Source organism: Lolium rigidum, chromosome 2, assembly GCF_022539505.1.
Source record: "Lolium rigidum isolate FL_2022 chromosome 2, APGP_CSIRO_Lrig_0.1, whole genome shotgun sequence".
Taxonomy (NCBI): Eukaryota; Viridiplantae; Streptophyta; class Magnoliopsida; order Poales; family Poaceae; genus Lolium; species Lolium rigidum.
In genome coordinates, this window is record NC_061509.1 from 221,430,924 (window position 1) to 221,503,012 (window position 72,089).

The following is a 72,089-nucleotide window of genomic DNA, read 5'->3' on the forward strand; positions in this document are numbered from 1 at the left end:
CTCTTCGGCTCTCCCCTCAGCTTTTCATGATGTTAAGGAAGCGCTCACAACTCCCATTTCCGAGCCATGTGAGGCACACCTTCTCTCAATGACTGGCAAGTTTATTTACACAATGCATCTCCATCTATATTGATGATGTTGTACTGTTCATGGAGCCAATGTTGCAGGACCAGATAGAAGTTAATTAGGTAATTGTTTCAGGTCTTTGGCTTCTTGTCTACGAGTGAACAATTATAATTTTGCAACTACCCTAATTAGAGTAGTACCTAAGACGCAACCTTGGTGTCGAATATACTTCGGCGCACCCTGTCCAAAAAAATATCTTTGTCTGCAACTCACAATTCACTTGCTGACTAAGGCAGAGTGGCAGCCTATGCTGGATAAGATGGTCAAATTTGTCCCTTGACAATGGGGTCACCTCCAAGTGGGACCAAGTTTTCAAGAGTGGGCAGGGCCGGCCCATAGGGTGGGGCAGAGGGGCGCTCGCCCCGGGCCCTCAACGGTTAGGGCCCTAATCCAAGATTTGTTTGCACACTTACTACTCTTATATTCATACTCTTTAGGCAGTAGAGTTTGGAAAAATTCTAAAAAATATAGAAAGTTAAAGTTGTAGCTTAACGTGTCTATACTCCGACTCCTTCTCAAATGTGCAACACTGATCCCCATAATTTTTTTTCTCTGATCTATTTCTCGCAAACAATACATATGTACACGAGCGGCGAAGACGGTGGGCGAGATCCCGAGCGGGCTCCCGTCCACGCGGATGTCTTCGAGGAGAAGGCGGTAGAACGTTGGCGCCGTCTTGCTCCGGAGCATCGGCGTCGTCACGAAGCCCGACGTGCTGTTGGGCGCGCCTAGTGTGAGGAACCCCGTCGTGCTCGTGGTCGCCGGGAGGCAGTACGAGAAGGCCTTGCCGTAGGTCGCCGCCGTCTGCGACACCAGAGACTCCACGTCACCGCCCAGCCCCATGAGCCCGTCGGTCTGGTCATCGAACCCGTCCTCGTTGTGGCTGCACCCGAACTGGAACTTGCTGACCGTGCTGGTGGCGGCCAGCGCCAGCGTGTCGGAGCCGAAAGTCCCCGTGGTGTTGGAGCCGTCGCCGTACCTGACGATGTACTGGCACTGCGATCTCGAGCAGCCGTTGCCATCCCCGCCAAGCTGCGCGCACGGCGCGGATCTGCAGGAGAACGGCACGTAGGTGGTGGACTTGGCGGGGTCGAACAGCGAGCCGTTCGGGGCGTGGCACGGCGGGACCGGGCAAGGTTTGCACTGCACCCATGACACGTCGCTGCCGGTGTCGATGATCATGGTCTGCTTCACGGCCGGGGAGCCGATGCCGACGGTGATCACGTACTCCAGCGTGTCCAGTGCTTCCCCAAGGTTGGTCGGCACGGTAACCGCCGCCGATTGCTCCAGCTCATCGTTGCCGCTGCTGAACTTCCGTTCGATGTATTCAGCTCGGAGCTGGTCTCGCCGGAGCAGCTCCCCGATGCTTGGCCCGTCGGTGGATGCCACCGGTGAGCACGGGCCATACCGGTGGCTTAGCTGCACCGTGGCTCCACTGGACGACGATGGAGTCACTGCAAACGATAGTGATTAACTACAATTGCAGTTTCAAAAATTGAATGTGGGCATGCCAGTTAATCATGTGTGCACGACTGCACGTACGTACCGAGTGGCTCGCCGCAGATGGCCTCAGCCTTCTGTGAGCCGGTGGCGAGAACCTTATAATCCCCTGCACGAGCAGGGAGAGAATGGTAGCCGCAAAGCACGAGAAGCAGCAGCCTCTTAACCGACACCATGACTGTTCGATCCTTGCTAGCTTCTTTTTAAACTGAACCTTGCTATGCTAGCTTCTTTCTCAAAGCCAATGTTGGTTTGCAGCCCTGAACTGAAATCCCAACTTAAATACAGTAGATACTAGAGGAGTGGATAAGAGTGCAGGAACGCAACCCCTCGCAATTTACACCCTGCTAAAGCGTATGCAGATTGCAGACAAACGCACTGCTTAGTGTTCAAGTATTTTTCTTCGATGCTGATCTGTGATGGTATTGATAGGTTGGTTTACACGAGATTTTAAAATTTGGTGTCACTGTCTGCTACGATAACTTAATTAGAAGGTCGCGGCCGAAACCAAGTCGACACGGTATCCATGGAGAGGGGATATTCATGTATCAGCTGATCTTTAACCAAACTTACAGTTAAGAGTCAAATTAGTAAGTATTTCTTTCCGTGCGTACCCGTGCAGGTAGCATCTTCGTTGTCAAGATATATATCGCTGTCTTTCCATATGTGTATGCTCTATACATTCCTACTGTTTTATTTCTTGAATTCTTCCGAGCAATTATGCTATGCATCTTTCGTATGCATAGAAAGGTAAAATCCATTTATAAGTGTGATGTCATACGAGTATACACTGAAATGGTCCACATGGCATCACATTGGAATTTTGATTTAACTAGAACCATGTTGGCGAAGTTACGCGAACAACACATCTTGAAGTAGTGTATATAATTTTGAGGTACTTGAAGGGACTCCAGAAAGGGGACTGTTATTTGAGAGTAACAAGCATCTCATGATAGATGGGTACTATGATGTAGATTGGGCAAGGTTGCCTAGATAATCATAGATCCACCTCAGGTTTTGTGTCTTTGTGGGTGGGAACTTGGTATTGTGGAGAAGCAAAAAGCAGGATGTTGTGTCTAAGTCGACTGCTGAGGCAGAATATAGAGCTATGGCTCAAGGGCTAAGTGAGATATTTTGGACAAGAAATTTACATGAAGAATTGTAGATATTGAAAACTAGTTGTCTAAATATGTGGTGTGGTAGCAAATCAATAATCAACATACCAAACAATCCAGTGCAACATGTGCAACATGATAGAACCAATATTGTGAAGATAGTGAGGTTTTTCATCAAAGAAAAACTAGATGATGGGACTATCAAAATAAAGTATGTGAGTTAGGCTAACAAATTGCAGCCTGCTTGACTAAAGGATTGTGGACTAAGAAATGCATATTGATAGAAATGATAGATATCTATCACACCTCTTGAGGGAGAGTGTTGTATGTGTGACCCAAGCCCATACAATCCATGTATATAAGGCATGTGGTCTGCCTGACCTAATTGAGGAATAGAGAGAGAGCACGAGCTGCTCCTGAGTGCGGCTGCTAGGGACAACCAAGCTACATGTACATCCCCTATTCCACATTATGTAATTAGCCCTTTTATATAAGTACTATAGAAAGCAATAGGGGTCTTCCCAACTGTTCAAGGTTTTAAAGTATTGCTTGATCTTTAAATTTCCAATGTTGTTTGGCAATTGCTAGAGAAGAGCACCGGAAGATTTTCAGATGTCCGGTTGATAAGATTGTTCATAAAGCATCTGCAACCGCATTCTCAACATTTGTCTGGATGAATACCCGTGTCAGGGCAGAATTTGTAGGTGACAGGTCATTTGACATGTTTTGGTTGTGTAGGTTTTGAAGAGCGAAAACTAATGACTAGAGTTTTGTTAACTTAATGCATTTTAGGTTTGTAAGGCTACTACAACCAGTTTTTTGCTTTTAAGTGAACTTTCAATTATCACGCAACACTAGTAGAAAAAAAGCTTATGTTTGGAGCTGCCCGGAGCTTTAGCACCGGTTGGGCTACGAATCCAGACTAAAGGGTGCATTAGCACCGGTTCGAGCGAGACCTTTGACGTCGCGGGAACCCGTAGGGCTTTAGCAGAGGTTCGTGCGGGACCTTTAGCACCGGTTCGTGCCACGAACCGGTGTAAAAGGCTTTCTAGGTTTTTTTGCTCCCCACGCATCCCCATGTGGATCGCTTTTTTAGCTTTGTAAAATACAAAGAAAATGATAGAAAATTAAAAAAATAAAATCTTTAGAGATTCATGTATGTTAGGCAACCTACTATTAGGGGAAATTAACAAATATGAATTTCAACTTTTTTGCAAAAAAAAATTGAAAAATGTAAAATAGCATTAACTTTTGCATACGACGTCGGGAAAAAATGTATAATATATCAAAATGATCATGAGAGTAAGTTACATCCGAATTCACCCAGGATTACCTGGTGAGCCAATTTTTAGATTCTCAAAATTCCAAATGAAAATATGAAATAAGGAAGATTTTAGTTTTTGCTAGAAATTCAGGATTTTATATATTTTTATTTTAAAAAAACTAAATTAATAATTCCTTCCTGCATAAATATTACTATTACTTAACCATAAAGGTTAGCCAATTTTTAGATTTACAAATTTTCAGGTTTTTGTAAAAATAAATTGAATTTTTAAAAACAAAAAATTATTGTTTATTTATTTAATTATTCAAGATTACTTTTGTTTATTAAAAGAATTATTTGGAATTCAAACAATAAATAAGTGTGATATCGCGACCGAGCGGAAAATTTTACCACGAGTAAGTAATTTAACTAGAGATTAAGTGTATTTAGAGACTAAACTTGTCAAATAACTAAAATATTAGAAATTCTTAAAAAATAGAAAAAAATAGGGAGTGGAAAATAATTAGAAACAAAATTGGATAAAAATGGCACTAGTAGCGGGTTTTGCCGCGGCAACATTTTGTGGCATTTTTTCTGCCGTAGCAGCTGGTGCTAAAGGTCATCTTGTCTGGGCGCTCTGTCGCCACCACGTGGTACCCCTTTAGCACTGGTTCACAGTACAACCGGTGCTAAAGGAGGGAGCCTTTAGTGCTGATTGCTTTGCACCGGTTGCACAACCGGTGCAAAAGCCAATTACGAACCTGGTTGTACTTATTTTATGAGGTTAGTGTTCCTCACAAATTAGAGAGGAACAATTTCTCATTGGCCAAAAATTATGTGGTACTTTGAGATTTAGAAAGATGAGATTGTATAGTACCTGAAGTAGGTTGGTGAGACTTCGGTAATCCAAGGAATCATAAAATATCCCTGGCTATGATATGTGTGATGCGGTATTTCCAAATTTACTTCTTATCATCTGTTACCTGCACTGGAAAATGCTGAAAATGCCTGCAATTCTACAACACAGGTCATGGCATGTCAGACCGCTATATAGGCAGTGGACGAAGGTCGTTTGTCCATCTACTAGAAATAAAGGTTGTATTCATCTCTTTGATAGAGAGCCTGGTGTTTGTTTCCCCTTTTCTAACAAAGTATAATCAAGGCCTAAACTGTACAATTATAGACAATTATTTTTCGAAAATTCGAACAACATACGCAAGAGCCATAACAAATAGTTGCTGCCTATTTCATGGGTATCTTTTGCGCGTGTTCCACTCTCACTCTGCCCAGAGAGGGCGATGGGTTGAATTTGTTACTACAATCAAGGTTGAGAGAACCACCTCTTAACCTTGAAACCTGACCATTTACACACCATCTTATTACAAGCCACACAAGCAAGCAACATGCCTTATCGACGACTACTACCCCATCACATATGTAAGATGTTACTACAACTAATATACTTCTTAATCTTATATTATAAGAGAGGCAGTATAAGTTTAGAACAGCTGACCAGCAACACATAAGCATATGTTGTTGTCACATAACAACCCAACGTCAACATGTAGTAGTTGACAAACTTTTGGTCCACCTAGAGCTTGTTTGGATGCACTCTAATTCTACCCAAACGAGCCCTTCATGTCCCTCCCTTACCTCGCAATCACAATCCACAAACATGTGGGCGGTTGTAATATTCCAGGTTTAGAGTCTACAAAAAGAGAGAATAGAGATGTATGTATTGCATTCATGCATAGAAAATCTGTGAAATTTTTGCGCTTTCAAATGAAACTTGTCACGATGAGCCGAAGTTTCACTTGACTTGGTGGAATTGAAGTAGATCACCAAGTCAAGCGCTATAAACTTCACTGTGATCTTTGCTAAAACCTTGTTTTGGGTAGAGATGATTTGATCTTTGGGCTAGATCAAATGGGATTACCTTTACTATAACAACACCTTAAGTGAGGATCAACTATAAGATTTTACAAAAGATCTCAACATGGTATTTCTTACAACAACAACACATGAATGTTTATTACACTATAAACCAAAGAACATAAATAATTAAGAAACTATTCTTTACTTATCTTTTCCATGTCCTTTCCACTAAATCAATATTTCTACTATGATTCACATGGTATATTTTCAACTATAATCTTGAACTCTCGTCAAGGACATTCACATTAGTTCTTTATCAAACCTTGACTATTCCAATCTTGTATATTCAAACCTATTGCTACTAAACCTCGGAGAAAGGAGAGGACCATCCATATGTATTTATATTATCTCTTGAGTAGAACCTTAGGTTATCATTCAAGCCATATTCAAGTGAGGTAAGTTATGGAGATTAACTAAGGCTATGAGAAATACAAGCTAAGAACTTAACACTATTTAACCTAGCCAACACTTGATGGTAAGTGAGAATCTATTTCACTAGTGATTAGTTAGGAGAGCAATGTTATGATCATCACACCTTGGTAATGATCATTAACCCTAGGAATCTAGATGAGTGTGATGAGAGGAATAATAAAGAGAGATTAGTGAGGAATAAGTTGATCATATCCAATGCAAGACCATAACTTGTAGATTTAGATGATAAGATAAACCTATGTGATAATCAGATATCATCCATCACATGAAATGATAGGTAGGTCATTAGTAGTCAACCTTAGATCATTCCCCATATCTTGCGTGGAGGAGTAATGGCATTATTATTAAACTTTGCTTATCCAAACACTTGAGACAACCCTAGTATTGTCTTAATACAAGAATCCTATCAAGGTGAGGAAGAGTAACCCTAGCCCAATAAAACATAACCATAGCTAATGCCCATATCCCAATCTTAGTTTGTGCATCACTTGGGTGATCACAACTAAAACCTAGAACATATTTGAGTCCCAATCCATGTATAACTTGGGATAATAAGTAGAACCCTACCACACCTCATGTCCACTTATACTTCAATTAGTGAAACATAACCAAAACCCTAGACCACTTTCCTATTTCCTTACTGCCTCAATTGATAAGTATAAGAGAAACCCTAGATCATACCCACATAGAACCTATGCCTAAACCCTAACTTGTGCATCAAAAGTAAACCCTAAGACCATACCCTAAACTCAAGTACTAGTAAATAATTAATTGATCAATCAATAGCTAGGATTTTAAAATAAACCTAAATAAATTTCCATGCGCTTAGCAACATTTGGGCACATGAAATAATGCTCATGATGTCATCACCAAATTGAGAAACCAATGTAGTATTAAAATTAGAAAGTGTTATTTACAAGGAAATACAAAATACAACTAAAACTTGGTTAATGGAGTATTTCCTGAAAAGTAATTTGAACACTCCCCAAATTTAAAATATTGAATCCTACTTATGAAGGATATTTCATCTCTTTCCCAATAGTGTTTATGGATATATATAAAAACATCAAACAGAGTATATTAAATAAAACAACCAAGTATCTATTACTTGTGACCTTTTAGTAGAATTAAGCCCCGTACAAAAATCTACAAAACAAAAGTGAATTCAAAGTTTGAATTCAAACAACAAATTCAGAAGCAGAAATTTAAAACGAGAAAATAAAACAGAAATAGAAAAGGAGAGGAGGGGCTTACCTTGCCACCGCAGCAGCCCATCAGCAACCCACGAAGCAGCCCAACACCATTGCTACATGCGAGCCCAGCCCTGCCCATGTACCTCTTCAATTAAATAGAAGAAAAACAAAGTCGTCTTCTTCTCCGTGGTGGACAGCGCTGACGTGAGTTCGCCGGCCATGTCCTCGTCGATGATAAGCTCGTCCCGGACGTTGTCAGTCATTCCAGAACCACGCCCAATCCATCTCGCGTACGAGCTTATCCAAAAATGTCACGATTCGCGCCCCAAACCCTAACCCGCATGACCGCCACATCCTGGCCGCTAGTCGCCAACGCTCGTTGTCGATATAGACCTCGCCGTGAGCTATAAGTAGGAGAGGAGAATCGCCGTGATCTATAGCGGCGGAATGGTGGTACAATTGCTCATACCATACTGCCATTAAAATGACCCCATTTGAGGCACTCTATGAGTACCCTCCCCCACTGTTACACCAGATAGCTGTGCCCTGCAATGTGTCACCTGAAGCTACAGTCACACTCCAGGAAAAAGACCACATGGTCAAAACATTGCAAGCCAACCTGCAACGAGCCCAAGATCGGATGAAGAAATTCGCCGACACTAACAGAACAGAAAGGAGCTTCCTGGTAGGTGACTTGGTGTACTTAAAGATGCAACCTTATCGTGAGACGGCACTGGGACTCCGCAATGCTCTAAAGCTCACTTCCAAGTGGTACGGTCCCTTCCGAGTTCTGCAGCGAGTTGGTAATGTGGCTTACAAACTCCAACTACCCATTGGCACCCAGATCCATGATGTTTTCCATGTAAATCAACTGAAGAAGCACTTGGGGAAATCAGCCATTCCCAACACCACGCTGCCAACCGTCACTGCTTCAGGAAAGATCAAAATGGCTCCTCATGCTCTGCTACAGCGGCGACAGGTGCCTCGCAGCGCTGGAGAATATGACATTGCAGTACCTCAGTGGTTGATTCAGTGGGAGAACATGAGTGCGGCAGAGGCAACCTGGGAAGATGCAACCTTCATACAAGCAACCTTTCCATGGTTCAAGCCTTGAAGTCTTGAGTTAGGGAAGGGGCAGTGTCAGGATCACTCCCTCTCTGAATATCAACATCTCCAATCACTGTCCAGTTTCAGCAGCAAGAACCGACAGTCCAGGGGCGTCAAGAATATCCAGTGGCTGTAGTGCCTCGTCTAGTTAAATTACCTATTTGCCCTAGTTCTCTCTATCTTGTAACTCTGCTTTATTCTAGGACAATTCTGTAATTTGCTTGAGCTCGATCCTTCGATATAAAGGACGAGTGGGGTGGCTGGGTGGATCAAGCAATAGAAATCCCTAATTTTATCTGTTCTTTCCTTTTGCAAATTAGATGAAGTAGATCAGAGCCTCGTGAGCTCAATTTTCCTATCCTCTTCTTCGAGTTATCGTCAAGGATCACCCGTGATACCTGACAGAGAGGAGGCGGCCGATTTAAGTGGAGCACGCTCAAGATCGGCTGCTGATCAAGATGCAACGCCGTGAGCGGCGGTTTCCAACACGATTTTTCCCCACCCGAGCACTCGATCCCCGGACGTGCGATCGCCCTGGTCGAGCTCCTACATGGCCGACCGCTGTTGTGAGGGTCCGCTCCTGCTGCGGTGTCGCGGTGTGGCGGCGGCGCTCCGTCTCGCCTGACGCAGCTCCTCATCTGGAAGCGCCCCCAGCCCGACAACTTGTCGCTTGACGACCTGCAAGGCTGCAACGGTGCTCTGTATCGTGGGCAGCAGTGGCTCCAGGTTTGTCGTCTCCGCATGCCCAGACGAAGGTCCGGTGTGTGGCCTCGGCAGACGCCCCGCCGCCGTTGGTTCATTAACTTGCCGTGCCCGGCCGGAGGCCCCCGCGCACTGCCTTGGCAGATCGCCCGCGCTGCTGGCGGTTTTTCATCTCCGCGTGTGCGGCCGCCGGCTGGCACATGGATTGGTTGCACGGTCCGCTGCCCGAGCCCAGCGGCGGCAAGGCATGTGCTGCACCATGGTCGGGATGCGGTCTTGGTCTGGGCAACGCCAACTCTGCTCAGCGCAATAGGATCACGTGGAGAGTTTGGTGCTCTGGTATGAAATCCTCCACATCTCCCCCTATTTCAATCCCTTTCTCTCTGTTGCATCTCACCTCCTCTCTCTCTCTCTCTCTCTCTCTCTCTCTCTCTCTCTCTCTCTCTCTCTCTCTCTCTCTCTCTCTCTCTCGAGGATGGGACGGCAATCGACCACGCGACCGATGGCGACACCAACGGTTGTGCGTGCCTAGGTAGGCTTGCCAGACCACTCCCTCCTCCATCCCCGCAAGGCCAACAAGGTGACCCCTGCAACCCCTCTTTCTATCTTCCATCTTTTTACAATGGCTTCTTGCACGCCATGTGTTTGATGAAATGATTAGACGAATTTTGTTGATGTTGATGACAATCATTTGATAATGGAAGAATTATTAGGCTTGCACCGAATATAATGGTTGATTATTTCTGTACACCACTCTCCTAGAATGTTTACTTCATGTCAAATTAAGTTTGTGGAAAATTGACAACTTAGCTTATGCTGGGAACATTGGATAATTATATATGAGGTTTTGATGCCTTACCACTTGGGAGCCCTGCAGTTTCTTCAGTACATAAATATGATTGACGAATTTTTTTTATTTTGCCGAGGCCTTCTTGAGTTTATTGCATATCTGCTAAAAATAATAATTTATCACATCATCAATCCCATGCAAACAAAAAAGAATCTGCAAGCTCTTAATGTTGTCAGAGAATATGTTGTATTAGTTTGCCTCCACCTGTTCTACAGAATTGGACAACGAACTGCAATACCATACCATCGACCATGGATTGCCACAATTGATCTATTGTGCATCTCACTATCCAGCTCATGGTTAGAGGTAAAAAGAAGGCATTGCCTACAATGTATCCAACCTCGCAAAATATTATCTTCCTGCCAGGGCACATATGCTCATCTCCTTGTGTCATCGTATTTTCATGCTGCATGTTAATATGTATCATAGACTAAGCCCCAAGACATTGATTGATGTATGATATTATTTCTGTTAAGTAATTGGTTTGGTTGCAGCACTTATGAGATCCACTCCGGACTGTATTTCCAGGGCAACAATGGAGTTTGCAAAATGCAGCTTTTCACTTCCCAGTTCTATTTTCTATACTTCTTATGTCCCCACATCCATCTACATGCACACTATTCACGATGTGTTTGAGGCATGTTATTTATTTTGACTAGACTATGGAAACTTATTGACTGAAAATGGTAAAATTAGTAGTATGGAAAATCCCACAGAATTTATCCAAGACAATGCTAAAAGCGATGAAATAGAATGCGATGCATTATACACATTTCTTCACTAATTAAGTAGCAGTAGCAGATTTAGTCAGCAGAGTGTTCTTCTGGAAAATGGTAGAATTTTTGTTTACCACACGTGGTTCTTATTGTGTATAACGTTGCACCTGTAGTAAGAGTTGCTTCAGTTTACACATCATATTATAATATGTAAGATCAGTATTTTTCTCCGAAGGCGGGTTATGGGAGTTCAGATTTTGCCAAAGGTTATCTACTCAGGGCATGCAAGTTGCGTTCCCTCAACTTATTCATCGTACATTGACGGTAAATATGAAGGCCTTACTTCAATTTGTGCATGGGTAGAATAAGATGCAATGTACTGTTTCATGCCATTTAAATTATTTCTGATGAAGGCGTCAAATAAGAAATAGCCTAAAGTATTATTGATAATATATAGTAATGAGTAATCTGGGAATGATAAAACCAAGAGTGCTGTAAAACTATCCTAAGGTCATATGATCCATCAGACACACCCTTTGCTAAAGACTTAAAGTAACATTTAACTGGATATTTTAGAATTTATATCACACTCATTGCCTTATGTAATGCATTTATGGAACATAACTACTGCACTCTCGGATCTACTGTATCACATGCATCACCATTGTTTGAACCTTGATTAAAATAGGCTGTCTTATTTATGGATACTCTTATGGTATATGGGACCAAAATAAGAAATTTAAGAGTGTTCTCAGCTTTCAGCCTAGATACATACATTGATGTATTGTGGTTGCTTCCATCTGGATGCATTTAATTTGCAAATCTGTGTCCTACACTTGAGCAACACCTGAGGTAACAACAAATCACAACATGAAGGGAGTTGTATCAGTACATTTACTAAAAATCACAGTACCATCGGTGATATGTGCTGTTTGAGTTCTCTATTTTTCGGTGGTGTCAGCTGAAATCTGGATGACAAAAGAAGCGTATGTAACAAGCCTACAATGTGTCCCACCAGTGTCTTGGTATTTTTATTTAGTCATGGCTTAATAATTTTAGGGATATAAGGGATATGGATGAGCTCCACAGGAAGTAATTTGAGATTAAGCAGACCTGAAGATTGGTCGGTTTTCCTCTATCCCACCAGTGTCTTGGTATTTTTATTTCGTCATGGCTTAATAGTTTTAGGCTGCCGGTTTTGGGAACAAAGACTTAATCAAAGTATTGGAGACAAAGGAAAAGAAGTAGGGATATGCAAAAATATATTGGATAAGTTTGTGTAAAGTCTACAACAGATATGATGGTTGTTTTAAAGAAGTTAGGTGTCTTATAAAATTTCAAAAGGAGATGACACTTAGAGTAGAATCATGGATAATGAGAGTGCTGAACCATAGGTTAGTGCTTCCTGTCAGACCATGAGTAATCTCGGTGTCTTGAAGAGAAGGTTGAACAAGATTTACCAACATAAGAATTGCTCTATTCAGTCTTGGTATTATTGGTTACTTGATTCTCTTCTGAAGGCAATTTGTGTGCTCCCCGGGTGTAAAAAATCTGAGATTTAGGCATAGAAAGTTGGGATATCTACCTTTGTCAAAGTGAGCCAACTATTGTCCCGTTGGTTAGTTTGCACAGTTGGGTTTTGGTTCTGGTGTTTTTTAGAGCACAACATATACTGCTACATTTGCTTTTTTGTTTCAGCTACCAAGCGATGATGAATTGGATCGAGAGATGCACAACCCAGTCTGAGGAATGACAAGTTCCACCGAGGCTATCAAAATGCATCCTTCTTCATTTCTCTTTGCCTTGAATCATGTTGTATCGAAATATTATGGCTCACAAACTTGCTCTTCAGGAGAATGTATTATCACTAAGTGTTTTGAACTTTTTTGCTTATGAACACAGAACTCCATCCATGTGATGTAAAATGTGCACAACATAAGAAATATCGGTAATAAAAAGGTGAGCTATCTTACATTCTTACATGCTCATCCTCTGGTCTCTAGCACACCTCCATGTTGCCACGTTAGGTTGCACTATAAATATAATTTTGTTCTTCAGCCCATGGCTACATAAGGGCGCGGCGTGCCGCTGCGCCAGTTCCTACTAGTATAATAAGGCGTAATCCCCATCTTCTACTGAAGTGAACGAGTGGTGTCTTGGTTCTAAACCCAAGCCTAGACCAACAGGTCTCAAGTTTGAATCACCACACCGTGCCTATTTTAATTTTACTTCTTTAGGTGGGACCCGCACGGACAGGCGGGTCACTCTGGGGTTGACTTCTTCAGGATATAGAGATAGCAAGGGTTGTTTCTGCAAAATTTATGGCAGTATATTCGCGAAACCAGACAGCAGACCAGTTTGTGACCTAGCGTGCACACGGAAGTAAAATTATGTGACTCATTTGCACATTTTGCAACTTCCGTGACTTAAGTGCAGGGCCGGCCCATAGGGTGGGGCAGAGGGGCGCTCGCCCCGGGCCCTCAACGGTTAGGGCCCTAATCCAAGATTTGTTTGCACACTTACTACTCTTATATTCATACTCTTTAGGCAGTAGAGTTTGGAAAAATTCTAAAAAATATAGAAAGTTAAAGTTGTAGCTTAACGTGTCTATACTCCGACTCCTTCTCAAATGTGCAACACTGATCCCCATAATTTTTTTCTCTGATCTATTTCTCGCAAACAATACATATGTACACAAGTAGAAATAAATAGTTTCAAACGTCATCACCAATATTCTGAAGACCATGGATCTTTCAAATGTAAATATTATTTAGTTTGTTATTGCATTACCCTAATATTTATCTTGCTGAATAATAATATATTTTTTAAGTTTTTGTGTGTGTGACCAAATAGTGAAGCTTGACCGAGATAGTTAAGAGGCCTAGAACACTAATCATGCTTAAACTTTAAGTAAGATATATAAATTTAGCATAAATAGATATCTTTAAGAATTTTTTCAGAGTAGGGGGCCATTGCCCCCGTCCTAGAAAAGCTTAGCCACTATGGACAAGGGGCCTTTTGTGTCGTTTCGCCCTAGGGCCCCCGAAATCTATGGACCGGCCCTGAGAGTGGGCCAATCAGGTCCAAGGTGCACCAAGTCAACAAGACGGCGGAATCAGCCTAGGTTGACCCATGTAAAGCACGAGAGTACGAGACTGCCATCCAGATAAACAAGGACGACTCCTCCGCCGTGCTCAACTAGGACGGCTCCCGAGGAGTCATCACTCGGGATGACCGACTCCCCATCAATGCCCTTATCAAGTCTGCCGTTACCACGCAATCAAGGTAAGTGTTATCACTTATCGCTTTTCAATATGCATTAATACATACGGTTTCCCAATGTAATTAATGTAAGTAACACCGCCACCATGCATTAAGTGTAATCCACCCAGGCCACCCTATATAAGACACGTCATCACATAGACAGGTACATGTGCATACTCGCAACCCATTTGTAACCTCGAGTACACAAAAACAAAGAACATACGCTCATGAGTAGGGTTTTACCTCCATCGTGAGAGTCTGAACATGTGTACACCGTGCTTGCCAATCTTGTTCCTAGGTTTTCACAGTAGCATGCCTTACCCTTTTCGTTCATCTTTGCTATCTACGACGCCTAATGTTGGGAAAAATCCACGACATCACTACTTTAAAGCAAGGTTCAAGAAAGCGTTAAGCGTAATTGGTGCGGCATCCTTCCACTTAGCGCTTTAGCACACATAAGCGGCGCCTTTTCCCTCTTTTTCCGCTTTTTTCCGCTTAAGCACTTATGCAATCGATGCGAAAGGCCTCTGCATTGCGCTTCAACATGCATAATCGACGCTTTTTTTCCACTTTCCTGAACTTTGCTTGAAAGAAACAAATAATTGCTCGTGTTAGAAGTTTAATCTTGGTGGATTTAGTTATTTTAGCCTGGCATCTGCACAACTACTCGTTGTCGGTGTTCCATGTTGGCTTTTGGAAGAAATAGAGTGCAAGCGAGCTTTTCTGTGAGCTTGGAAAAGAGAAGTGCAGAGTGGACAATGTCTTGTCGCATGGAATAACAATTGCGAGCCGCAATGTCTAGGAGTGAAGAACCTCAAAATATGCAAAGTTTGTCTATTCGGGTTAGGTGGGAGTGGTGGTTAGAAGAACATATCATAATAAACCGTAGAAAGGACCCCCTAATCCCTATTCTCAAAGACACCTAGGCGCGTATGCTTTTCGATAGCTTGATCAACATCCGTATGGGGACCACTACCCTTTTTTGAAGAGATAGTTGGATAAATGGCCAGTCAGCGATGGAGATCGCACCTTTGGTAGTTCAGACACTAAACATGAGATCTGCAACTTTGGTTGGTGGTCAGCATGGATCTTTATAAAGTAAAATGCACCGGTGGTACCGGAACTTGGAGAGGCAAATCGATACGGTCACCGACCTTTGGAAAACAACGTGTCCCATCGAAGTCACTGTTTGGCGTACAACATGGGTAGTGAGTGGTATTTGGTGACGTGGACTTGTCTAGACCCGCATGTCTAAGAAGCGAAGCGCCACGGCCATGTTCTTTTTGCAAAAGGACCCTCACACACCAACTGAATTGTGTCTGAGAACCACTTCACTCACCACGAGCTTCCGGAGAGGCTAGTTTCCCCTCCCCATGCGATCATTCCGAGGAAGAGCACGCGAGGGTTCCATCGTCGTTCCTGGAGAGTGGTTGGCGGCGACGACGTCGGTGGTTCTCGTGCTCGTGGGCGTGTCGTGGGGCGGCGCTTCGCTGGCATTTGGAGAAGCCAGCGATGGCTCCGCAGCAGTGGCCAAATGGCGTGCGTCCTCCGGATAACTGTAAGTAACCCAAATTGGGGGATTTTTCAGCTGAAAAATGAGCTTTTTTTTTTGTTATGGCTAGGGTTTGGCAGACGAATGCGGCCTATTGGAGACGAAATTTTTCTCATTTGCGTTTCTGTTCGGGTTTCTCGTTAGTGTCTGCATGGATAGGGGTGAGGGGTTTGAGTGGGTTTTACTATAGTTGCAATTTTAGAGAAAGGGGTCGATTTTGATGGTTCCTTTGCGTGTGTTGTTCTGGCAGGTCATAATAGCGATTATTTCTCTGTCGAAATTAACTATGGAGGTTACTTTATTGGGCAAGGCAACAACATATGCTATGTTAACGGTATTTTTGTGTGTTTTGATCATGTCGATAGTAGGGCATGGTCACCTGCAATTCTAGAAGATTTGGTTGAGGATCTGTGCTATGAAATGAAAGGAAGGAAGGATTACAGTGTATTATCTCATCCCAATACTAGAAATTGCAAGGAATGGTCTGAAACGTTTGGAGGACGAAGTTGACACGAATGGTATGGAATTGTTGCCATTGGTCATCATTACATCAATGTATACCTGGACCATGTTGAATCTATTAGGGAAAGTGACTGGGATGATGTGGTAGACTTCCCTGTAGTAGAGCTTGCTCCACCTGTGAAGCATGTAGTAGCTGATGATGATGCTCATGGGGAAGTAGAAGATGCCCCTGTTCCACTTCAGGTTGTGCATGCAGAGGAAGGTGTGAGGACAAGAAGCAAGAGCAAGCTTAAGATAGAGAAGATGGAGAAGGGAGAGAAGAAGAAGGGTATAGAGAATAAGAAGAAGCAAAGCCTACTGAAGAAGGAAGCAGCTGACTCAGAGTTTGGTTTAGATGATTCTGATGAAGATGATGATTCGTATGCAGAAAATATTGATGATGATGAGGATAAGGTTAAGAAGATGAAAGGAAAAGCTACAGAGGTAGAAGGTGATGGTGATTCTGAAGGAGATGAACTGTGGTGTCCTGAATCAGATGAGGATAAGATTGAGTTGAAATTCAAGACATTTAGACCAGAAGATCATACTGCTAATGTGTTCAAAATTTAAGTCTATTAATAACATCATGTATATAATGATCTTTTCCCTGAATATGTTTACTCTTGCTAACATAAGAGAATACACAAGAATACAACAAGACATGTTCTGGAAATACATGTGGGCGAACAGCTCTCAATAGTGCACGAAAAGCAGATATACCGAGGGCATTCCCAGTTTATTTTAAACAACTTAAGTGAGTTGCATTTTCAGTAATTAGAGGAAAGTGAGAATTTCCCGGTACCAAAAACCGGGCAAAAGCAACTACAACCATGCCCACAAAGTACCATCATGTTACCCTACGTATTCCCCATACAACTAGTTGTTATACAGACGGCTAAACTGGAGGAGGCTAGCATATGTTCTATCCCACACGCCGACATAAAGCGCGTCCGTGTCTGGGCTGAAAGACATCCCAGATATCTCACCAAATAAGTCCAGCTCTTGCCTTTTGTTGTAGTTGCTCTGGACGTCGAAGATGTGGACGAAGTCCGCTGCTTCTGCCATTGACAGGAACCGCCCGTCTGATGTAAAGCGGGTTGATCTAATAGCTCCAATATTACCCTTCAGTACGTGGACAGCTTCCGATAGGTTTCTCACATCCCAAATTCGGCATGTCTTGTCTTGGTTGCCAGTAGCAAATGTTCTACCATCAGGGCTCCAGGATGACGTAAATGAGTAGTCGTGATGGCCTTTCATGGAATGAAGTGTCTGCATCCAGAATAAAAAACAGTGTCCCACTTAATTACACATATCGTATCAGCACTTAAATGCAAAATATTATTCAAATTTGGTTAACATTGGATCTTGGATGCCTGGGTTTGCATGTATTAGTTATACCTTTCCTGAATTGGCATCAATAAGTAAACCATCAGGATTGTCCCCCACAACAAGAACAAGCTTCCCATCTGGACTCAGTGATGTATGCTGCATCAACAAAATAACGGTGTAAGGTCAGAGTAAAGAAAGTAAACTTAGCATTCCATTGACTCTGATGTATAAGTAGTTTTTTTATTAAGAAGAAGGACTCTACCGCGCACCTTTATTAATCAAAGCACACTTACATCGTCAATCAACAAGGAAACAATAAAAATAGGTGGTTCCTCAAACCAAACACCCAGTGGAGTTCCACACTCTTTTACTGGTGTTTTGGCTATTCTGCTGGAGATAAAAAAAAAGTTCATACTGGTGTTTTGGCTAGTATGATGCATAACAAAGTTCATACTGGTGTTTTGCACTATTTACTATCAATAACACGCAGATATATTGTTGTTACAAATGTATTGTTAGTTACGGGATACTATTAAAATAAATGCGAGAGACGGTGAAATTTGGGTATTCTGCAAGAGATGGAAGAGATAGAAGGGGGGGGGGGGGTAGCCATATGGAGATGCTCTAACACCATAAGGTACTTCTCAGTTCTCATTATCCCCCTAGATCCAAAAGACAGAAGTACAGAATAACAATAGACTGCATAGTTCTAGTTTTATTAGATTTCTCAACAGGATATAAAAAATAAGCCTAAGATGACAGAGCAAAATGATAGTAAAGAAGCATATCAAGAGAAACAGTGCACAAGATGATAACCATATGTAACAGAAAGTAAAAAAAAATGCATCACTAATACAAACGGTGTATTCCAGCTTTGAAACACAAGATAATAACCATATGGGACTTACATTCACGGGCCAGTCAAACTGGACGTGCTTGCATAGCTGGAATGTCTCCATGTCATAGTCTCTTACACTGGAGTCATTACTCGATACCATCATATGAACAGCACCACTGGGAGGAAACCAAGAACAGGCATGAACATAAACTCAAGAAGGTCACATCTTTAAAAACGGACACACAACACTACCTAGAAGTATCGAATATATCAACTGCATTGGTAATAGCATCATTGTCCAATGTTGTTCGACAGCAAAAGCTTATTCCTTCTCGATCAAGGTGCTGCATTCCACATCAACAAAAAATAAACATTGGATTGATATTTAAAGTTCTTAGACTGATGAAACACATGTTGATCACATGTACGACAAGTCGACAACATCCATCAGTTGATTATCTTCAGCAAAAAAAAGTTATAACGAGAAAAACCAGTGATACATTGGTCATCAGTTAGTTTTAGCAACATTTTCATAACGAGAAAACAGTGATTATATTGGTCATCAATTGGGTTTTTCCAGCAAAAAACATAATGTGAAAGCAACATGCATATGAATTTGATTCAAAAGGACTAGTAATTTTGGTTAACCTACCTTGCATATTAGCTCCCCTTGAAATCCACCAGCTACCAGCAAATTGTCCTTGACCGCCAGGGCACTAACTTGAACCTGAGAAACCCCCTCTAGCAGACTTCCCGGGTGATTCTGAAATAAGAGATCCATAAAAGATAATAGAAGAAGAATAACAAGATAAGGTGTAGAAATGTAGAGGATGTGGGAATCTGAAACAGATAGTGAATTGCAGTCAAGTATCATACCTCGCTTGGTACCACATGACCTTGGACGTTAATAACTTCAGTATCCACACCACGTAATGCTGACCAGTGACGGATTGAGTAATGTGAAAGGAGGTACACATCATGCTTGGATGTAGCCCACACTAAATTTCTGAGCTGCAGGGCACAATTCATTTCAATTGTTTTATGCTATTGAAAACCGCAGATAAAAATCGTCTAAATATCGGGGCGAACATCGATTAAGGTTCTGAGAGCAAACGCAAAAAGTTAGCTCAAACACAGCAACATCTTAGTTTACGTATTGACATGAGATTACAGACAGGCGCATAACGAGGATGTAAAGAGATCCACAAACAAGTTAAACTCCTATGATAAAATTCACCAAACAAACATGTAAACTTGAATTAATCCCAAAGATACAAGAAATATCCTCAGTTATTTTTCAACAGAAGGAGACATTTCATCCTTTATGAAATTTTTAAGCGAGTAGCAACTATTTCATGCTTCAAAAAGAGTTTAGTTCAATTAAGTTGTTACAGACTTCAGAAGCTACAGCTAAAAGCGTCAATGCAATTTTATTCAAACCATAGAATTTGCATCTAGCATGTCGTGGTGAGCTAAAATAACAACCAAATATGGGTTACACTCAACAAATTTGAAACTGATTTTTCTTTTGATATAAATATATACAAGGAAAGGGTACATCAAAGACTATAAAGACAATATATCAAAATGGAAGTTGGCTCTTAATAAAATGGAAGATAGCTAATAAAGTACGGAGTAACTTATTATGTCTGAATCTGACTTCATCGGTGTGTTAAGTATATTATATCTCCACTTCCTATCCGATCGGTCCTCGTTTTGGGATAGTTGGATGAAAGGAATATCTAAAATGGTATCACAGCTGAGGTCTTGGGTTCAAGTCTCGGTCCCCACATTTCCCCGAATCATTTATCCACACCCAAAATCGGGGAAGGCATTGATCATTCCATGTCCACGCCAGATGTGAAGATCTTTATGGATAGTTAGTTGATAGGAATATCTAACATGGTGATTGGTACAACATAATCTTATCATGGAGCAAGAAACTTCCACTAAACGAAAAGATGCATAAACAGCTGCAGCTGGTAATTCTCCCTCAGTGTATTATATTGTTTGCTGTGTGTGCATTGGGGATGGGGTAGGTAGAATGAACCCACCTGAAAATGTAGGATAGTTGATTTTACTGATTTATTATTTTTTCTGAATTCATAATACATTCCGCCTTTCTCAGTCTGTCTGCATTCCTGTTTCAAGACATGTATCAACGGTTAACAACATAAAGACAGAAAAAATTGCATAAGATGCTGGACTTTCTACAAGACATACCTTGGCTGCTGCTTCTCCAGAAGTAGGAATGTTCTCATAGTTTTTGTACAGATCTATTCTGACCTGTCTGTATTTTTCGCGTGTGAACCTCTCCCATGGTATTTCTTGAATGTCTTTTCCTTTTGTTGCCTCCACTGCTGAAGTATCCGGGATCTTATCATTCTAAACAAAGAAGAAAGAACAACTATTTAGAGCATTGCAGCTTGGTTTATATAACAATTATATTGATGGAAACTCTTATTGTTCAACTTCAAGATTGGTCTATAAACTTAGCAGCTGAGCAAGAGATATGCTGCTTGTTTATCTTATGCCCATAATAAAAAAAACAAAGTGATTTAGAAATAAAAGACCGAACCCTAACCCTCTTGCCCCTGCGCGGCGGCCGCCGCCGGCGCTCCTCCTCATCTCCCCTGTGCGCCCCCCCCCCCCCCCCCCCGCCGCCGCCCGAGGCGCTGCCAGGCTAAGCCTTGGTGGCGTGGCGGCCGCGGACTCTCGGCCGCGGGCCGGTGGGCACGGCGGAGGTGATCGTCCTGGCCTCCCCTGATGCGGTGGTGCGGGGAGGCGGCGGCCATGGCGCCAATCTGCTGGCGGCGGCTGTTGCTACGTCGGCCGTGAGGCGCTACTGGGCCTCTCTTGCGTCATGAGGAATCCTAGGGCAACAACTCTAGGCATGGCGGTGGTGCCCATCTTCTCCATCAAAGGTGGTCGGCCAGATTGGGGCTGGTTGTGGCGATCTCCTGATCTCACATCTAGTCCTAGCAGCGAGTTGGGGATGCGCAGATGCTGGTGAAAACCGTGCTCCGACCCTGGTCGTGGCGGGCGATGGCGACGTCACGCGTCGTAACCTTCTTGAAGGCATCACCGTTGTAGTTTGTGTCTACTCACTCGTGATGCTCCGGGGGAAACCCTAGATCTAGGTCTCCCGGATCGGACGATGGCGGCGCTCTATGCGTCGTTCTACCTCTTGGGGCATTGTTTTTGGAGCAGCTTCTGTACGGTGGTGGGTTGCGGTGGTGTGGTGTTCATCTACCGCGTCGAAAATGGTGTCTCGGCAGCATGGCGCAGCGGAGTATCGGTGTTGGATGTGAGATGATGAACACGCGCAGGACGGTGGTGCTGCCAAGCGTCATGGTGGCGTCGATGGCAGGTCTGGCAAGGTCAATGCGGTGATCCCTCTTGGAGATGGGTTCGAGGAAGACGGCGGTGCGGCGTGTGCAATGGCGCCCGCTGAGGGTCTGCTTGACTGGTTGTGCTTCTCACCCACCAATGGGCGGCTTGGGAAGGCATTCAGTTTTAGATGATGTGCGTTGGTGTATTGGCAGGGTAATGACCCTGTTCATGGTCACCCCCTTCATCCCTGTTGTAGGTATAGTGAGTTGTCGCTAGAAAAGTGTCTTCGAGTTGATCTTTGTAACTCCCTTGTAAGGCTTTGTGAATAATCTAATAAAGAAAAGTTGTGTGCATCCTTTGGATGCAGAGGCTGGGGCTATGCTCCCATTTCGAGAAAAAAAAGCATGGCAAGCAGATTTCATGAGAAGAGAGACTTGCAACAGATAGCTGCGAAGATAACAAAGAGTAGGGCAATGAACGGTAGAAGAGAAATGACATTGTGCAACTGTGTAAGGGGGCAAGCTTCATAGATCTAGACAACCCTCTAAACCATATACATGTATCAGGCTCCCAAGCGCGAGATTGTTGCCACTTTGTGCATCCCTCTCTAAATAAGATCAGGATGAACAACCACGCCCCAATCAAGTCAATCATCTGGTCATATAACCTATTCATGCCTGCTCTATGTTAGTATTTAGTACACAACCCTGTAACCAAATCATATCAGCAGCATTCAAGTGTATACACTTGCAGTAGTAGTTATAATTGGACTGATACTGTAACTTCTGCTAACCCATTAGGAACTGAATTTAAACCGCTCTTGTGTAGACTAAATTCCAAATGCAACCAAACAACAAGACGAAATAACTGATGGGCATACCGACTGTTTGTACTCTCCATCTTCGGAATCAGTGACCATCATTTCTCGCTCATGGTTCATTTCGCCCATGTCATCAGCGAGATCATCAGTATCATAATCATCCTCCGTGTCTTCGACGTGACCGCGGGGATAATTGCACATATTGATCCTCTTACAGAAGAGAAGTGTCCGTAACCTGTAAACAGACGTTACAGACCACCACCATCAGCAACAGCGCTCCTACTGAAACCAATAGGAGCACATCGAGCAAATAGACTAGCACACCTAGAACTCCCTACACCAGCCCCCACGAGAAATAGCAGTCGCTGCTTCCGGATTATGAAAATCCGGGGTAAATAGAACGAAGTCAGCAGTCACATGATTAGCAGCAGACCAAACATCCCGGAGAGCCAAAAGTTTCCAACCCCAATCCTTAGAAGAACCGCTTTTCCCCTCAAAGCGGGCACGCGCATACAATCGATTTCCTACGCCGCCCCGCTCCCAACCCTACAACCGCCCATCTATCATCCAGATCCTACCCCTAATTCAACCGATCGCCATTTCCCAGTACGAAAAGATCACACAAAAATTCGCCAGAGCAACGTAGAAATATAGGGCAGGACGCACCTGGCCCTGGTCAATCGCCGAGGTGGAGCGGAGGGACCGATGCACCGATGAATGATCGGAGTTGCAGGAGGGGCTAGGCGCTATCCATCTTCAACAAAAATGGAGTAGCAGAAATGCGTGTTACCTTCCTCCTTTCCCCTTTTGCCGCCACCCCCTCCTTGTGAGCTCAGTCTAACACGTCACGGAAACGCAAGTTACCCAACCCACCCCTCTTTCGTCATACTTTTCTTTTTGAGAATACGGTACAACTTAGACGCTCACAAACGCATGTATCCGTTCTTTGAAGTTCTACTTTTATCTTTGAAAAAATTGTCTACGCTTAACGAAATGTATGGAAAAAATGTACTATTTTCAGCATCCATTCTGTACAGTATGAAAATATATTGTATGATGAATCTAACCGAACTAAATTGTTGTTCTAGATGTTTATATTTTTTTATATAAACTCGATCAAATTTAAAGGAGTTTGACTTAGGACAAAACTACAACTTCAATTATTATAAAACCGAGGGAGTATCCCGCGGTACCAAAAATATCCATTGGAAACAATTTAAGGTAGAAACAAAGTTAAAATCGTATTCCCCGATTTCTAATAGTTCCAAATACAATGTATTTCAAAAGTGGTGTCCAAGCATGTTTTCAAACTTTATCTGGGACATACCAACAGAAAAAACAAATGCAACAACAAATAGTGACGGATTGTACAACATCACTATTCGTGCATAATTTTATTTCTTACCTAAAAACAATATGAGTTTAATGTTCAAATTTCATTTATTTATGTAACATCATCTTTCTCACATGCTATAAAGGTTGGAAAAAGCACTAGGCATAAGCGAAGCGGTTGGCATTCGCCTAGTGCGTAGGGCGATGATTAAGCGTCCTAGCGAAGCCTAGGGGGTATAGTTTATACCATCAAATGTATATATGGCTTATTATATGTGAATACACATTAGTTTAGAGCATGTAAATATGTAAATTTATAATAGTTACCATTAAAATAATTCTCATCTAGCTTCGTTAGTGAAGTATGGCAGGATTTCTTATTGAGGAACACAATTTCTAGGTTGTCCTGCCTAGACTTTCGCTTATGTCCTAGGCGATACTTTTATCCATTGCTTAGTGTCTAAGTGTGCTTAAAGGTTGCCTAGACGTCGCCTTGTCCAATAGTGTCTATATTAATAGATATTTTGAAAACTTACAAACGGTGTCTTCATGAAATTTTCTTAATACCATCGCTTCTAGGGGATACTTTCGCCTCATGATAACTTGGCTGACACCGACTGATGAATGGGCACTATCTTAAATGGTAGCATTATATTAAAGTAAAAAAATAGCAGTGTAGATGGACATGTAAAATCTAGATTTCTTTACAAGATAGGTATGCCATCAAACTATTACACGTCACAAACTTTTATATCAAACTTCAATCTACAATTTGAAACTAAAACAAAAAAAAGGGACATTAATCATGCAAATTTTGTCTTGCTCATTTTATTGAATACATATTGGTTTAGTTCACACGTTTGCTAGGCAGTTCAAAATATTATTGCCCTGTTTATGAAAAATGTTTCAGATTTTTTCATTTTACAAGTTTTTTTATGTTGGCATTATGTTATAATCTAGTTTAAATGTTATTATCAAAAGGAATGTTCTTTAGATATTGTGTTGGTTGTCACACATTGTCTGTCATTGAAATTTTTGTATTTTTATTGCCTAGGCAAGTTACCTTCGTTATTTATTTTTTTTGAAATGAGGAAAATACGTCCCAGCTTCTGCATCCAAAGGATGCACACAACTTTTTTTATTAGATTATTCACAACACCTTACAAGAGCAATACAAAAGATCAAACTCGAAGCCACCTCGCTAAACCTACATAGGGATAAAAGGGGTGACAATTCACCAACTCACATCAACCAAAAACCAAATACCTTCGTTATGTGCTCGATCGTTTTGGAAAGTTCACATTCACAGTTCACAAGTCAGCTGGTGATTCAATGATGTGCTAGCTTATATCATTTTTACTGATTTACGGGAGTAAATTTCAGAGCAGCGTTGGTTTGGGTACATGGACAATACATGATTGGAGCACTGGCCGACACCGAGCGCCACTAACCAAATTGTTTTTGAGTAACCACGTATTCCACTAATATAATAGTAAATCAAGTTACATAAATTTTCAATTGAGTAATAATCCTGTTGAACAAATGAAATTCGATTTTCAGATGAATTTTGGAATAAGAGATAAAAACAATTGATTTTAAAAAAATCTGTTTTGGATTATTTCTTTTCCACTAGGTCCCTGTTTTTGGAGTGCACCGTCAAATATTCCTCCATTCCTTCTTATTTTAACTGTCTTAATTTAACTAGTTATATTCCATATAGAATAAGATGAGAAAAACATTCCACGACACCCCCCGGGGACCCTATAAAAAGAAAAGCTCTTTCTTGAATTTATTTGTATATTCCTTTTTTGAACTCCAACCAAAGTGGATTCCAAGACAAGCCACTTTAATTATCCTGAAAGACATACCAGAAGAAAATAGTTGTCTTGAAAATTTTCCAGATAGAACCTAAAGGATAGAAAAATACAGTACCATTCCTACGTTTTCTTGCACTCATCGAAGCGAGCGGCGGCATCCAAACTCCAACGCCGCCTCGACGCACGTGGGAAGAGACATCGAGCCCCTACGATTGCCAGATCCAAAGAAGTATCATCACCGACGAGGCTTTGTGAGTCGATAAATAGACACACTTCAAGTAGCAAGGAACGTGTTGTTGTGGCACGTTGACCAGGGGTGGACATCCCTGGGCTGTCTTGGAATAAGATCTACCGCGTTCCATCGATGAAGTCGAGAACAATGACATATCCACCGCCTCAATCTGCATTCCAGAGCATCCACCTTGGCCCGCCCCCCAGTGGATAACGAAGGAGGCATCGACGCACGGAGAAACTAATCCTGCCAGATCAGGAAGAACAATGAGAAGACCAAACCACCAATCTAAAGGTTCGATAAACACACATTGTCATTGAGTTTGAAGCATCATCGATGTTGTTCCAACATCGTCTCTATCTTGCTGTCAAGGTCTCAAGGACCCATGGCACACTGCCAACGTATCTATAATTTCTGATGTTCCATGCTTATTTTATGACAATACCTACATGTTTTGCTCACACTTTATATCGTTTTGATGCGTTTTCCGGAACTAACCTATTGACGAGATGCCGAAGTGCCAGTTCCTGTTTTCTGCTGTTTTTGGTTTCAGAAATCCTAGTAAGGAAATATTCTCGGAATCGGACGAAATCAACGCCCAGTACCCTATTTTCACCGGAAGCTTCCAGAACACCCGAGAGGTACCAGAGGGGGGCCACAGGGGCCCCACACACTAAGGCGGCGCAGCCTGAGGGGGGGGCGCGCCGGCCTGTTGTCTGGCCCCACCGGGGCCCCTCCGAGGCTCCCCTTTCGCCTATATAAAGGTCCCTGACCTAAAACATCGATACGAATAAGCCACGGTACGAGAAAAGTTCCAGAGCCGCCGCCATCGCGAAGCCAAGATCTGGGGGACAGGAGTCTCTGTTCCGGCATGCCGCCGGGACGGGGAAGTGCCCCCGGAAGGCTCCTCCATCGACACCACCGCCATCTTCATCACCGCTGCTGTCTCCCATGAGGAGGGAGTAGTTCTCCATCGAGGCTCGGGCCCGTACCGGTAGCTATGTGGTTAATCTCTCTCCTATGTACTTCAATACAATAATCTCATGAGCTGCCTTACATGATTGAGATTCATATGATGATGCTTGTAATCTAGATGTCATTATGCTAGTCAAGTGGATTTTACTTATGTGATCTCCGGAGACTCCTTGTCCCACGTGTGTAAAGGTGACAGTGTGTGCACCGTGTGGGTCTCTTAGGCTATATTTCACAGAATACTTATTCACTGTTATGAATGGCATAGTGAAGTGCTTATTTATATCCCTTTATGATTGCAATATGCTTTGTATCGCTGATGACCCACAAGTATAGGGGATCGCAACAGTCTTCGAGGGAAGTATTACCCAATTTATTGATTCGACACAAGGGGAGACAAAGAATACTTGTAAGCCTTAACAGCGGAGTTGTCAATTCAGCTGCACCTGGAAACAGACTTGCTCGCAAGAGTTTATCAGTAGTAACAGTTTTATGGCAGTGGAAATAGTGAAATAACAGCAGCGGTGAAATAAAGACAGCAGTAGTGATTATAGTAAACAGCAGGATTAAAATACTGTAGGCACAGGGACGGATTTAACGGGCGTTGCATGGATGAGAGAAACTCATGTAACAATCAAAGCAGGGGCATTTGCAGATAATAATAAAACGGTATCCAAGTACTAATCAATCAATAGGCATGTGTTCCATATTTAGTCGTACGTGCTCGCAATGAGAAACTTGCACAACATCTTTTGTCCTACCAGCCGGTGGCAGCCGGGCCTCTAGGGAAACTACTCGATATTAAGGTACTCCTTTTAATAGAGTACCGGAGCAAAGCATTAACACTCCGTGAACACATGTGATCCTCACATCACTACCATCCCCTCCGGTTGTCCCGATTCTTGTCACTTCGGGGCCATTGGTTCCGGACAGTGACATGTGTATACAACTTGCAGGTAAGATCATAAACAACGAATATCTTCATGAATCAATAACATGTTCAGATCTGAGATCATGGCACTCGGGCCCTAGTGACAAGCATTAAGCATAACAAGTTGCAACAATATCATACAAGTGACATCTACGGATACTAGGCACTATGCCCTAACAATCTTATGACTATTACATGACCAATCTCATCCAATCCCTACCATCCCCTTCAGCCTACAGCGGGGGAATTACTCACACATGGATGGGGGAAACATGGCTGGTCGATGGAGAGGCGTTGGCGGTGATGGCGGTGGCGATCTCCTCCAATTCCCCGTCCCGGCGGAGTGCCAGAACGGAGACTTCTGGCTCCCGCGACGGAGTTTCGCGATGTGGCGGCTCTCTGGAGGGTTTCTGGCGACTTCGTCAAGTGGTACGGTGTTTTTAGGTCGAAAGGGGTTTTATAGGCGAAGAGGCGGCGCAGGGGGGCACCTAGGGGCGCCACACCCTAGGCCGGCGCGGCCAGGGTCTGGCCCGCGCCGCCATGTGGTGTGGTGGCCCCCTGGCCCCTCTCCGACTCTTCTTCGGTGTTCTGGAGCCTTCCGGGAAAAATAGGAGGTTTGGCGTTGATTTCGTCCAATTCCGAGAATATTGCCCGAACAGCCTTTCCGGAACCAAAAACAGCAGAAAACAGAACCGGCACCGTGGCATCTTGTTAATAGGTTAGTTCCGGAAAACGCATGAAATCATCATAAAGTGCAAGCAAAACATGTAAGTATTGTCATAAAACAAGCATGGAACATCAGAAATTATAGGTACGTTGGAGACGTATCAGCATCCCCAAGCTTAGTTCCTGCTCGTCCTCGAGTAGGTAAACGATAAAAAGAGTAATTTCTGTAGTGACATGCTACTTACATAACCTTGATCATACTATTACAAAGCATATGAAATGAATGAAGTGACTCAAGGCAATGATCTATATTTGCTAACAAATAGATAACATATAGCAAAACTTTTCATGAATAGTACTTTCAAGACAAGCATCAAAAGTCTTGCACAAGAGTTAACTCATAAAGCAATAAGTTCATAGTAAAGGCATCGAAGCAACACAAAGGAGGATATAAGTTTCAGCGGTTGCTTTCAACTTTCAACATGTATATCTCATGGATATTGTCAACATAGAGTAATATGATGAATGCAAATATGCAAGTATGTAAGAATCAATGCACAGTTGACACAAGTGTTCGCTTCTAAGGTGGAAGGAATTAGGTAAACTGACTCAACATAAAGTAAAAGAATGGCCCTTCAAAGAGGAAATCATCGATTGCTATATTTGTGCTAGAGCTTTGGTTTTGAAAACATAAAGAGAGCATAAAAGTAAAGTTTTGAGAGGTGTTTGTTGTTGTCAACGAATGGTAGTGGGCACTCTAACCCCCTTGCTAGACAAACCTTCAAGAGCGGCTCCCATGAATTATTTTTATTTTTGGGTGGCACTCCTTCCAACCTTTCTTTCACAAACCATGGCTAACCGAATCCTCGGGTGCCTGCCAACAATCTCATACCATGAAGGAGTGCCCTTTTATTTTTGTTTTATTATGATGATGACACTCCCCCCAACCTTTGCTTACACAAGCCATGGCTAACCGAATCCTCGGGTGCCGTCCAACAATCACATACCATGGAGGAGTGTCTATTTGGTTAATTAATTTGGGACTGGGAATCCCATTGCCAGCTCTTTTTGCAAAATTATTGGATAAGCGGATGAAGCCACTAGTCCATTGGTGAAAGTTGCCCAACAAGATTGAAAGATAAACACCACATACTTCCTCATGAGCTATAAAACATTGACACAAATTGAGAAGCATTTTGAATTGTTTAAAGGTAGCACTCAAGCAATTTACTTTGGAATGGCAGGAAATACCACATAGTAGGTAGGTATGGTGGACACAAATGGCATAGTGGTTGGCTCACGGATTTGGATGCATGAGAAGTATTCCCTCTCGATACAAGGCTTAGGCTAGCAAGGTTGTTTGAAGCAAACACAAGTATGAACTGGTACAGCAAAACTTACATAAGAACATATTGCAAGCATTATAATACTCTACACTCTCTTCCTTGTTGCTCAAACACTTTTACCAGAAAATATCTAGACCTTAAGAGAGATCAATTATGCAAACCAATTTTTAACAAGCTTTACGGTAGTTCTCCACTAATAGGTTTAAACTACATGCAAAAACTTATGATCTACTTGAGAGCTCAAAACAATTGCCAAGTATCAAATTATCCAAGACATATGAGGCATTTTCTTTTCCCAACCAAATACAAATAAGTGCAATAGCTTCCAACTTTTATCATTGAACATTAAAAGTAAAACGAAGAACACGAGTGTTCATATGAAAAAGCGGAGCGTGTCTCTCTCCCAAACAAGGATTGCTAGGATCCATCTTTATTCAAACACAAACAAAAATAAAAACACACAGACGCTCCAAGTAAAGCACATAAGATGTGACCGAATAAAAATATAGTTTCAATAGAAGAAACCCGATAAGTTGATGAAGAAGGGGATGCCTTGGGCATCCCCAAGCTTAGACGCTTGAGTCTTCTTGAAATATGCAGGGATGAACCACGGGGGCATCCCCAAGCTTAGACTTTTCACTCTTCTCGATCATATATCATCCTCCTCTCTTGACCCTTGAAAACTTCCTTCACACCAAACTTCTCATAAACTTCATTAGAGGGGTTAGTACTCAAAAAAAATTTGAATCCACCTTGGTCCTGTAGTGGCACATTGCAAGAACTCAATAAAACATTAGCTACAGCTCTCCACGTCTAGAAAGCCTCACATAAAGTCCACAAGAGACAATGCAAAAAACAGAGACAGAATCTGCCAAAACAGAACAGCCAGTAAAGACGAATTTTAAAATGGTACTTCCGTTGCTCAAATCAGAAAACTCAAAACTAATAAAAGTTGCGTACATATCTGAGGATCACGCACGTAAATTGGCAGATTTTTCTGAGTTTCCTACAGAGAAATATGCCCAGATTCGTGACAGATAGAAATCTGTTTCTGCGCAGAAATCCAAATCTAGTATCAACCTTCGATTAGAGGCTTCACTTGGCACAACAAAACACAAAACTAAGATAAGGAGAGGTTGCTACAGTAGTAAACAACTTCCAAGACACAAATATAAAACAAAGTACTGTAGCAAAATAACATATGGGTTATCTCCTAAGAAGTTCTTTCTTTATAGCCATCAAGATGGGCTCAGCAGTTTTAATGATGCACTCGCAAGAAATAGTATTTGAAGCAAAAGAGAGCATCAAGAAGCAAATTCAAAACACATTTAAGTCTCACATGCTTCCTATGCAAAGGAATCTTATACACAAATAAATTCATGAAGAACAAAGTGACAAGCATAAGAAGATAAAACAAGAATAACTTCAAAAATTTCAGCATATAGAGAGGTGTATTAGTACCATGAAAATTTCTACTACCATATTTTCCTCTCTCATAATAATTTTCAGTAGCTTCATGAATAAACTCAACAATATACCTATCACATGCAGCATACTTTTCATGATTTCCAAACACATAATTTTTATCAAGTTCAAGAATAGTGGAATTAAAACTTTCAAATTTACTTTTATTAATAATATAACAAGATGAATGATCAATCTCAAGAGATATGGGACTCATAGAATAAGTCAAGAACTCTCCAATCCCATTTTCATTAGTAGTACAATTAATATTATCAAGTAACATAGGACCATCATCTAGAGCTTTATCATAAACATTTGCCAAGCAAAATTCTTTAGTACCATGCATTTCGACATCAGGCACAAACAAAGCATTATCATAAGATTTATCAAAGTAGCATGGATTATCATACATAACAGCAGCATAATTATTCTCACAAGTTTTACTTATAGGAAATATTTCAAGAGAATCCACAGGAACATAACATTCAACCTCTTTCGGTAAGCATGGAGGACAATCAAATAGTGTAAGAGATGAAGAGTTACTCTCATTAGAAGGTTGGCATGGGTAGCTAATCCATTCTTCCTCCTTTTGTTCATCACTCTCCTCTTCTTTTTCATCCAATGAGCTTTCAGGTTCATCAATTTCTTCTTCCACAGGTTCCTGCAGATTGTGAGTGCATTCTTGTGCATTAATGTGTCTCTCTTTATAATCAAGGATATAAGGATTCCTACTGTAGCATTCTATGCAAGAATTAAGGATAGTAGAGACATAATCTTTAAGGCCCTTACAAACAACACAAGTTTCATAATTCTCAACCATGAAGGATTCTATCTCGGAGGCTCCCATAAATAAGACAAATTGTTCTACCTCTTCGAACCCATAATGAATATAACAATTCCGATTATAGTTCTTAATTAAAAATTCCTCACTAAAGCCACATTGAAATTTAAGATGTTTAGTATCCCGTTGAGAGCAACAGTTTATATTATGGCGTTCAAGCAAGATTTCAGCAATTGTATTCAATTTTTCTATCATAGCACTCATTATTTTACCAGTTCTTGATTCTCTATAATTATTATAACATTCTATAAGCTCCAAGTAGGTTGTTGGTTCTCCCATAACAGCAGTTTTTAATTTTTAGATTTTTCAAATTTTTATGGATTTTCGGGTATATAGGGAAAATAAAACAAGACAAAAAGAAACTAAGCAAAAGTAAACTAAGCAAAATAAAACAAGACAGAAATAAACTAGACAGAAATAAACTAGCAAGACAAAATAAAATAAAAGCAGAGAGAGAGGTAGAGTGTACTCCCCAGGTGAACTTATGAGTAGAGCTATGCCTCCCCGGCAACGGCGCCAGAAAATAGTCTTGATGACCCACAAGTATAGGGGATCGCAACAGTCTTCGAGGGAAGTATTACCCAATTTATTGATTCGACACAAGGGGAGACAAAGAATACTTGTAAGCCTTAACAAGCGGAGTTGTCAATTCAGCTGCACCTGGAAACAGACTTGCACGCAAGAGTTTATCAGTAGTAACAGTTTTATGGCAGTGGAAATAGTGAAATAACAGCAGCGGTGAAATAAAGACAGCAGTAGTGATTGTAGTAAACAGCAGGATTAAAATACTGTAGGCATAGGGACGGATTTAACGGGCGTTGCATGGATGAGAGAAACTCATGTAACAATCAAAGCAGGGGCATTTGCAGATAATAATAAAACGGTATCCAAGTACTAATCAATCAATAGGCATGTGTTCCATATTTAGTCGTACGTGCTCGCAATGAGAAACTTGCACAACATCTTTTGTCCTACCAGCCGGTGGCAGCCGGGCCTCTAGGAAAACTACTGGATATTAAGGTACTCCTTTTAATAGAGTACCGGAGCAAAGCATTAACACTCCGTGAACACATGTGATCCTCACATCACTACCATCCCCTCCGGTTGTCCCGATTCTTGTCACTTCGGGGCCATTGGTTCCGGACAGCGACATGTGTATACAACTTGCAGGTAAGATCATAAACAACGAATATGTAACATCCCAAAAATTCAATAAAGAGACAAAGAGAGAGATTCCCAAATACCAAATTTGAGAACCAACAAAAACTTTTTCTCATCATATAGTGCTATGCATATAGATCACTTGCTTGTTTACTTGAGTGTGCAATTGACCATGTTATGTGCTTGTGTGATTACACTCATACCTAAACCCTAACTTTGATCTTTAGATCACCCAAATACAAGGGAAAACAAATTAGAAAAGAAAAGATAAAATTCATCCCCACACACACATATGGCTTATGCCATTTTTGCAAATACTTAACCTAGACCACTTTGGCTTGCACCATTGGTTGTAAATGGTTACTAAACACTTTTAAACACTTTTGGAAGTGAAGAAACTCAAATCAAACCAAAACCAAATTCAAATTCCAAGTTACATGCAATATGGTCACATGTGACATTTTTAATCTGGTACCTACTTTGAGCCCTGTTATTTGGAGATTTCTCTTCTAGACTTTGCCCAAACTTTGCACCTCATCCAAGACAACATCAAGGAGAACAACTTTGCCCAAAACCACCACCCCAAATTCTTTCCCAATTTCAAATGGCAAGCTAGCAAAGTTGAGACATTGTTGCATATGTAAGATCATATGCATTTTGGACTTTTGCATTTCAACTCCATTTTGACCACCACCACCTCCATTCTACTTCTCTTATTATATCTTTACACTCCACCAAAATTCAATTCAAAATTTGAAAATATTTTTCTTGCGGCCATTTCATCAAACACATGGTGAGCACCAATCTGCCAACCTAACACAGTGTTGTATCCAGCAGACCATAGCCTAAACCATCACCATTAGGTCACCATTTGTACTCCCCTGACCTCCCTCTACCCTGCCAAACACACCAGACAAGAAGTGGTACACAATTTCATCACCAATTTGACAAGAACACACCATGCCGTGGCATGGCATGGCATGATCATGCCATCTCTCTCTCTGCTCACCTCAGCCCTGTACCACCATGTCCTTCACACTCTACACACTCCCCTGAGTCGAATGGACACCGGCCTCGACGATTTGGTGCACCGGACGCGCCTGGATCGTGACGCCCAGACACGCCCAGGACGTGCACATGCACGCCAGAGCGCGCACGGCGAGCGTCGCGGACGCGTCTGGCCACGCCGTCGCCCGAGCGTCTCCGTTGACCCCTTCCTTTCCTCTCTGCGCCAAACGCTCCACGACACCGCCCTGCGCCGCCCAGACAACGCCATTGGTCCGCGGGAACACCGTAGCCGACGCCCATCTCGCCGACGTCCGCCGCGGGTACTGCCGCTCCCGTCATGCGTACGCGGTCGTTGCTTCCTCATTTTCAACGCCGTCAAGCGCTGCGTCACCGCCAGGACGTCGCCTGCAAGCCTCGCGTCATCGCCCGTCCATCATCGTCGCCGTAGACGTGTCGCCATGATCGCCACCTCCGCAGCACCTCGGTCACCCCTCGCCGCTATAAAAGGAGCGCCCTCCGGCCGAATTGAGCACACCATCTGCTTCTCCTCTTCACCCTGAGCCGCCTAGCCACCTCGCCTTGCTCGATTCACCACCACACCGCCCCAATTGCAAGATCGACGCCGCCGCCAGTACACGGAGCTCGCCGGAGAAGGACGCCACCCCCGGCGACGCCACTGCTACCATCGGCTTCCCCTTCCTCGACAACGTCTTCTCCGCGCCTCGCCGACCCTCGCCTCGCCGCCGGTGAGCCGTCGACCCCCTACCTGAGCCGCCGGTGCTCGCCCCTCTCGTCGGAGACGACGACGCCTGTCGTCCGTCCGATCTTCCTCTAATCCTACGCCCCAGATTTCTCGTACCGCTTCGCTTTTGAGACCCGCTGACGAGTGGCCCCCCCTCGTCAGGCGGCCCGTTGCGTTGAACGCGCTCCTGGGCCGGCCCAACTTCTTTTCCCCCTGTACAGCCCGTTTAGTTTCCCGCCAGCCCGTTTGATTCAAACTTTAAATTTCGAATTTAATTAATTAGCCTCAGATGCTGTTTTCAAAAATCAATAGAATAAAATCTACCCAACCAAATTTAACAAATTTTATATATTTGGAAACCTTGTGAAAATATCTACAAAACTACCCTGGTCCCAACCTTAAATTCTTTGTCGAATAAATATGAGAAAATAAACAAGGCAGGGCCTTTTTCCACTTCAATTAATTATTAAAAATTGAATAAAAATGCTTTTAAGATGAAACCAACCCTCAAAAATCACATTTCAACATATCTATCAGAATATGTAAAAATATTGTATCATTGTTTTGCATGATCATGTCCTTGTTTAAAAATTGGCCCTATGGCTATTTAAGTACTTTGTAAATAAGCATATTTCTTATTAATGTGTATGAGAGCATCTCTCTCATTTAAATCTTGTTTACACTAAGTGAATATAAGAAAGACACCATGGTCATGTTAAATTCATACTAAATTAGTTAATGATATTAAATCTTTGATCATGAGTTATTAAAAGGCATGAGGTGATGAACCTCATTTAAATCTTTTCCCAAATAATAATTATGAAGAGGTTGACCTTGGTCAACCTAGGTCATATGACATTAGTTGAGGAAATTAAATCTTAATAAGACTTAATGAGAGGAAATTATTTTCTCTCAAGAACCAAAAAGAAAACTAAATTAATATTTGTAATGAGAGGAAATATTTTTTCTTAAGAATAATAATTAAATCAACTCACATAATAAGCATGTGTTATGATAGCTTAGTAAGAGTGATTCATATGTGTGCTTAGCTTAGTATTTGAGTTGTGTGGTGATTGTGTGTATCATACTCGTATTTAGACGCTAGTACCGAGGAGTACGCCGAGGAGGAGGAGGTGTACACTCAAGGAGAGGAGGACCACTTTGATCAGTACAACAATCAAGGCAAGCTAATACACTTGCAAAGTGCAAAGCTCTCAAGGGCAAAGCACCTCACCATTTGTTTTATCTTTATTAAGCCTATCCCAGTTTTATTACAAGCTTTACTTTCAAGTTTTACTATTTTATTTTGTTCAAGTACTTTTTGATTCATGATTCACTTAATCTAGAGTAGGATAATATCATCTAAATTAGTCTATGTCAATCAAGCTAAGATAGCACCCCTCATGACTAGTGGCTAGTGCTAAATGCCTAAAATTGACTACTCTAGATGGGAACATGGTGACATGAGATGATGATGATAAAGTTATGAAAGGAATTTTGAAGGTAAACAAGACCAAGAGAAGATAGTGATTTTTGATTAAAAACTAATGTTGGTTTGGATGCGATACCTTTCCAATATTGAGTACCCCCACAATACCTGATTATGGGTAAGGCTTAACTAGAAGTTTATGTATCTTAGTATGGGTTCCCTCTGAACACACATCATAGGGGTTATGCCGAGGCTGCCTCCGTTGTTGAGAAATGATGTGAATTAAGGTGAACTGTCCGGCCAAGCCCTGTGCAGTTCCCAGGTTGACAGTTGGTCTTCACTGGGAGGCCAAGCTCATGGGGAGAGGTGCTCATACTAGGGTTAGTAAATGAAAGGTTATGGTTGATGATCCGCGTACTGTGATACGATGATTCGGGGAAATCCCGACGGATGGAATCAAATGTTGTGGCACAAGTGTGCAACCTCTGCAGAGTGTTAACCTATTCGAATAGCCGTGTCCACGGTTACGGACGGTTGGAAAGGCCATCTAGTTTCCAGTATTAGGATTTGAATATGAATGTTGAATGATGAATTATGGTGAATCACAACTAAGTTGTGGGAATGACACTAATGTTCCCACTTGAGTTAGTTAAATTTATGAATGGTTTATATGAAATAGGTATAAATTAAAATTGGCTTTATGCAAATGAAACTAGAGCTTAGCACCCCTCTTTAAATCAGTTAGTGATTACTTTGGTATTAGTTTGCGAGTACTTCAAAGTACTCACGGCCGTGTCCCCGGCTATTCAAATGGCCGAATATGAAGAAGAGCAGCAGTATGAGGACGACGGTCGACAGGACGTCTACAACAACTAGGAGTCGCCTGACGTCAAGCGTTGGCCTGTGGACTATAGAGTCCTTGTATCTTACGCTTCCGCTATGCACTTGTGTTATGTTCGTTGACTAGTTTGTTGATCAATAGATCAACTATTTATGTAATATGGATCATGTGATTCCAAGTTGTAAGACTTTATGGTTTGTAATAAATGATGATCGTGATACTTAACTATTATGCCTCGCAACAACAATATTCCTGGGATTGCGATGTATGACATAATAGGCATCCGGACTTAAAAATCCGGGTGTTGACAAGTTGGTATCAGAGCCATTGTTTGACCTTAGGAGACCCTAGTTTAGAATGGACGTTCTGAAAAATCTAGTTTATAAAACCAAGAAAATGACTATCTGTGAAAAACTTACTCATGTTCTCTTCTACAGGATCTTTTCGAAAATAAGGAGCCATGCCCCTTCTTCTAAATTCATCTAAAAATATTGCCACACTTAGTCACATCTCTAACTTACTCATCCATTTCACTTTCAGATGGAGCCCTATGTCCAGACGGAGACCTACGACCTGGAGAACGGAGGAAGTCTGGTGTTCGAGCGCGACTTGTACCTTGTGTCCGAGAAGCTCGAACGCCCACCTCCCAAGTTCCATGGAGTCCGGATCCACGACACCCCCACCGGGGAACAGCAGTGGATGATCACCGCTGACTTGAAGGGAAGTTCGGAGCCTCCCATCTCGGAGAGGATCCTTTTCTCCTTCAAGGCATGCAACTGGCCGGACGGGCTTGCTCACGCTCTTCAGGAGGGACTTGCCCGGGTGTGCGGACAGAACATCGCCAGACTCCGGGGAAGCCGCTTCGCCTACTTCGCCAGGCACGACACCGTGGGAGAACCCATGGCACCCTCTTCGCACCCGGTGCTCCTGATCCATGTGCAGCATTTGGACTTGATGCTTCATGAGACCCGGAAGGACCTGGAACGGACGCGGGTTCACAACCACCGTGCCCAGATGACTTTGGCTCACCATGCCGAAGCTATCCGGATGCTCGCCAAGGACCGCAAGTCGCTCCGCCTGCAGCGCGCCAAGAAGGATGCCACTATCCGCCGCCTTCGCGAGAAGATCCGCACCTTGGAGGTGACTGTCCGGACCCAGCAGGACCAGATCCAGGAGATGGAGGATGAGGGAGATGACATTCAGGGAGGCGATGACTTCCTGAGTGACGACAACGACTTTGAAGATGATGAGTTCACTGATGAGGAGGACTACGCCTTTCTGGAGTCCGAGGAGGATGGGATCATCCCCATCGATGTGGATGAAGATGATGAGTAGTAGCTGCACTAGCATCACTTACGTAGGTGTGAGTTGTATCCCGCACCATGTATCGTAGATTGTGGAAGAAGGGTTCTTAAAACTCTTAGTATGGTAGCTTGTAATGTGTGATGTTGTGTGAATAAATAAAATGTGTGTTAGGTGCATCATGAAAATATTTCAAGTTTTAAGTTTAAACTTAATCCAAAATAAGCCATAGACTTTCCCTCTCATCTCATAATCTATCTATCTGTTCAGATGGCTCCTCCGAACCGCAACCAAGATGCGATGCTACAACTACTGCAAACTCTGTTGGCTGACCGAGAAGATGAAAGGGCTGAAAGGCAGGCCAACATAGCAGCACTGCAGCAGATTGCCAATCAGGGCCATGGAAACCATGATCATCCCGGATCTAAACTTAAGAATTTCCAAAACACCAACCCACCTGTCTTCAGTAAGACGGAGGAACCCTTAGATGCAGATGATTGGCTGCAAACCATGGAAAACAACTTGGAGGTAGCCGGAGTGGAGGAAAATGAGAAAGTGCTGTTTGCTACACACTACCTAGCCGGACCAGCAAGAGCTTGGTGGACAAGCGCCCGCGCATTAAATGCCGGACAGATGATGACTTGGGCTGATTTTAAGCTCAAGTTTAGCAAGTATCATGTGCCCCCAGGTTTGATCAAGAAAATGAGGGATGAGTTTAGGGAGCTGAAACAAGGAAGAATGTCGGTGGTAGAATACCGCGACAGGTTCCTCACCCTGTCAAGGTATGCCCCCGATGAAACAGATACCACAGAGAAAAGAAAAGAGAGATTCCTCAACGGTCTGCACGATGAGATGCAGACAGTCTTAGTCAACATCCCCTTCGCCGACTTAGAAGCCCTCGTAGACTCTGCCATCCAGATGGAAGGCAAACTGCATCAGGCAAATGAAAACCGCAAACGCCGCATGATGAACCAAAGTGGGCCCAGCAACACACCCCGTTTTCGCCCCAGCTCAAACAGTGGTTTCAACCCCCGCAACACCAAGCCCCAAAACCAGATGTCGCGCCCCGGTTTTCAGAACCGGAGCGGAGGAAACCCAAGGCCAGGAGGCCCCCACCACAACAATAACTATGTACACCACAACAAGCAACTTCAACCGCGCTCCGCCGCGAGCCCCCAACCACAACCGAACAACAACAACACCAACACCGCACCCGGGACAGGAAGCAATGCTATCCCCGTCGCAACCAAGGACAAGTCCACAATCACCTGCTATGAATGTGGAGTTGTGGGACACTTCTCCAACGAGTGCCCCAAAAGGCTGGCCAAGCTCGCCGGCAACACCTCTGCACCAGCTCAGCAGCAGCGCCGTGTCTCCACCGGCAAGAAGTTCGCCCCCAACAACCCGCACAACCGCGGAGGTCGCCTCTACCACATGAACGCCGAAGAAGCCCAGGAGGCACCAGATGTGGTGCTGGGTATGTTCTCTGTTAACTCAATACCAGCAAGAGTGTTGTTTGATTCAGGAGCATCACATTCATTTGTTACTGAAGATTTTGTGAGCACTAGTAAGATTCAACCCATCAGCCTGAAACATGTCATGATAGTTCAAATACCTGGATCAACCACTAAAGCTAGGAAATTTTGCAAAGAAGTACCCATCAAAATTCAAGAAATAATGTTTTTCGCAAACTTAATTGTTCTGGGAACAAAAGGATTGGAAGTAGTATTGGGTATGGATTGGATGGCGAAACATCATGGATTGATAGACTGTGCCAAGAAGGCCATCACCATGACTAGTAGCACAGGAATAACAATAGAACATGTGTCTGAAAAACTGCCCAGAAACTTCACCTGCAATCAAGGTGTAGCCAAACCAACTCGGATCGGATCGTGGTCGTCTGTCGATACGCTGATGTGTTTCCGGATGATCTACCCGGTATGCCCCCGGATCGGGATATCGAGTTTATCATTGAGTTAATCCCAGGAACCGGACCTATAGCCCAGAGAGCTTATAGCATGAACCCAGCAGAGCTAGTCGAGCTGAAGAAGCAACTGGATGATATGTTGTTCAAAGGTCTGATTCGACCAAGTGCGTCGCCATGGAGATCACCAGTGTTGTTTGTGGATAAGAAGGATGGTGCCAACCGGTTATGTACGGATTACCGTAAACTTAATGATGTCACCATCAAAAATAAATACCCCTTGCCAAAGATAGAAGACCTGTTTGACCAGTTGACCGGTGCCACAGTGTTCTCTAAGATTGATCTTAGGACTGGTTACCATCGACTGAAGATCCGTGCATCGGATATTCCCAAGACTGCCTTTACCACCAGATATGGGTTGTATGAGTACAACGTCATGTCATTTGGATTAACCAATGCCCCTGCCTATTTCATGAACCTCATGAATAAAATTTTCATGAACTTCCTGGATAAGTTTGTCGTTGTCTTCATCGACGACATCCTTATCTACTCCAAAACCGAAGAGGAACACGAACAACATTTGGAGGTTATCCTAGAAACCCTTAGGCAGCACAAGTTGTACGCCAAGTTCGAGCAAGTGCGAGTTTTGGTTGAAAGAAGTTGGATTCTGGGACACATCTTGTCTGCAGGAGGAATTGCTGTAGACCCAGCCAAAATCAAAACCGTTGAAGAATGGAAAACCCCAACCACACAGACCGAGGTCCGTGCATTTCTTGGATTAGCGGGATATTACCGCAGATTTGTTGAAGGATTCTCAAGCATTGCCCGGCCAATGACACAACTGTTGAAGAAAGACAAGAAGTTTGAATGGACTGATAAATGTGAAGCCAGCTTCCAGCAACTTAAAACTAGACTAACCACAGCCCCCATCCTAATCATGCCGGACATCACCAAGCCCTTTGACGTCTATTGTGACGCATCTAAGATCGGTCTTGGATGTGTGCTGATGCAAGAAGGAAAGGTGATATCTTATCTGTCCCGGCAGTTGAAACAGCATGAGCAAAACTACCCAACCCATGACCTCGAACTTGCAGCCGTAGTGCTAGCCCTGAAAGTTTGGCGTCATTACCTCATGGGTAATCGATGCGAGATCTATTCAGATCACAAGAGCCTAAAGTATATCTTCACCCAGAAAGAGCTGAATATGAGGCAAAGAAGATGGTTGGAACTGATAAAGGATTATGATATGGAAATCCACTATCACCCCGGCAAGGCCAACGTGGTAGCAGATGCTTTGAGTAGACAGCCGTGTCAGCTGAACTCCATGATCGCAGCAGAACAACCTAGCCTGCATGAAGAGTTTGAACAGTTTAGGTTAGAGCTAGTTAGTGAAGGGTACCTAGCCAGCATAGAGCTGCAACCTACTTTGATTGGTCAAATCAAGGAAGCCCAGAAGGGAAATGCAAGCATTGCTGGAATCAAGAGTCAAATGGCAGCAGGAAAGGCACCGGGATTCACAGAAGATGAAGCAGGAGTACTTTGGTACGACGGTCGCCTATGTGTGCCGTCAGACTCAGAATTGAAGCAAGTCATACTGCAGGAAGCCCATGACACCTTATACTCTATCCACCCTGGAGGTACCAAGATGTATCAAGATTTGAAGGAACAATTTTGGTGGCATGGGATGAAGCGAGAAATCGGGAGCTACATAGCTAAGTGTGATATCTGTCAGAGAGTCAAGGCAGAACATCAACGACCCGCCGGACTGTTGCAACCCTTACAGATTCCGGAATGGAAGTGGGACTCAGTCGGAATGGACTTTATCACCGGACTGCCCAAATCTAGCCGGGGAAATGATTCCATTTGGGTAGTGGTAGACAGACTAACCAAAGTAGCCCATTTTATCCCCGTAAAAACCACCTATCAAGGCCCAAAGCTAGCAGAATTGTACCTCTCAAGAATAGTCGCCCTGCATGGAACACCCAAGTCAATAGTGTCAGATAGAGGAACGCAGTTCACTTCAAGATTCTGGCAGAAAGTACATGAAGGACTTGGAACCCGGCTGAATTTCAGCACCGCTTATCACCCCCAGACTGATGGACAGACTGAAAGAGTCAACCAGATACTCGAGGACATGTTGAGAGCCTGTGTACTGGAATATGGATCCAAGTGGGAAGACTGTTTGCCTTACGCAGAATTCTCGTACAACAACAGTTATCAAGCCAGCTTACAGATGGCCCCCTTTGAAGCCCTGTACGGAAGGAAGTGCCGTACCCCTTTGAATTGGTCAGAAGTCGGAGAAAGCCAAGTCTTTGGACCAGATGTTCTTCGAGAAGCCGAAGAGAAGGTGCACAAGATTCGCGAGTACCTCAAGACTGCGCAATCAAGACAGAAGAGCTACGCCGACAAGAGACGCCGAGAGATGACATTTGAAATTGGAGATTTTGTTTATCTCAAGGTGTCACCCCTCAAAGGAATGCAGAGATTCCAGGTGAAAGGAAAGCTCGCGCCCCGATATGTCGGACCCTTCAAGGTTCTGAGCCGCCGCGGAGAAGTATCTTATCAATTGGAACTACCAAAAGAAATGGCGGCTGTGCACAATGTGTTCCACATCTCATTGCTCCGGAAGTGCCTTGAAGTACCGGAGAAGACTGAAGTATTCAAGAATATTGATCACAGATCAGTGGACATCAACTCAGATTTGACGTATCGAGAAGTGCCCATTCGTATCCTGGAAGAAGCATACAGAACCACCCGCACCAGGAGTATCAAGTTCCTGAAGATTCAGTGGAGCAATCACACTGAAGATGAAGCCACTTGGGAGCGCGAAGAAGACATGAAGAAGGAATACCCAGATCTCTTTAGTACCTAATTTTTTTTCTTTAGATCTCGGGACGAGATCTTTTGTAAGGGGGAAGGGTTTGTAACATCCCAAAAATTCAATAAAGAGACAAAGAGAGAGATTCCCAAATACCAAATTTGAGAACCAACAAAAACTTTTTCTCATCATATAGTGCTATGCATATAGATCACTTGCTTGTTTACTTGAGTGTGCAATTGACCATGTTATGTGCTTGTGTGATTACACTCATACCTAAACCCTAACTTTGATCTTTAGATCACCCAAATACAAGGGAAAACAAATTAGAAAAGAAAAGATAAAATTCATCCCCACACACACATATGGCTTATGCCATTTTTGCAAATACTTAACCTAGACCACTTTGGCTTGCACCATTGGTTGTAAATGGTTACTAAACACTTTTAAACACTTTTGGAAGTGAAGAAACTCAAATCAAACCAAAACCAAATTCAAATTCCAAGTTACATGCAATATGGTCACATGTGACATTTTTAATCTGGTACCTACTTTGAGCCCTGTTATTTGGAGATTTCTCTTCTAGACTTTGCCCAAACTTTGCACCTCATCCAAGACAACATCAAGGAGAACAACTTTGCCCAAAACCACCACCCCAAATTCTTTCCCAATTTCAAATGGCAAGCTAGCAAAGTTGAGACATTGTTGCATATGTAAGATCATATGCATTTTGGACTTTTGCATTTCAACTCCATTTTGACCACCACCACCTCCATTCTACTTCTCTTATTATATCTTTACACTCCACCAAAATTCAATTCAAAATTTGAAAATATTTTTCTTGCGGCCATTTCATCAAACACATGGTGAGCACCAATCCGCCAACCTAACACAGTGTTGTATCCAGCAGACCATAGCCTAAACCATCACCATTAGGTCACCATTTGTACTCCCCTGACCTCCCTCTACCCTGCCAAACACACCAGACAAGAAGTGGTACACAATTTCATCACCAATTTGACAAGAACACACCATGCCGTGGCATGGCATGGCATGATCATGCCATCTCTCTCTCTGCTCACCTCAGCCCTGTACCACCATGTCCTTCACACTCTACACACTCCCCTGAGTCGAATGGACACCGGCCTCGACGATTTGGTGCACCGGACGCGCCTGGATCGTGACGCCCAGACACGCCCAGGACGTGCACATGCACGCCAGAGCGCGCACGGCGAGCGTCGCGGACGCGTCTGGCCACGCCGTCGCCCGAGCGTCTCCGTTGACCCCTTCCTTTCCTCTCTGCGCCAAACGCTCCACGACACCGCCCTGCGCCGCCCAGACAACGCCATTGGTCCGCGGGAACACCGTAGCCGACGCCCATCTCGCCGACGTCCGCCGCGGGTACTGCCGCTCCCGTCATGCGTACGCGGTCGTTGCTTCCTCATTTTCAACGCCGTCAAGCGCTGCGTCACCGCCAGGACGTCGCCTGCAAGCCTGCGTCATCGCCCGTCCATCATCGTCGCTGTAGACGTGTCGCCATGATCGCCACCTCCGCAGCACCCTGGTCACCCCTCGCCGCTATAAAAGGAGCGCCCCTCCAGTCGAATTGAGCACACCATCTGCTTCTCCTCTTCACCCTGAGCCGCCTAGCCACCTCGCCTTGCTCGATTCACCACCACACCGCCCCAATTGCAAGATCGACGCCGCCGCCAGTACACGGAGCTCGCCGGAGAAGGACGCCACCCCCGCGACGCCACTGCTACCATCGGCTTCCCCTTCCTCGACAACGTCTTCTCCGCGCCTCGCCGACCCTCGCCTCGCCGCCGGTGAGCCGTCGACCCCCTACCTGAGCCGCCGGTGCTCGCCCCTCTCGTCGGAGACGACGACGCCTGTCGTCCGTCCGATCTTCCTCTAATCCTACGCCCCAGATTTCTCGTACCGCTTCGCTTTTTGAGACCCGCTGACGAGTGGCCCCCCCTCTGTCAGGCGGCCCGTTGCGTTGAACGCGCTCCTGGGCCGGCCCAACTTCTTTTCCCCCTGTACAGCCCGTTTAGTTTCCCGCCAGCCCGTTTGATTCAAACTTTAAATTTCGAATTTAATTAATTAGCCTCAGATGCTGTTTTCAAAAATCAATAGAATAAAATCTACCCAACCAAATTTAACAAATTTTATATATTTGGAAACCTTGTGAAAATATCTACAAAACTACCCTGGTCCCAACCTTAAATTCTTTGTCGAATAAATATGAGAAAATAAACAAGGCAGGGCCTTTTTCCACTTCAATTAATTATTAAAAATTGAATAAAAATGCTTTTAAGATGAAACCAACCCTCAAAAATCACATTTCAACATATCTATCAGAATATGTAAAAATATTGTATCATTGTTTTGCATGATCATGTCCTTGTTTAAAAATTGGCCCTATGGCTATTTAAGTACTTTGTAAATAAGCATATTTCTTATTAATGTGTATGAGAGCATCTCTCTCATTTAAATCTTGTTTACACTAAGTGAATATAAGAAAGACACCATGGTCATGTTAAATTCATACTAAATTAGTTAATGATATTAAATCTTTGATCATGAGTTATTAAAAGGCATGAGGTGATGAACCTCATTTAAATCTTTTCCCAAATAATAATTATGAAGAGGTTGACCTTGGTCAACCTAGGTCATATGACATTAGTTGAGGAAATTAAATCTTAATAAGACTTAATGAGAGGAAATTATTTTCTCTCAAGAACCAAAAAGAAAACTAAATTAATATTTGTAATGAGAGGAAATATTTTTTCTTAAGAATAATAATTAAATCAACTCACATAATAAGCATGTGTTATGATAGCTTAGTAAGAGTGATTCATATGTGTGCTTAGCTTAGTATTTGAGTTGTGTGGTGATTGTGTGTATCATACTCGTATTTAGACGCTAGTACCGAGGAGTACGCCGAGGAGGAGGAGGTGTACACTCAAGGAGAGGAGGACCACTTTGATCAGTACAACAATCAAGGCAAGCTAATACACTTGCAAAGTGCAAAGCTCTCAAGGGCAAAGCACCTCACCATTTGTTTTATCTTTATTAAGCCTATCCCAGTTTTATTACAAGCTTTACTTTCAAGTTTTACTATTTTATTTTGTTCAAGTACTTTTTGATTCATGATTCACTTAATCTAGAGTAGGATAATATCATCTAAATTAGTCTATGTCAATCAAGCTAAGATAGCACCCCTCATGACTAGTGGCTAGTGCTAAATGCCTAAAATTGACTACTCTAGATGGGAACATGGTGACATGAGATGATGATGATAAAGTTATGAAAGGAATTTTGAAGGTAAACAAGACCAAGAGAAGATAGTGATTTTTGATTAAAAACTAATGTTGGTTTGGATGCGATACCTTTCCAATATTGAGTACCCCCACAATACCTGATTATGGGTAAGGCTTAACTAGAAGTTTATGTATCTTAGTATGGGTTCCCTCTGAACACACATCATAGGGGTTATGCCGAGGCTGCCTCCGTTGTTGAGAAATGATGTGAATTAAGGTGAACTGTCCGGCCAAGCCCTGTGCGGTTCCCGGAGTTGACGAGTTGGTCTTCACTGGGAGGCCAAGCTCATGGGGAGAGGTGCTCATACTAGGGTTAGTAAATGAAAGGTTATGGTTGATGATCCGCGTACTGTGATACGATGATTCGGGAAATCCCGACGGATGGAATCAAATGTTGTGGCACAAGTGTGCAACCTCTGCAGAGTGTTAACCTATTCGAATAGCCGTGTCCACGGTTACGGACGGTTGGAAAGGCCATCTAGTTTCCAGTATTAGGATTTGAATATGAATGTTGAATGATGAATTATGGTGAATCACAACTAAGTTGTGGGAATGACACTAATGTTCCCACTTGAGTTAGTTAAATTTATGAATGGTTTATATGAAATAGGTATAAATTAAAATTGGCTTTATGCAAATGAAACTAGAGCTTAGCACCCCTCTTTAAATCAGTTAGTGATTACTTTGGTATTAGTTTGCGAGTACTTCAAAGTACTCACGGCTGTGTCCCTGGCTATTCAAATGGCCAGAATATGAAGAAGAGCAGCAGTATGAGGACGACGGTCAGCAGGACGTCTACAACAACTAGGAGTCGCCTGACGTCAAGCGTTGGCCTGTGGACTATAGAGTCCTTGTATCTTACGCTTCCGCTATGCACTTGTGTTATGTTCGTTGACTAGTTTGTTGATCAATAGATCAACTATTTATGTAATATGGATCATGTGATTCCAAGTTGTAAGACTTTATGGTTTGTAATAAATGATGACTGTGATACTTAACTATTATGCCTCGCAACAACAATATTCCTGGGATTGCGATGTATGACATAATAGGCATCCGGACTTAAAAATCCGGGTGTTGACAGAATATCTTCATGAATCAATAACATGTTCAGATCTGAGATCATGGCACTCGGGCCCTAGTGACAAGCATTAAGCATAACAAGTTGCAACAATATCATAAAAGTGACATCTACGGATACTAGGCACTATGCCCTAACAATCTTATGACTATTACATGACCAATCTCATCCAATCCCTACCATCCCCTTCAGCCTACAGCGGGGGAATTACTCACACATGGATGGGGGAAACATGGCTGGTCGATGGAGAGGCGTTGGCGGTGATGGCGGTGACGATCTCCTCCAATTCCCCGTCCCGGCGGAGTGCCAGAACGGAGACTTCTGGCTCCCGCGACGGAGTTTCGCGATGTGGCGGCTCTCTGGAGGGTTTCTGGCGACTTCGTCAAGTGGTACGGTGTTTTTAGGTCGAAAGGGGTTTTATAGGCGAAGAGGCGACGCAGGGGGGCACCTGGGGGCGCCACACCCTAGGCCGGCGCGGCCAGGGTCTGGCCCGCGCCGCCATGTGGTGTGGTGGCCCCCTGGCCCCTCTCCGACTCTTCTTCGGTGTTCTGGAGCCTTCCGGGAAAAATAGGAGGTTTGGCGTTGATTTCGTCCAATTCCGAGAATATTGCCCGAACAGCCTTTCTGGAACCAAAAACAGCAGAAAACAGGAACTGGCACTGTGGCATCTTGTTAATAGGTTAGTTCCGGAAAACGCATGAAATCATCATAAAGTGCAAGCAAAACATGTAAGTATTGTCATAAAACAAGCATGGAACATCAGAAATTATAGGTACGTTGGAGACGTATCAATCGCTACTAGTTATGTGCTACTCATGTGATGTTATTAAAGTAGTCTATTCCTCCTGCATGGTGTAATGGTGACAGTGTGTTCATCGTGTAGTTCTTGTCGTAGATTATGATCATAATCTCTTGTAGGTTATGGAGTTGATTATCTCTATGATAGTATTGATGTGATTTATTCCCCTTCATAGTGTAAAGGTGACAGTGTGTATGCTATGTTAGTACTCGGTTTATTTTGCAAAGATCTATTATGCTCCAAGGTTACTTAAACATGAATATCGAATGTTGTGGAGCTTGTTAACTCCGGCATTGAGGGTTCGTGTAATCCTACGCAACGAATGGTGTTCATTATCAAACAAGAGTATATGTAGCACAAATGAGAGAAGTTATTATTTATTATGCGATCAATGTTGAGAGTGTCCAATAGTGAAAGTATGATCCCTAGGCCTTGTTTCCAATACTGCAAACACCGTTTATTTACTGTTTTGTTGCATGTTTACTCGCTGCCATATTTTATTCAGATTACTATTACCACTCATATACATCCATACTACTTGTATTTCACTATCTCTTCGCCGAACTAGTGCACCTATACATCTGACAAGTGTATTAGGTGTGTTGGGGACACAAGAGACTTCTTGTATCGTGATTGCGGGGTTGCTTGAGAGGGATATCTTTGACCTCTTCCTCCCTGAGTTCGATAAACCTTGGGTGATCCACTTAAGGGAAAACTTGCTCGCTGTTCTACAAACCTCTGCTCTTGGAGGCCCAACACTGTCTACAAGAATAGAAGCACCCGTAGACATCAAGCTATTTTCACGGCGCCGTTGCCGGGGAGGAAAGGTAAAAGGTACTCACACTCCGGATCTCGGCTACTAAGCTATTTTCCGGCGCCGTTGTAAGTACTCGAAGCTATTTCCATTAGATCCTGCAATTGCATCTTTCGATTTCTTGTTTACACTAGTTAGGCATAATGGAAAGTAACAATGAGCTTCTTATTCTATTTCCTGAGTTAAGACATGGATTGTTTGCTGCGAAAATTAAAAAACCTATGGAATCTTATTTGCATGCTAGTAGAAATGATATTAGTACGAACGCTTTGAACACCATTGTTGTTAATGATATGGAAAATTCTAAGCTTGGGGAAGCTGGTTTTGATGAGCATGATATTTTTAGTCCCCCAAGCATTGAGGAGAAAATTTTCTTTGATGATACTTTGCCTCCTATTTATGATGATTATAATGATAGTGGTCTTTTGGTACCGCCTACTATGGAGAGTAAATTTTATTATGATTATACTATGCCTCCTACACTTGATGAGAATAATAATGATAGCTACTTTGTTGAATTAGCTCCCACTACAACTAATAAAATTGATTATGCTTATGTGGAGAGTAATAATTTTATGCATGTGGCTCATGACAAGAATGTTTTATGTGATAGTTATATTGTTGAGTTTGTTCATGATGCTACTGAAAGTTATTATGAGAGAGGGAAACATGGTTATATGCATCTTAATAATATTAAGTTTCTCCTCTTTATGTTGAGAATCTTGAAATTGCGCTTGTGTTGCCTTCCTATGCTTGTCACTTTGTTCTTCATGAATTTATTTGTGTACAAGATTCCTTTTCATAGGAAGTGGGTTAGGCTTAAATGTTTTTTGAATTTTCTTCTTGATGTTCTCTTTTGCTTCAAATCTTATTTCTCGCGAGAGCATCATTAAAATTACTGAGCCCATCTTAATGGCTCTAAAGAAAGAACTTCTTGGGAGATAACCCATGTGTTTATTTTACTACAGCAATTTTTGTTTTGTTGAGTCTTGGAAGTTGTTTACTACTGTAGCAACCTCTCCTTATCATGTTTTTGTGCCAAGTAAAGTCTCTATGGTAAAGTTGATGCTAGATTTGGATTACTGCGCAGAAACAGATTTGCTGTCTGTCACGAATTTGAGCAGAAGTCTCTGTAAAAAAATCAAAAAAATCTGCAAATTTACGTGTGTGATCCTCAGATATGTACGCAACTTTCATTTGTTTTGAGTTTTTCCATTTGAGCAAGTTAAGTGCCCCTTCCAGGTTCGTCTTTACGGACTGTTCTGTTTTTGACAGATTCTGTCTTTTATTTCGCATTGCCGCTTTTGCTATGTTGAATGAGTTTCTTTGTTCCATTAACTTTCAGAAGCTTTGTGCAATGTCCAGAAGTGTTAAGAATGATTATGTCACCTCTGAACATGTGAATTTTAATGATTATGCACTAACCCTCTAATGAGTTTGCTTGAAGTTTGGTGTGGCAGAAGTTTTCAAGGGTCAATAGAAGAGGGTGATATAATGTGATCGAGAAGAGTGAAAGGTCTAAGCTTGGGGATGCCCCCGTGGTTCATCCCTGCATATTTTAAGAAGACTCAAGCGTCTAATCTTGGGGATGCCCAAGGCATCCCCTTCTTCATCAACTTATCAGGTTTCTTCTATTGAAACTATATTTTTATTCAGTCACATCTTATGTACTTTACTTGGAGCGTCTGTGTGCTTTTATTTTCGTTTTGTTATTTTCATTCTCTGAATAAGTTCATCCTTGTGTGGGAGAGAGACACGCTCCGCTTTTTCATATAAACACTAGTGTTCTTCATTCATGCTTTTAATGTTCAAGGGTGAAAGTTGATCGCTTCACTTGTTGCTATTTGGTTGGAATAAGAAAATGCTTCATATGGTCTTGAATAATTTGATACTTGGCAATCGTTTTGAGCTCTCCTATATCATGTTTAAGCTCTTGCATCATGTAGTTAAATCTAGTAGTGGAGAACTACTGTAGAGCTTGTTGAAATTTGGTTTGCATGATTGTTCTCTCTAAGTCTAGATATTTTCGGGTAAAGTGTTTGAACAACAAGGAAGACAGTGTAGAGCCTTATAATGCTTGCAATATGTTCTTGTGTGAGTTTTGCTGTACCGGTTTATACTTGTGTTTGCTTCAAACAACCTTGCTAGCCAAAGCCTTGTACTGAGAGGAAATGCTTCTTGTGCATCCAAAACCTTGAGCCAAAACCCATGCCATTTGTGTCCACCATATCTACCTACTATGTGGTATTTTCTGCCATTCCAAGTAAATACTTCATGTGCTACCTTTAAACAATTCAAAAGCTATTATCTATTATTTGTGTCAATGTTTTATAGCTCATGAGGAAGTATGTGGTGTTTTATCTTTCGATCTTGTCATTTACTTCTGACAGACTTTCACAATGGACTAGTGGCTCATCCGCTTATCCAATAATTTTGCAAAAAGAGCTGGCAATGGGGTTCCCAGTCCCAACTAACTAACTTGCATTAATAATTCTCTTCACATGTTTTGCTCTGATCTATCAGTAAGCAACTTAAATTTGCAAATAGACACTCCTCCATGGTATGTGAATGTTGGAAGGCACCCGAGGATTCGGTTAGCCATGGCTTGTGTAAGCAAAAGGTTGGGGGAGTGTCATCTAATAAATAAAACTAAAGTACATGTGTAAACAAAAGAGAAGAGGGATGATCTACCTTGCTGGTAGAGATAACGTCCTTCATGGGAGCCGCTCTTGAAAGTCTGGTTGATAAGGTACTTAGAGTACACATTACCATTCGTTGACAACAACAAACACCTCTCAAAATTTTACTTTTATGCTCTCTATATGATTTCAAAACTTGAAAAGCTCTAGCACATGATTTAATCCCTGCTTCCCTCTGCGAAGGGCCTATCTTTTACTTTATTGTTGAGTCAGTTTACCCATTTCCTTCCATCTTAGAAGCAAACACTTGTGTCAACTGTGCATTGATTCTTACATACTTGCTTATTTGCATTCATCACATTACTCTATGTTGACAATTATCCATGAGATATGCATGTTGAAAGTTGAAAGCAACTGCTGAAACTTATATCTTCTTTTGTGTTGCTTCGATACCTTTACTTTGAATTTATTGCTTTATGAGTTAACTCTTATGCAAGACTTTTTGATGCTTGTCTTGAAAGTACTATTCATGAAAAGTTTTGCTATATGTTATCTATTTGTTAGCAACCTATAGATCATTGCTTTGAATCACTCCATTCATGTCATATGCTTTACAATAATGTTGATCAAGATTATGATGGTAGCATGTCACCTCAGAAATTATTTGTGTTATCGTTTACCTACTCGAGGACGAGTAGGAACAAAGCTTGGGGATGCTGATACGTCTCCAACGTATCTATAATTTCTGATGTTCCATGCTTGTTTTATGACAATACCTACATGTTTTGCTCACACTTTATATCGTTTTGATGCGTTTTCCGGAACTAACCTATTGACGAGATGCCGAAGTGCCAGTTGCTGTTTTACTGCTGTTTTTGGTTTCAGAAATCCTAGTAAGGAAATATTCTCGGAATCGGACGAAATCAACGCCCAGTACCCTATTTTCACCGGAAGCTTCCAGAACACCCGAGAGGGACCAGAGGGGGGCCACAGGGGCTCCACACACTAAGGCGGCGCAGCCTGAGGGGGGGGGCGCGCCGGCCTGTTGTCTAGCCCCACCAGAGCCCCTCCGAGGCTCCCCTTTCGCCTATATAAAGGTCCCTGACCTAAAACCTCGATACGAATAAGCCACGGTACGAGAAAAGTTCCAGAGCCACCGCCATCGCGAAGCCAAGATCTGGGGGACAGGAGTCTCTGTTCCGGCACGCCGCCGGGACGGGGAAGTGCCCCCGGAAGGCTCCTCCATTGACACCACCGCCATCTTCATCACCGCTGCTGTCTCCCATGAGGAGGGAGTAGTTCTCCATCGAGGCTAGGGACTGTACCGGTAGCTATGTGGTTAATCTCTCTCCTATGTACTTCAATACAATAATCTCATGAGCTGCCTTACATGATTGAGATTCATATGATGATGCTTGTAATCTAGATGTCATTATGCTAGTCAAGTGGATTTTACTTATGTGATCTCCGGAGACTCCTTGTCCCACGTGTGTAAAGGTGACAGTGTGTACACCGTGTGGGTCTCTTAGGCTATATTTCACAGAATACTTATTCACTGTTATGAATGGCATATTGAAGTGCTTATTTATATCCCTTTATGATTGCAATGTGCTTTGTATCGCTACTAGTTATGTGCTACTCATGTGATGTTATTAAAGTAGTCTATTCCTCCTGCATAGTGTAATGGTGACAGTGTGTGCATCGTGTAGTTCTTGTCGTAGATTATGATCATAATCTCTTGTAGGTTATGGAGTTGATTATCGCTATGATAGTATTGATGTGATTTATTCCTCCTTCATAGTGTAAAGGTGACAGTGTGTATGCTATGTTAGTACTCGGTCTATTTTGCAAAGATCTATTATGCTCTAAGGTTACTTAAACATGAATATCGAATGTTGTGGAGCTTGTTAACTCCGGCATTGAGGGTTCGTGTAATCCTACGCAACGAATGGTGTTCATTATCAAGCAAGAGTGTATGTAGCACAAATGAGAGAAGTTATTATTTATTATGCGATCAATGTTGAGAGTGTCCAATAGTGAAAGTATGATCCCTAGGCCTTGTTTCCAATACTGCAAACACCGTTTATATACTGTTCTGTTGCATGTTTACTCGCTGCCATATTTTATTCAGATTACTATTACCACTCATATACATCCATACTACTTGTATTTCACTATCTCTTCGCCGAACTAGTGCACCTATACATCTGACAAGTGTATTAGGTGTGTTGGGGACACAAGAGACTTCTTGTATCGTGATTGCGGGGTTGCTTGAGAGGGATATCTTTGACCTCTTCCTCCCTGAGTTCGATAAACCTTGGGTGATCCACTTAAGGGAAAACTTGCTGCTGTTCTACAAACCTCTGCTCTTGGAGGCCCAACACTGTCTACAAGAATAGAAGCACCCGTAGACATCACACACCCAAGTGATGCGGTTGGACTCGGCCTCGGTGGCGGCCACCGACGAGAAAGCAAATCACCATGAGGACATGAAAGTTGTGACATAGTAGTGGTTATTCTCTGTTGCCATCCAAGTGGAGTTGTTCTGTGTTTTTATACGATACAGATAGCACCCTTAACTATAGTTCATGTGGATGTTGCTGTTGTTAGGTACTTACGTGCACATCATATTGTAGCTGAACTTGAACTGTTAGATGTTAGAGCAGGTCTAACAGACCCCGTAAAAGGGGCAAACCCGTATAATAACCGTCGATTTGAGGGTTTCGGCTCTACCCGGCCGTCTAGCACGCCCTGTAAAAACGGCCCCCACATCGTTTTTTGCTGTTTTGGACTACGGGGCGGGTCGTCGCCCTCTACTTGTGCGGGGTGGGAGCGGGGATAGTGGGCGAAACCACTATCCCAATTCCGAAAGCGCGCTTGGACATTTCAGTTGTCCCCATCCATTTTCCCCCGCGCGCCGCCGCAGCCACCCGCGCGCCGCCGCCGGAATCCGTCAGATCCGCGCCCCTCCGCCGTCCGCTGAGCCGCGCCGAGCTACGTCGATGCTCGCCGCACCTCCGCCGCACCCCCGCCGAAGTTCCGCGTCCCTCCGCGCGCGCCGCCGCCGTCCAGCCGTGGTCTTCTCCGCCGTTTGTCGCCGGTGAGTATTCCGCCGCGTTCTTCTTCGTTGCCGCCGGTAAATTGGTCGGATTTCGGGCTGATGTATGGTACCCCGTGGTAGATGGCTTCGGAGGATGTGCACATGGCGGATTTGGAGGCGACGTCGACCGATTGGTCGTCGTCGGATTCCGATGATTCCGACATCGACGAGTTGCTCAACGACGACGAGACGGAGATGATGGTGCTCCTGTTCGGCTTGAAGCAAACGGAGGACCGCATGAAGCTGCTGGATCAGCGGAAAGGATCCGTGATGGGGCGTATGTGCATTCTGCGGAACCGCGCGCTCGGCCACGAACAACTGATGCAATATTATTTCGCCGAGGTACCGACCTATCCTCCCCGCCTCTTCCGTAGACGGTACCGAATGCGTAGGTCTTTGTTCGAGAGAATCGTCAAAGATTGCGAGGCAAATTGTGATTATTTCAAGCAAAGAAGAAATGCTGCCCAAGTCATGGGATTTAGTCCATATCAAAAAAATTCTGCCGCCATGAGGGTTATTGCATACGGTATACCAGCAGATTATACCGACGAGTACCTTCGCATTGGTGTGCAAACAACCACGGATTGCGTGCGTATGTTTGCCAAGATGGTGATCAAGTTGTATGGAGAGAAGTATCTCCGAGCTCCAAATGAGAATGATACAAAAAGGCTCATGGAGATCAATGAAAAGAGGGGTGGCCGGGGATGCTTGGTAGTTTGGATTGCATGCATTGGACATGGAAAAATTGTCCAAAAGCATGGCATGGAATGTATTGTGGCAAAAGCCGTGATGCTACCATTGTTCTTGAAGTTGTGGCCTCTCAAGACTTATGGATTTGGCATGCTTTTTTGGATTGCCGGGGACACTCAACGACATCAACATCTTGAATAGATCCCCTTTGTTTGCAAGACTAGTTAAGGGTGAAGCTCCACCTTGTAACTACAAAGTTATGAACAATGAGTACACCATGGGGTACTATCTCACATATGGTATTTACCCTAACTATGCAACCCTTGTCAAGTCCATAAAAGAGAAAAAGGACAGGGCTTTGACAAGAAAGGAAGCTTGCTTCACCAAAAATCAAAAGGCATGCCGCAAAGATATTGAGAGAGCTTTTGGTGTCTTGCAAGCAAGGTTTGCAATTGTCCGGGGTCCTGCTAGGTTTTGGGACAAGGAAACTCTTGTTGATGTCATGACATGTTGTGTCATTCTTCACAACATGATCATTGAAGATGAAAGAGGTTTGAACTTGCCATGTTTCTATGACAATGTTGGCACCCGAGTGCAGCCCGAGAGGAACCCTGATCGGATTGAAGCTTTTCTTGCAGCTCATCGAGGCATTGAAAATGCCGAGACTCATCACCAGCTCACCCAAGATCTGATTGATCACCATTGGCAGTTGCATGGCCAATGAGTTTTTACATTCATTTCCCATTGTTGTATGTGTGAAACATTCATTTCCTATTCTTGTATGTGTGAAACATTTGTTATTTGTTTAATTCTTCCATTAGAACATTTATTGTAATAATTATGACGATTATTGTGTGATGTAAAACATTTATTTTATGTGAATGTTGTGTTGGTTTTAATATCCAAATTGTCAAAACACCCTGTTTTGAGGGGTTGAAAACTCGGACGAGCTAGCAGAGCCTGTATCCCCACCCCGTAAAACAGAACACGAGTAAAGGGTCCTGTATTCACTTTTCGCCAGCCAAAAACATTCAGTTTTTGGCCGGCGAAAAGTGAATACAGAACCCTTTACTCGTGTTTTAAGGGGCGAAAAAATACGGGGCCTGTTAGACATGCTCTTACAATGTCGATGTGTGTCATTCCCTGGACTAAAACCCAACCACGGATCGGGGGTGCGCGCTGTTTGAGTGGCCTTATGTATTACTATCTTAGTTTTAGTATAAGTAATTCACCTTCATCTAGATGTATTTTTAGAGTGTGGATACCTATCAGAAATTCAATTCGGCTCCCGGGTGCGTATGCTCCCTCTACTAAAAATATATATTTCAAAATGTCGAAAAATTTGGACAAAAAATTCTACATGTACATCTTCATAATATACGTGCGTTCGTCAAGTTTCACGAAAAACCAATATTTTGTGTGGTCTATATAAAAAAGAGAAAGTTTATCTTGTGAAAAGCATTATTTTTAGCACTGAATTTTATCTTTTTTACACATGTCCCATGATAAGTCGATTTTTTATGAAACGACTTTGTGAGCATGTAACACGTGAAGATGTACGTGCGAACTTTTAGTTTCAATTTTTTCTAAAATTTAAAATGTATGTAAGATGCATTTCAAAATATAGAGAGCATATGGACCCATGTTCCAAAACACCGCTCCCCCTCCCGATACCTATGTAGTACAAAATGTTGAGTAACTTATTTTAGGACAGAGAGAATATTTAAACTGTTTTGCAAATGAGAAAAGAAGTCTAAATCGTTGAATTGACTAGTGATTGTGCTAGTTATGAGTTATAATATTATAATATAAGCTGCAACTACTTTAGATCATTGGGTTGCTTTGCAATTCTTAAGTGGGTCGATAACATCGTCTGACTCAGAGCTGATTACGCACCCATGTTTAAAACGGTACTTTAGCCACAGTGGCGCGAACGGACAGACAGACAGATTCCTCGAAATAGGCTTTCGCCCCGCTATATTAATATAGCAACCACGATACAACAAGCTTGCTGGGACCACAGCACAACCAAGCCCAAACAAAAAAGAAAAAGAAAGATAAGAGAAACAAATGCTGACTACGGCTGAGCAACGAACACGAAAACAACTCGCAACCGCTGCGCCCTCCGGAACAGTACCACCACGCTCCTAGCAGTCCGAATCGCCGCATACCAAGCAACACCTTCAACAAGGAAAACGACGACGACGCCGCTGCTGCCCGGACTAGTCCTAGGGTTTCCCCCGGTATGCGGAGGTGATGGGGGAGAGGTACACGTGACACCCTTCAGGAAGGAAAGACGGCACCCGTAGGCGTCGCCGCGTCGGTGTCGGACAAGCCGACAAGGATTTCTCCCGACCCACACCGCCACCACCCCGAACAAACCGAACTGCTCCACCTCCTGTCGTCCACCAGCGTACGCCACCACGGTCTTGAAGCCATCGTCGCTGTCGCTCAAAGGTCACCAACGCGAGGCCTAGAAACAGATAAGGCGAGCGCAAGGTCGGAGATAGCAGCAGCACAACCATGCCGGAGGGAACAACCTCCACCGCCCGAACTGGCGGTAGTCGACCGGACGTAGTAGCGAGACCAAGTCAGGCCCAAACTGGCCCGTCCAAGTACTCCGCCGCCACGCTGCTACTGGCCGGATGTGTGCCGCCATCGCCAACCCCTGCCACCACACCTCCGCTGCTTCCAGGAGAACGACGTCGAGCCAGGGGCCAGAGGCCCGCCCCAGCCCAGATCGGGCCCAGATGGGCCCAGATCAAGGCAGGGCGAGCGCCGCCAGCCGTCCGGCCACCCCGCCGCCCCGCTGCCAACGGCAGCGCCGCCGCGTCACCTCCCAGCCGACCTGCGGATACCACGCCGCCAGATCGACCGCCGCCGGCCGAATCGCACCGCCGCCATCGAGAGGCCGCCCGCGCCCCCCTCCGCGCGACGGGTAGTGGCGGCCCCGCCGCCGCCGGCACCGCACGGACAACGCCCGGCGGCCCACGCCGACGGCGGCGGCAGGAGAGAGCTGGGGGGAGGAGCTGGGGGAAGGGGACTAGGGTTTTCGCCCGTCGCCCGCGGGGGGGCGAGCGAGCGAAGCAGACAGACAGATTCCACTCACCTGTACCTGCATGGCGGCACCAGCGGCGGCCCAAGCATCCGCCTCAGCGCCGCTGCTGTACAAGGACGCGTCGGCGCCCGTGGAGGCGCGCGTGCGGGACCTGCTGGGCCGCATGACCCTGCGGGAGAAGGCGGGACAGATGGCCCAGGTCGAGCGCGTTGTGGTGTCGCCGCGCGCCCTCACGGAGCTCGGCGCCGGCAGCGTCCTCAGCGGCGGCGGCAGCGCGCCCAGCGAACGCGCCACCCCGTCCGAGTGGGCACGCATGGTCGACGACACGCAGCGCCTCGCCCTCGCGTCTCGCCTCGCCATCCCCGTCCTCTACGGCATCGACGCCGTCCACGGACACAACAACGTCTTCGGCGCCACCGTCTTCCCCCACAACGTCGGCCTCGGAGCCTCCAGGGACGCGGAGCTCGTGCGGAGGATCGGACATGCCACCGCGCTCGAGGTCCGCGCCACCGGCTACCACTGGGCCTTCGCGCCCTGCCTCGCCGTGAGTCATTTTTTTTTAAAAAAAACTAGCTTCTGGATTATTTGTTGAACTGCATGATTGTGGGTCTGCTGCTGATGCGTTTGGTCTGGAGCAGGTCTGCAGGGACCCGAGGTGGGGGAGATGCTACGAGAGCTACAGCGAGGATCCAGAGATCGTGCGCTCCTTGACCACACTTGTCGCCGGCCTGCAGGGTCGGCCTCCGGCAGATCACCCTCATGGTTACCCCTTCCTCCACTCGCTTAGGTACTTGCTTCAGTGCTGGGATCACGGATCAGTTTGAAATTACCGAATTCAGAAATCTCGTTGAAATTTGTTGGATTGAAATTTTTAACTCTGGTTAGGATTGAAAAGAGTAAATGATAAAAAAAACTACACAATTGAGGCAGCCGTGTCACAGAACTACCAAAAGTATTCGTTTTGTCACATGACTACCACTATTAAATCATGTCTGAATGTAGACGCACGCTTTTGGTAGTTCCGTGACAGAACTACCTCAATAGTGCATATGCATGCATAGCCCATCCCCATGGGCTGACCCAAAGCCCGACGGTCAAGCATGGCTCGGTCTCTTTCTACATTAAGCCTGGCCCAAAAACCCAAAGTGAGTAGAATCTATTATTTTTGTTGAAAGATAGGCGCAATAAAAAAATTATAAATAAATAGACTATTGTTTACATGTTTTCAGCCAGATCACACTAAGGACTCGACAGTTTCGATTCCGGGCTAGGGATTATAAATCCTGGCCCGAGTTAGTATGCCCAAATATAGGCTCGAGTGTGACTTTTGTATATGCCCTCAAGGCCACAAACACGCCTGTAGAAATGGGTTTTTGTGATTTGTAGGGAGAATGTGCTTGCTTGTGCCAAGCATTTCGTAGGGGATGGTGGCACTCACAAGGGGGTCAATGAAGGGAACACCATTTGCTCTCCAGAAGATCTAGAAAGCATCCACATGAAACCTTACCCTGATTGTGTAACTCAAGGGGTGGCAACGGTCATGGCATCGTACTCTCAGTGGAATGGGGAGCCACTACATGTCAGTCACTATTTGCTCACGGATGTTTTGAAGGGCAAGTTAGGCTTCCAGGTAGTGGCGCCTATGGTGTTTGATTAATTGGTAGATTGATGCAAGCTTTGGTTTTGAATAGTTTACGTGACAATTTGTGCAACTTCTTGTTTCATAGGGTTTTGTGGTGTCAGACTGGGAGGCTCTCGACAGGCTCAGCGAGCCTAAAGGGTCAAACTATCGCGAGTGCATTGCACAGTCAGTTAACGCTGGAATGGATATGGTACAATTCATTAAGTGGTCATAGAAAATATATTCTGGTGCAGCCGGTTCATTCACATTTGTTGAGAGCTCTACAGATTATGATCCCTTTCAGATTCGAGAAGTTCTTAGAAGATCTTGTGTTCTTGGTGGAAACAGGGGAGATACCAATATCACGGATTGATGATGCTGTGGAGCGGATTCTAAGGGTTAAGTTCATATCTGGAGTGTTTGAGCATCCCTTTTCAGAACCGGGTCTACTCGACACAATTGGTTGTAAGGTAGAAGGCGTGTGAATTATTCGCATTGCTATTTTGTTTGAAATGTCTCGCATTGGATATCACTCACCAAATATGATATGAATATACATGATAAACAATAAACCTTCCAGGAGCACCGGCTGCTGGCACGTGAGGCTGTTCGAAAAATGGCAAGAATCAGAAGCAACCATTCCTTCCATTAGCGAAAAATGTAAAAAGAATACTCGTCGCAGGGACACATGCTGACAATATTGGATATCAGTGCGGTGGATGGACGATAGCTTGGAACGGAGAGAGTGGAAGAGTAACTCTTGGTAAGCAAAAAAAAACTCAACTCCGTAAGAATATATTATGCATGAAATTGTTTATTTGATAGAACACTTCACCATAACTTGTGTACTAGATAAACTGTTTCTCCTTGGAAATTCTAGACCGGCTTCTAGCTGATAAGTAGTTACGGGTAATTATAGCCTGTTTTCAGGTGCCATGATGCATAAAAATGTGAAATTGTTGTTTAGAAGTTGAAGTTTAAAATGGTTGCAGTGGATGTAGGGATAGGGATTGTTTCATTTTAGGCTAAGGCGTTGCATGTCTTGTACTGAAAGCCAAAACAATATACGAAAGACACCGAGATACCGTTTACAAGTCAAGATCAAAACAGCTGCATACAAGATGCCACAAAACAAGCTACCACCAACCAGAAGGCATAACTAAACAAGATGTTGGCATTTGATTTTTCCATAACTGTATTATGGGTGGAAATTAAGCTCAGCCAGAGTGGTTCCATCATATGCATATAGCTCATTTCCCTTTTCTTTTCAAGCCAACCATCACCATTTTTAGTTAGATTTATTTATTTTATTTATTAAGAATATTTTCTAGTTAAGCCTGCACTCTGCACAATATTATTTTAAAATCAGCTATCTATACTACCGAAACCAACAGGTACAAGCATATTAGAGGCCATACGGGAATCTGTGCGAGCGGAAACTGAAGTCGAGTATGAGGAATGCCCAACAGAAGCTACCATTGAAACTGGGAAATTTTCCTATGCAGTTGTTGTAGTCGGGGAGGTTACCTATGCTGAATTTGTGGGAGATAGAACCGACCTTAGTATTCCATTTAATGGCTCCGATCTGATTGCTCGTGTTGCTAGTGAAGTCCCTACCCTAGTGATTATTATATCTGGAAGGCCTTTGGTGATTGAGCCACAAGTTCTTGAGAAGGTAGAAGCTCTAGTTGCTGCCTGGCTACCTGGAAGCGAGGGCATGGGAATTGCTGATTGCCTCTTTGGAGACTATGACTTTGTGGGCACATTGCCTGTAACTTGGTTTAGGTCTGTCGATCAGCTGCCTATGAATGTTGGGGGATCCAACTATGATCCGTTATTCCCTCTTGGATGTGGGTTGAAATGCTCACAAATGATGGAGATTTAGACTCATGAATGATTTGGTCTTACATTCGAAACGTTGCAATAATGTTACATATGCAGGTTGTAAGACTGACGATTGGGTTATGCTAAAAGAGAAATAATGCCTTGCTGCAGAGTGCGGATTACATGGTATAAGGTGTTCAAGACATAATTTCTCATTTTTTTCATTGGTGCTTCAACTATGCCAATTATCATAAATACTTGAATTTTATACTCCTTTGGTTTTTCCGGTTTATTTACTTTACTTGTTTTTTCGCTTAGTCTAATATTTGCCAAAATAAATATACAAACATTTTTTGTGTAAATATTGATATGGAAAAATATGGTTTACAGCCGTCAGTGCACCCAGAAAAAATACTCCCTCCGTTCCTAGATTTAAGCCTTATAGTTTTTTGAGAAAAAAATCAAAATATAAGGTTCATTGCATTGCCCCGCTTGTAGAAAATATTTGTAGGGATTTGATTAGGTTTTGTTATCATATGCAAAGTACTCTATTAGCCCACGTCAAGTTCCTAAGGTTAATCCCAGCCAAACATGGTGTAATTTTTTTCTAAATGTGCATTGTTTAATTTCCGTGCCAAAAACTATATGGCTTATATCTAGGAACGGAGAAAGTAATATTTATTGGATGGACATTATGTTTATATAAATTTAAACCGTTTTAAGAATTTTGTTTATAAATTTGGAGCACTGGTATGTGGGACCAAATTGTCGGTTCTTTTTTAGCATTGCATTGCTGGAACATATTTGATGTAGAAGTGGTGAAAAAACTGAAAGTGCATAAAGCCCCCATGTGTAATTTTTGTAATTGATGACAATTCCTATAGACTAATGTTTGCATTGAGTTATATTTGTAGAGAGTGGATTTGGTGATCAGGGGGATACGTGAGCACCCGATTATCACCGTTGGATTTGGTCCACCACCATTGGATTCTGCTACTCACTAACGGCCACTACCTCGCCGGCCTCCACCTCGCCCATCTGAGGTCCTGCTAGTGTCTCCCCGGCCAAGCGCGTCGCCATGCACCTTCCCCGCGTCTCTCCGCCCTTCCACTCGACGCGCTGGACCGCGTCGATGCGTGTACAATGCTAACATCGTTAGACGCATGTCAAGTAGAGAAGGGGTGCTCACATATCCCCCTGGTCACCAGGCTTCATCCGTATATTTGTAAGAGTTGTCCATAGGCAATGCTTGAACCATATGTTGGTTTCAACGTTGAAATAAAAAGAAATTGATGAAGAATGTCAAGTGTCAAGTATGTCTTAAAGATGAAGATGAATTGAGCCCTCAAAGATTAACTTCAAGACATCAACATGATGAAGAATGAAGAAATGAAGCACAAGTTCAAGATGAGCCAACTCGAAGAGATCATATGCTTGAACCTTGTCATCCATATGGTGATCATGGATATGTGAAGATGCACCGAAGAAGAAGCTCTCCCATAGTGGAGTATGTGTGAGCAATTGATGGGATTCGTAGCATAGAAAACAAAAAAATTCCTACCGCAAGAACGAATAACAAGCCAAGATGCAATCTAGAAGATGGTAGCAACGAGAAGATCATGAGACTAACCCTTGAAGTTTTCCAAAGCCAAACGAGATTAGATCTCGTGGTGGATGTAGTCGATCACTTGCCGCTTGCAAAAGCGCGTAGAAGATCTTGACGGTGCCACAGTCGGGCAGCACCTCCGTACTCGATCACACGTACGGTGTTGATGACGACGTCCTTCTCCCCGTTCCAGCGGGCAGCGGAAGTAGTAGATCCTCCTCGGAATCCCGGCAGCACGACGGCGTAGTGGCGGTGGTGGTGGAGAACTCCGGCAGGGCTTCGCCTAAGCGTTTGTGGGAGAGGTGTGAGGAGTAGGGCGGCTAGGGTTAGGGGAGAGGGGGCACCGGCCTGGGTGCCTTGAGGGGTGCAGCCAAGGTGGTGTTGTGGTGGCCGGCCCCCTCCCCTTGTCCCTCATTATATAGGTGGAACACATCTAGGGTTTGCCCAAGTCTTCGAATAAGACCCCAATTCAAAACTGCCATATGGACGAAACCTAGAGGGACAGGGACTCTCCCCTTCCCCCTTGCATGGCCGACCAAGGAGGTGGAGTCCTCCATGGACTCCACCCTCCTACTTGGTTGGCAAGTTAGGGTTGGTGGAGTCCCATCTAGAACATTCTAGCGCCTTCCATAAATGCACCGGATCATTTCCAAACTTGGAAAGCGACTTCCTATATATGAATCTTATTCTCCGGATCATTCCGGAACTCCTCGTGATGTCCTGGATCCCATCCGAGACTCCGAACAAAACTTCAAACTCCATTCCATATTCCATATCTACTTAAAACGACATCAAACCTTAAGTGTGTCACCCTACGGTTCGTGAACTATGCAGACATGGTTGAGACTTCTCTCCGACCAATAACCAATAGCGGGATCTGGAGATCCATAATGGATCCCACATATTCAACGATAACTTAGTGATCGATTGAACCATTTACATACGATACCGATTCTATTTGTCTCGCGATATTTTACTTGTCTGAGGTTTGATCATCGGTATCACGATACCTTGTTCAACCTCGTCACCAACAAGTACTCTTTACTCGTACCGTGGCATGTCATCTCTTATGAACCATTCATATGTTTGCAAGCTAATCAGACGACATTCCACCGAGAGAGCCCAGAGTATATCTATTCGTCATCGGGATGGACAAATCCCACTCTTGATCCATATGCCTCAACTCATACTTTCCGAATACTTAATCCCACCTTTATAACCACCCATTTACGCAGTGGCGTTTGATGTAATCAAAGTACCCTTCCGGTGTAAGTGATTTACATGATCTCATGGTCGAAGGACTAGGTAACTATGTATCGAAAGCTTATAGCAAACTGAACTTAATGACGTGATCTTATGCTACGCTTATTTGGGTGTATGTCCATTATATCATTCACCTAATGACATAACCTTGTTATTAATAACATCCAATGTTCATGATCACAAAACCTTGATCATCTATTAATCAACAAGCTAGTTATACAAGAGGCTTACTAGGGACTCCTTGTTGTTTACATAACACACACGTATCAATGTTTCGGTTAATACAATTATAGCATGGTATGCAAACATTTATCATAAACACAAAGATATATTATAATAACCATTTTATTATTGCCTCTTGGGCATATCTCCAACAGTCTCCCACTTGCACTAGAGTCAATAATCTAGTTTACATTTGTAAAGATATAACACCTTGGCCTTCTGGTGCTTATCATGTTTTGCTCACGGGAGAGGTTTCAGTCAACGGATCTGACATGCTCAGAAACATATGTATTTTGCAATTCATTTGCGTCTTCATGCATCACTCATTTTCCAAATGAGTCGGCATTAAATATGTTTGGTCTTCTGGTGGAATCTTAATTCCGCGGTCTGAAATATGTTACTAATATTGTCACACACAATATAGCTTCAAAGTTCTGACACTATCGGAACTACACCAAGTTCTCAAAGAACTTTTCGACTTAACATCCTTAGTCATTGTCAAAACAATGACATACTCTGCCTTCGTTTGTAGAATCCATCACAATATTTAGAACTCTTCTAAATCTAGCATTGTGCTACCTTTTAAACAACACTTAGCCTAATTGAGATTTGAAATTCATTTTTATATGTGACCAAACTAATATCGGTGCAACACCTTACAACGATTTGTTTGTCATTACCCCATATAAAACTATATATATATCCTTGGTTCTTCTAAAGTACCCAAGAATATTCTTACTGTCGTCCAATGATCATCATATGAATCATTCTGGTACATGCCCACAACACTTTAGAGCACAGGATATCCGATTGTGTACATATTAATCGTGATCTAAAATCACTCATGTGTTTTTTTCTCATTGAGTGTCTTATACACTCAAGTCTTGTTAAACCTTCACATGAAAAGAACACCTTCTTAATATTTCTGTATTGAACTACTTCAATATCCATTATATTTACTTTGACTTAAACTTATTATGTGTTTCAATATATCTTCATAGATCTTGACACTAAATATGTTTCAGTCCATATCCTTTCATTGAAGTTAATTCTCAATGAAACCTTTTATTCACATCAAGTATATAATTACATTATTTATAATCAACGATATGCCATCTACATAAAGTATTACAAATATGTCTCAGCACTCCCACTTAATTTCTTGCAAATGCAAGCATATTCATCGTTTCTGATGAAATCAAAAACTCTTTGACTATTTCATCCGGTGAAGATTCCAACTCCGCGATACTCACTTCATCCAATTGAAGTTCGTATACCTATCTAGTATTCCACGGACTAGCAAAACTCTTGGTTGTATCTTGTATACACCTTTAATACACACTTCTGTTAAGTAATATATTTTGCAATCCTACTAGCATATCTCATAAAAGAAATATGTAGCGATTACTAGAATAATCCACATAGACTATAAGCATCGCTACGGAAGATCTAATCTTATCGTAGTCAACTCTTTGAACTTTGTCGTAAACAACTTTTCTACAAGTCGAGCTTCTTCAAGGATATTTCATCCAAGTCCATCAATTTCATAGATTCATTTACTTTAAAAAAGTATTCGCCTATCTTGGATTTCATGGCGTATAGCCATTTTAACAGAGTCAGGGCCCATCATAACTTCTTTGTATGTAGTTGGTTTATCATTGTTCAATATCAATCCTTTTTCCACAAATCATTTATTTGATCACAAAGTAAACCAAACCTACAAGGTTCAATAGGTACTTCGATCTCCATGGCTAAAACACTTTGTAGTCATGGGAGCCATGATCGTCGTGGCCGCTTCCGGAACCATTTCCGATGCTGCGCTACTATGATCATTATGCTCAGGTTCATAAACCTTATCAAGTTCTATTGTCCTACCACTCAAATACTTCGCTAGAAACAATTTTTTGGAAATAAGAATCATTGACAAACACTTTTGTCTTTGTCTCCATAGTGGGAAGAATTCCCAATCAAATCTCTGGGATAACCAACAAAGACATTCATCCGATTTTGGTTGTAAACTTATTTACTTATGCTATGCATACCAAAATTTAAGAAAGGACTATTAGGGTTCATACCCATGCCATAACTCGTATAGTGTCATTTCAATGGATCATGATGATGCTCTATTCAGTGTAAAAGCTGTAGTCTCTAAAGCATAATCCACAAAAAATATAATGGCGTCATTTTATATTATCTCATCATTAATCCAACAAGGTTTGGATACGTTTCTCAGATACTCCATCATCACTATGATACTCCAAGGAACGTGAGTTTGTAGAACAATTTCATAACTCTTTTAGATGTTCGTTAAAACTTGTAATTCAAATATTTCCACCATGATCCAATCATAGTTATTTGACTTTTCTATTACGATGATTTCCACTTCATGCTAAAATTTATTTGAATCCATTCAAATGTTTCAAACTTCTTCCTCATCGAATATATCCACACATATATACTCAATTCATTGTTGGAAGTTTTCATGAAGTAGAAGAATCTCCCGCACACAACTATGCCCAGTGAACCACATACATCATCATGTATGTTTCCACTAAGTTAGTTGCCCGTTCAACTCTTGGCCTATGAACGGTATTTCAGTCATTCTCTTTAGAAAAGATTTGCAAATGCCAAACGATTCAAAAATCAAATGACTCCAAAAAATCCATCTTCATGGAGGTTCTTCATGCATTCCTTTCTAACATGACCTAAATAGCGGTTCCACAAATAAGTGGAATTCAAATCATTTGCCTTATGGCATTTTAGCGCCAGTGTTATGTATGCGTGTTTCACCATTAAGATTTATAATAACTTATCCATCATACATGGAGTAATGTCATAATTTGAACAACTCATTGTTTTCATTTGACCAGAGCAAAATAACAATTATTAAGTTCTTTATTATAAATTCTAAGGGCTAGCTAGAATGCCAACGACAAACATAACAACACTTTATTATGTTCCAGACGTGCATTATTACCATATTCCTTATCAGTCATTTAGGCCATCATATTTATTGTATTGCGTTGTATTGTATGACATCTCATACCAACCAATCTGGTATAAATATCCAATAATTTCATTATGTGACTAAACAAGGAATACATCCATAACATGTATATCGTCTATATACACCTGAGCTAGACTTTCTAGTCTTTTCTTTCTTTCTGCCAAAATATCTTTTGTAGTTTCTCTTTTAGCTTTCCTCATTCTCAGAAAACACTTCACCTTCAATAACTTCTAAGTCCATTGGTCAAATACCAATAACCTTGAGGTTCTTACTTTGAAGTTGATCATCATATGACAAGTGTTCCAGATTTCACTATTAGTAACTTTGTACTATGATGAACAATTTCACTCATAATTTTATCCACCTTATCATGACGACTTTTCGAGACCATGTATGTACATGCTAGGCTCGTAAAGTTTAACCTTAGTATTTGCATGTGCAAATCTGGCTTGCACCCGTTGTATGCACTCGTAGAATCTATAACACCTGATCATCACGAGATGCTTCGAAACGACGAGTCTTAGCAACGGTGCATACGAAGGACGATCATTTCATGGATATGCAAATATCGTTAGTGCCCCAATATTTGGAGGATTGGGACGCCTGCCGTCTTCAACCTTCGTACATTCCCATAAAACTTATGAGTTTATGTAGTCTCACCAAATTATATTCTATCACCTTGCAATAAGGTCTTAGATATCACATATATCTCATACCTTACTTATTTCTGAAAACAAAATTTTCAGCTCCTTACTTTTCAAACAGAGGTGAACTTCAAGTTTTATGGAGACAAGATGATTCTAGGTACTAATTGAAACCATTGTTCTTTGAATCAGCAATGTGAGGTTTACTAAAAGTTTGCAATAGGACTTAATCATTTCTTGATTGTTTAACAATACGGTACCAGTCCATAAAGTTACTTGTCAGACTTAACAGTATTTCTATCTCAATTACAAGACTAACGCATGGTAGAAAACGGATGCCAATTCTACAAATTTAATTCAAAATACTATTCGGACTATGTTCATGATAATTAGTTCAAGTTTTAATCTAATTACTAATGAACTCCCACTTAATACAACATCCCTCATAGTTGTTAAGTGGCACACGATCCACATCCACTACACCAAAACCGATCATCACGTGAGATGATGTAGCTTCAATGGTGAACATCAACATGTTGATCATATCATCCATATGACGCGTGTTCAACCTTTCGGTTTCCGTTGTCCCGAGGCCATGTTTGTACATGCTAGGCTCGTCAAGCAAACCCAAGTATTTCCGTGTGTGCAACATGGCTTACACCCGTTATATGTGAACGTAGAATCTATCACATCCGATCATCACGAGATGCTTCAAAACGACGAACTGTAGCAACGGTGCATACAAGGGGAGAACACTTTATTATCTTGATATTAATGTGAGGGATCATCTTATAATGCTACCGTCGCGCGCGATCTAAGCAAAATAAGATGCATAAAGGATTAACATCACATGTAATTCATATGTGATATGATATGGCCCTTTAGTCTTTGCGCCTTCGATCTTCATCTTCAAAGCACGGACATGATCTCCATCATCATCGGGCCTGATCTCCATCATCGTCGGCGTAGTGTCAAGGTCCATGGCGCTGTGTTCATAGTTGTTCACCGTGTGTTGCAACTATTACAACTACTTTGAAATAATACTACAACATGAAATATAATGACAACCATAAGGCTCCTGCCGGTTGCCACAATACAATAATGATCATCTCATACATATTCATCATCACATCATGGCCATATCACATCACCAAACCCTGCAAAAACAAGTTAGACGCCTCTAATTTGGTTTGCATATTTTACGTGGTTTAGGGTTTTCGAGTAAGATCCAATCTACCTACGAACAAGAACCACAACGGTGATACTAGTGTTGTCAATAGAAAGAGTAAATTGAATCTTCACTATGGTGGGAGAGACAGACACCCGCAAAGCCACTTATGCAATACAAGTTGCATGTCGAGCGTGGAGCAAGTCTCATGAACGCGGTCATGTAAAGTTAGCCCGGTCCGCTTCATTACACCATCCCGCAAGATGCAAAGTACACGAACTAAAGACAACAAAAGCATCAACGCCCACAAAACCATTATGTTCTACTCGTGCAACCAATCTATGCATAGACACGGCTCTGATACCACTGATGGGATTCGTAGCATAGAAAACACAATTTTTCCTACCGCAAGAACGAATAACAAGCCAAGATGCAATCTAGAAGATGGTAGCAACGAGAAGATCATGATACTAACCCTCGAAAATTTCCAAAGCCTAACGAGATTAGATCTCGTGGTGGATGTAGTCGATCACTTGCCGCTTGCAAAATCGCGTAGAAGATCTTGACGGTGCCACAGTCGGGAAGCACCTCCGTACTCGGTCACACGTACGGTGTTGATGACGACGTCCTTCTCCCCGTTCCAGCGGGCAGCGGAAGTAGTAGATCCTTGATACGTCTCCAACGTATCTATAATTTCTGATGTTCCATGCTTGTTTTATGACAATACATACATGTTTTGCTCACACTTTATAATGTTTTTATGCGTTTTCCGGAACTAACCTATTAACAAGATGCCACAGTGCCAGTTCCTGTTTTCTATTGTTTTTGGTTCCAGAAAGGCTGTTCGGGCAATATTCTCGGAATTCGACGAAACGAAGACCAAACATCATAATTCACCGAGACGGACCAGGACACCGAAGGGGAGTCAGAGGGGAGGCCTGGGGCCCCCACACCATAGGGCCGCGCGGGCTCCACCCTGGCCGCGCCGGCCTATGGGGAGGGAGCCCTTGCACCCTTCCGACTCCGCCTCTTCGCCTATTTAACCCCTCGTGACCTAAATCTTCGATACCGATTGACGAAACTCCAGAAAAGCTCCAGGGGCGCCGCCGCCATCGCGAAGCTCCAATTCGGGGGACAGAAGTCTCTGTTCCGGCACCCTGCCGGGACGGGGAATTGCCCCCGGAGCCATCTCCATCGACATCACTGACGCGCGTAAATGTACACGTCCGTTGGGAACCCCAAGAGGAAGGTGTGATGCGCACAGCAGCAAGTTTCCCTCAGTATGAAACCAAGGTTATCGAACCAGTAGGAGCCAAGAAGCACGTGAAGGTTGTTGGTGGAGGAATGTAGTGCGGCGCAACACCAGTGAAACCGGCGCCAACGTGGAACCTGCACAACACAATCAAAGTACTTTGCCCCAACGTAATAGTGAGGTTGTCAATCTCACCGGCTTGCTGAAAACAAAGGATTAAGCGTATCGAGTGGAAAATGGTGTTTGTTTGCAAAGAACAGTAAAAACAGTAGAATGTATTCAGATGTAAAAGAATGGACCGGGGTCCACAGTTCACTAGAGGTGTCTCTCCAATAAGATAACTAACATGCTGGGTGAACAAATTACAAGCGGGCAATTGACAAATAAAGATTCAATACATATCAATGATGATTACTATGTGATTTAATCGGGGCATTACGACAAAGTACATAGACCGCTATCCAAGCATGCATCTATGCCTAAATAATCCACCTTCGAGGTTATCATCCGAACCCCTTCCAGTATTAAGTTGTAAACAACAGATAATTGCATTAAGTATGGCGCGTAATGTAATC

General features: G+C 43.0%; 2 protein-coding genes and 1 pseudogene across 2 annotated transcripts; 1 reads left to right on the plus strand and 2 right to left on the minus strand.

Annotated features, from left to right (window-relative positions):
- Nucleotides 1–559: 559 nt before the first annotated feature.
- Nucleotides 560–1,802, minus strand: LOC124690576 (aspartyl protease family protein At5g10770-like). The gene is made up of 3 exons (XM_047223945.1): nt 1,673–1,802; nt 704–1,580; nt 560–584 (listed from the first exon to the last, which is right to left on the minus strand). The coding sequence occupies exons 1-3, from the start codon at nt 1,800–1,802 to the stop codon at nt 560–562; spliced, it is 1,032 nt and encodes a 343-aa protein (XP_047079901.1).
- Nucleotides 1,803–16,811: 15,009 nt separating this feature from the next.
- LOC124693011 (uncharacterized WD repeat-containing protein C2A9.03-like) lies at nt 16,812–23,404 on the minus strand. The gene is made up of 10 exons (XM_047226453.1): nt 23,244–23,404; nt 22,638–22,812; nt 20,648–20,809; nt 20,479–20,565; nt 19,301–19,435; nt 19,077–19,187; nt 18,677–18,768; nt 18,495–18,600; nt 17,656–17,742; nt 16,812–17,526 (listed from the first exon to the last, which is right to left on the minus strand). The coding sequence occupies exons 2-10, from the start codon at nt 22,776–22,778 to the stop codon at nt 17,134–17,136; spliced, it is 1,314 nt and encodes a 437-aa protein (XP_047082409.1). The 5' UTR covers nt 22,779–22,812; nt 23,244–23,404; the 3' UTR covers nt 16,812–17,133.
- A 35,564-nt stretch (nt 23,405–58,968) lies between these two features.
- Nucleotides 58,969–62,476, plus strand: LOC124690577 (annotated as a pseudogene).
- Nucleotides 62,477–72,089: the final 9,613 nt, after the last annotated feature.

Excerpts from the sequence above, each read along its gene's own strand:
- LOC124690576 (XM_047223945.1), bottom strand. The coding sequence starts at position 1,802 with ATGGTGTCGGTTAAGAGGCTGCTGCTTCTCGTGCTTTGCGGCTACCAT. Across the intron at positions 1,581-1,672 it reads CATCTGCGGCGAGCCACTCG|TGACTCCATCGTCGTCCAGT; the intron begins GTACGTACGTGC and ends TATCGTTTGCAG. Across the intron at positions 585-703 it reads TTCGCCGCTCGTGTACATAT|AATTTTTCCAAACTCTACTG; the intron begins GTATTGTTTGCG and ends TATATTTTTTAG.
- LOC124693011 (XM_047226453.1), bottom strand. The coding sequence starts at position 22,778 with ATGTGCAATTATCCCCGCGGTCACGTCGAAGACACGGAGGATGATTAT. Across the intron at positions 19,436-20,478 it reads CAACTATCCTACATTTTCAG|CTCAGAAATTTAGTGTGGGC; the intron begins GTGGGTTCATTC and ends TGTGCCCTGCAG. Across the intron at positions 17,527-17,655 it reads TTGATGCCAATTCAGGAAAG|ACACTTCATTCCATGAAAGG; the intron begins GTATAACTAATA and ends TTCTGGATGCAG.